This window comes from Budorcas taxicolor, chromosome 2 (assembly GCF_023091745.1).
Source record: "Budorcas taxicolor isolate Tak-1 chromosome 2, Takin1.1, whole genome shotgun sequence".
NCBI lineage: Eukaryota > Metazoa > Chordata > Mammalia > Artiodactyla > Bovidae > Budorcas > Budorcas taxicolor.
The window spans coordinates 6683135-6751369 of record NC_068911.1 but is presented as its reverse complement, the minus strand read 5'-3'; the positions used below and the strand labels follow the sequence as shown (position 1 = coordinate 6751369).

The following is a 68235-nucleotide window of genomic DNA, read 5'->3' as shown; positions in this document are numbered from 1 at the left end:
TGAGTGCTTTTTGTTATAGTCACTGGTCTGTTGCGTTTTTTAAATCCCATTTATAAGCGGTACTGCCCAGTACTTGACTCTCTCTGGCTCATTTCGCTGAGCGTTCGTGCCCTCCAGACCCGTCTGTTGTGATGCTGCCACCTCCCCCCTTATGCCGGTTGCTATTAGTTTATGCGTCTAGGCGCTCCTGTGCCGGGTGCATGTGTATCTTCAGTTATTGCTCTTCGTGTGACCCCTCGATCATGACATAATGCCCTCCTTTGCCTCCTATTCGGTCTTCGTTGTGAAGCTGGCTTTGTCTGCCATTAAGTGTTGGTGCCTCAGCTTTCTTTTGATCCATTTGCATGGATACCTTTTTCCATCCCCTCTCTTGGTCTCTCTCTCCTCAGATTAGAAGTGAGTCTTGCAGGCAGCACGTATACGGGTCTTGTATCCCTTTAGCCACTCTGTCTTTTGATTCAAACATTTCGTCTGTTGACATTAAAGTAATTACTGATAGGTATGCACTTATTGCTGTTTTATTAACACATTACTGACTGGGGGATTTCTGCAGAAACTAACACCTGTGGTGTTAATGTTGACTGGGGGATTTTTGCAGAAACGAACACCTGTGGCATTAATGTGTCTCCAGTCCAAGTGGTGTTTTCTGCTTGTTTTTGTAGTTCTTTTGTTCTTTTTTTGCCTTATTCCCTTGTGAACTGATGACTATCTTTAGTATTTGAATTTCTGTGTGTGTGTGTTATAGATTTTTGGTTTGTTGTTACCATGAGGTTTACGCATAGCAGTCTGTATATATATATATATATGTGATTACGTTGCTGATCTCTTGATTTCAGACACATTTTAATATCTTTTTGTTGTGCATCTCTTAACTACTTATTGTGAGTATAGATGATTTTTACTACTTTTGTCTTTTAATCTTACTAATAGCTTTGTGTGTGGTTAACTTACTACTTTTCCGGTATACTTGCCTTTACTAATGAGGTTTTTCCTTTTGTAATGTTCATGTTTCCAGTAGTTAGCTTTTTCTCGCTTGGGCAAGCCCCTTTCAGGTTTCTCGGTTTGGTAGTGCTGAACTCGTCCAGCTTTTGCTTGTCTATAAAACTTTTGATCTCTCCATCAAATCTGAACAAAAGCCTCGCCGGGTAAAGTATTCTTAGTTGTAGGTTTTTCTCTTTGACCGCCATATCACGCATCTCCCTTCTGGCCTGCAAAATTCCTGAAAACTCAGCTGATAGCCTTACGAGAGTTCCCTTGTATGAATCTGGTTGCTTTCCCTTACTGCTTTTAATGTTCTCGTTCTGCCAGTTTAATTACAGTGTGTCCTGGTGTCGTCCTCTTTGGGTTGATCCTGTTTGGGACTCTGTGTTTCTTGGACCTGAATGTCTGTTGCCGTCCCCAGATTATGGATGTTTTCAGCTCTTATGTCTTCAAATATGTTTCCTGCCCCTTCCCCCCTCTCTCTCTCCGCCTTCTGGGACCTCTGTATGTACATGTTAGTGTGCTCCATGTTGTCCTGGAGGTCTCTTAAAACCGTCCTCATTTTTTATTTTCTTCTGTTCAGCTCTAGCAATTTCCACTGCTGTCTTCCAGCTCTCTGGTCCATTCCTCTGTATCATTTAATCTGTTTTTTTCTAGTGTATTTTTCTCTTTATTTATTACTCAGTTCCTCTTTATATTTTCTAACTCTTCCTTAAAAACTTCTACTCTTCTTACTCTGCTTTTCTGTTTTTCTCTGAAGTTCTTTGATCGTCTTTATGGCCATTACCTTCAACATTTTACGGAGTAGATTGTCTCCACTTCACGTACTTCTGCAACTTTGTCTTTTTCCTTCTTTTGTAACATGTTGCTGTGTCTGTCACCTTCCGCCGCTTAATTTGCTGTTTTTATTTCTATGTAGGGCCAGACTCTTTTTCATCAATGTATTGGAATTCCTGGGCTTCCCTGGTGGCTCAGACAGTAAAGAATATGCCTGCAGTGCAGGAGACCTGGGTTGGATCCCTAAGTTGGGAAGAGCCCCTGGAGAAGGGAATAGCAACCCACTCCAGTATTTTTGCCTGGAGAAGTCCATGGACAGAGGAGCCCGGTGGGCTACAGCCCATGGAGTTGCAGAGTTGGACATGACTTGAGTGACCAACACACTATCTGGTAGATGGCTTACGTTTTCTGGTCTTGGAGAAGTGGCCTTTGGAGGAGACGTCCTATGTATCCCAGCAGCACACTCCCCTCTGGTCACCAGGGATACACGCTCTAGGGGTGGCCATGTGTGGGTTATGGTGGCAGGCTAATTACTGTGGGCAGTTTGGTAGGCATAGCTGGCCCCTAGTTGCGCTGGCTTCTAGGCCCTGTCTTGTGCAGTCTACCAGCTCCTAGTTGGGGCCTGATCACAAGGCAGCTAGCTGACTGCAGAACCCCAGGGGTCCTGGGACCAGTGCTGGTTTACTGGTGGGCAGAGATGGGTCCCAGGGTCTCTGGTTACTGGGCCCTGTGGATCCTGACATTGGTGTCAACCTGCTTGCTGGGTGGTGCTAAATCCCAAGTTCTCTGGCCAAGGGGCCCAAGGTGTCCTAGAATTGGTGAGCAGGGTCCAGGGGGATGCCAGGGCTGGTGCCTACCTGCCTGCTGATGGGTGGGCTGGGTCCCACTATGACAGACTATGGGGCAGCAATGGTCTGGGGCTAATATCTACCTGTTGGCAGGTGGGGCTAGGGCTTGCCAGCTCGCTACTAGCTGGACCCAGGGCCCAGGGGTCTTGGGGCTGGTACTTGCTGACTGATGGGTGGAGTTGCATCCCAGAGGGAGGAGTCCACATGGGACTTGCCAGCGCCAGTGTCCTTGTGGTAGAACAAACTCTTCTGCCAGCACTTATATCCCCAGGGTGGATGCCGGTTGCCACCTGCCTCTCTGGGAGACTCTCCGAGGTGGCCTGCCTCAGACTCTTCTGCCCGGAGTCCCCCACCGTGTGTTTCTATGTGCCCTTTAAGAGTGGAGTCCATTTCCCACAGCCCTCTGGCCCCTACAAGCAAGCCCCACCAGCCTTCAAGGCCATTCTGCAGGCCCATCTTCCCAACGGCTTTGGCACCTGATGTGGGCCGCCAACCCCATGGTCCATGGGAAGAACCTCTGCAACCGTAGTTACTTTTGTATCTGAGGGTTGCTTGCTCTGGGTCGACTCTGTCCTAACTCTGCCTCTTACCCATTTTTTGGTTCCTTCTTTGTATCTTTAGTTGTAGATCTTTTCTGGTCTTTCTCATTAATTCTGTGACTAGTGGTTAATTTTGGTGTGCCCATGAGAAGAGGTAGACTGAGGGTCTTTCTACTCCATCTTGCCAAGTCCCCTCGGTCTCTTGGTGTCCTAATCATTAATCCTCACAAAGGGGCCTACTTCTGGGTTCTTTCCTCATCTACCCATTGATTTGATTATTCCAGTGTCAATATCACATGGTCCTAAGTAGAATGCTTTTCTGTTCTGATGTATGTGAAGGTGCTCATCCTTTCTCAGAACTTCCTTGGCTATTCCTGAACAGTCTCCAGAATTTTGCGCTCTGGAGACACAAAGGTCATTAAAATCTTAAGTACAGTGAGCCCTGTATTCACCACTGTTGGCCTTTGCCCTCTGGCCTGGAGGTACAGGTCAGATAACACGTCTGGTACTGGCCACCTCCTGCTCTGACATCTCTTGGTGAAACCCCTGTGGCCACAGCCCCAGTCCTCCTGCAGAGCAAGCAGTGCCTGTGATCAGTCTCTGGAAACCTCGATGGTTTGAACTGGGGCTAGGATTTCCCAGGTCTTCATGATCAGGCAAAGCAGCGGGAAAGCTGCTTGAGTGTGACTGGAGGACCAGGTGAATGGCACAGGGGCAGCACTCTGCCCACGACAGGCTCCAGCCCTCTCAGTGGATCCTGGTGACCATCCACAATGAGGACCATCCTCATTTTGAGTTTGTAGAGACAGACTCATTTTTACATCTATTTAAAATGTGTATAATAGGCCACTTAAGTTCTTGCATCAAAATAATGTAAAATATTATATCTGAGTGTATCAGTTCAGTTCAGTCACTCAGTCGTGTCCGACCCTTTGCGACCCCATGAATCGCAGCACACCAGGCCTCCCTGTCCATCACCAACTCCTGGAGTTCACTCAGACTCAAGTCCATCGAGTCCGTGATGCCATCCAGCCATCTCATCCTGTCGTCCCCTTCTCCTCCTGCCCCCAATCCCTCCCAGCATCAGTCTTTTCCAATGAGTCAACTCTTCGCATGAGGTGGCCCAAGTACTGGAGTTTCAGCTTTAGCATCAGTCCTTCCAAAGAAATCCCAGGGTTGATCTCCTTCAGAATGGACTGGTTGGATCTCCTTGCAGTCCAAGGGACTCTCAAGAGTCTTCTCCAACACCACAGTTCAAAAGCATCAATTCTTCGGTGCTCAGCCTTCTTCACAGTCCAACTCTCAACATCCATACACGACTACTGGAAAAACCATAGCCTTGACTAGACCTTAGCCAGCAAAGTAATGTCTCTGCTACTATGTGCTAAATTTGTTAACTATGAAACTAACATATGTGAATTGCTCCTAACAACTGCCTTAAGAGCAAATACTTTATCCAGCATCACAAAGCTAGCAGTACACAGTGAACAAAAGTTGTAGTTCCCAAACTCACTCTAACCACTATGCTCAGCAGCTTGTCCCAGTGAAAAATTTAAGTGGAATAATAAGGTTTTTGTCACGAAAGCCACAGCATCTGCCACCTCAGCAGAAAACCTGTGCTGAGTCCCCACCTCAGGTGCCCTTGCCATCCTGATGGGGGAGGCCAAGACACGACCCTGTTTTTCTGCTTCTACCACACCACTCAGCCCATGACTGGTCTAATCTACTGAAGTAAATGGACTGTCCTTTAGGTCTCCCCAGCATTCTGAGCCCCTGCCCTCTAGTTTCCTGAGGTTCCTGGGTTCATCTTTGGTGAGTTTGCTGGCTTTCCATTTCTCCCCTCCTGCCTGAGCGCTCTTCAGGGCCTATTTCTCAGCAATCCCACTCAACACACAGGGTTTTCAGGGAATCTGTGCTAGAGAGTGAATTGCTTTGTGGCTTCTTCTCAGGATCCTGATGTTCCCCCCTTTTCCCTGGGAAGGAACTACAGAGAAGGCCTTAAAATGTATTTATGAAAATACCATCCCATTCTCTCATGTCATCCAAGCACAAATTCTTTCATCTTGTAACCCCCAGGGTCAGTGTTGCCTGGAGTTCAAAGGGCAAAGTGAAAACTTTAAATGTTTCTTAGTGGAAGGCTTTTCTCAACAAACTGGAAAAACCCTCTTCACTTTAGGAGACAACACCAACTCCTCCAGGGCTTCCCTGGCGGCTCAGATAATGAAGAATCTGCCCACAGTGTAGGAGACCTGGGTTCGATCCCTGGGTTGGGAAGATCCCCTGGCGGAGGGCATAGCAACCCACTCCAGTATTCTTGCCTGGAGAATCCCATGGACAGAGGAGCCTGTACAGTCCATGGGGTCACAAAGAGCTAGACGTGACTGACACTTTTTCAACAACTTACCTTCTGGCAGAGTTCATGGTTGCAAAGGAAGAAAAAGTCTTACTGAAAAATATTTAAAATGATTTAAGCAGCAGATGACATGATCCTCTACATAGAAAACCCTAAAGACTCCACAAGAAAATTATTAGAGCTAATCAATGAATATAGTAAAGTTGCAGGATATAAAATCAACACACAGAAATCCCTTGCATTCCTATACACTAATAATGAGAAAATAGAGAAAGAAATTAAGGAAACAATTCCATTCACCATTGCAACGCAAAGAATAAAATACTTAGGAATATATCTACCTAAAGAAACTAAAGACCTATATATAGAAAACTATAAAACACCGATGAAAGAAATCAAAGAGGACACTAATAGATGGAGAAATATACCATGTTCATGGATCGGAAGAATCAATATAGTGAAAATGAGTATACTACCCAAAGCAATTTACAAATTCAATGCAATCCCTATCAAGCTACCAGCCATATTTTTCACAGAACTAGAACAAATAATTTCAAGATTTGTATGGAAATACAAAAAACCTCGAATAGCCAAAGCAATCTTGAGAAAGAAGAATGGAACTGGAGGAATCAACTTGCCTGACTTCAGGCTCTACTACAAAGCCACAGTCATCAAGACAGTATGGTACTGGCACAAAGACAGACATATAGATCAATGGAACAAAATAGAAAGCCCAGAGATAAATCCACACACATACGGACACCTTATCTTTGACAAAGGAGGCAAGAATATACAATGGAGTAAAGACAATCTCTTTAACAAGTGGTGCTGGGAAAACTGGTCAACCACTTGTAAAAGAATGAAACTAGATCACTTTCTAACACTGCACACAAAAATAAACTCAAAATGGATTAAAGATCTAAATGTAAGACCAGAAACTATAAAACTCCTAGAGGAGAACGTAGGCAAAACATTCTCCAACATTAATCACAGCAGGATCCTCTATGATCCACCTCCCAGAATTCTGGAAATAAAAGCAAAAATAAACAAATGGGATCTAATTAAAATTAAAAGCTTCTGCACAACAAAGGAAAATATAAGCAAGGTTAAAAGCCTTCTGAATGGGAGAAAATAATAGCAAATGAAGCAACTGACAAACAACTAATCTCAAAAATATACAAGCAACTTATGCAGCTCAATTCCAGAAAAATAAACGACCCAATCAAAAAATGGGCCAAAGAACTAAATAGACATTTCTCCAAAGAAGACATATGGATGGCTAACAAACACATGAAAAGATGCTCAACATTACTCATTAGAGAAATGCAAATCAAAACCACGATGAGGTACCACTTCACACCAGTCAGAATGGCTGCGATCCAAAAATCTGCAAGCAATAAATGCTGGAGAGGGTGTGGAGAAAAGGGAACCCTCCTACACTGTTGGTGGGAATGCAAACTAGTACAGCCACTATGGAGAACAGTGTGGAGATTCCTTAAAAAATTGCAAATAGAACTACCTTATGACCCAGCAATCCCACTGCTGGGCATACACACCGAGGAAGCCAGAATTGAAAGAGACACATGTACCCCAATGTTCATCGCAGCACTGTTTATAATAGCCAGGACATGGAAACAACCTAGATGTCCATCAGCAGATGAATGGATAAGAAAGCTGTGGTACATATACACAATGGAGTATTACTCAGCTGTTAAAAAGAATTCATTTGAATCATTTCTGATGAGATGGAGCCGATTATACAGAGTGAAGTAAGCCAGAAAGAAAAACACCAATACAGTATACTAACACATATATATGGAATTTAGAAGGATGGCAACGATGACCCTATATGCAAGACAGCAAAAAAGACACAGATGGGTATAACGGACTTTTGGACTCAGAGGGAGAGGGAGAGGGTGGGATGATTTGGTAGAATGGCATTGTAACAGGTATACTATCATGTAAGAATCGAATCGCCAGTCTATGTCCGATGCAGGATACAGCATGCTTGGGGCTGGTGCACGGTGATGACCCAGAGAGATGTTATGGGGAGGGAGGTGGGAGGGGGGTTCATGTTTGGGAACGCATGTACACCCGTGGTGGATTCATGTCAATGTATGGCAAAACCAATACAGTATTGTAAAGTAAAATAAAAATTAAAACTAAAAAAAATAAATAAAATAAATGATTTAAGCAGTGATTCAGCAGACAGGCCAGGGACAGCAACGCCAGTCCCCTGCAAACATTCATGTCACTGTCAACACGGGAAGGTTCAGCCGTGCAGAGGCCTCCACCTCTCCTGCCCGGACTGGCCTCAGCTATGGTTCCATCCTGACCTGGGCCTGACTGACTGGAGCTACTGCTTTAGGAAGCCCCAGCCCTACCTGAGCCAGCACGAGGCTTACTGGCACAGAACCCCCCAGGGCTGCTGCTGTCAAGGTGGGGTGCCTGCAACTCAGGTGGTACAAAATATCCACTGGTGTCACGCAGGAAAAATGAACATTTCTCAAGATAATAAAAAGTTAACTTCATTGTATTTTCAAGTGACACTGGTGCCCTCACTTTGGGTACACATGCCATGGTTCACCACTAACAAGGTCAGTATCGAGGTCAGAGAAGTAAACTCAGCTCGCGTGACCAACTGCAACTAAACGTGCTACAGGATGTAGGGGGTTTTTTGTCCCAAACAATGTGTTTCTCCCTCTAAGAATGCTGTTATTTCAACTTGGAAATCACTTTCTCACCTGTTGACAAGTCTTCCAAATGAAGAATCTCAGTGGGTTTTGATTCATCTGTTTAAAAAGTAACAAATGCAGCCAAAGAAGCACTCGTTCCACTTGGATTTAAATGTTTGAAAGATACTCTTTTCAGTTAAGTTCAGTTTATTTTGATAGTTTTAAACACACTTTTAACTAGAACTTCAGAAAATAAGCCATGATTTAAAAAATGTTTCTCATAACAGGGGCGGAGATAAGATGGTGGAGAAGGACATGAGCTTACCTCCTCTTATAAAAACACCAAAATCGCAGTGAACTGCTAAACAGCCACTGGCAAACGCTGGGACCTACCAAAGATACCCTACATCCAAAGACCAAGTAACCACAAGGAGATGATAGGAGGGGTGCAATCGCAATCAAAATGCTTCCTCGTGTTTCTCACTGTGCTCTCAGTATAATGTTTCTTTTAGAGCAAAAAAGGGGTTTTTGTAGTGTTAACCAATAAAATACTTTAAAACATTCCATAAATTCATCCATTACATGTGAATGCATAATAAAAGAGGTGGTAAATTTTTATTTTATAATTTTTAAATTGATAAATATGCCCAAAGCATCTTGTGACTCTAAGGTTCTGTTTCAGTTACTAATGCTGCATAATGAACCCCCCAAAATGGTGTAAACACCACTGTTTAGTTATGCTCTTGGATTCTGTGGGTCAGGAATCTGGAAAAGGTACTGGGAAGATGGCTTGTCTCTGTTCCCCGATGTCTGGGACCTTAACTAGAAGACTCAAAAGCTGAGCATTAGAATCACCTGATTCACATCTGAACCACATCTGGCAGCTGGTGCTCAGTACAGGCTAGGACCTCAGGGCTGCTGGAGGGACAACTCCATGTGACCTCTCCACGTGGCTGCTGGAGCACCAAGAGTGAGTATCTCAAGAAACAGGATGTGGAAGCTGCCAGTTTATTCAAGGTCTGGGCTTAGAAATTGGCCCAGCATCACTCCACCATATTCTGTTTACCTAGCACTCACAGAGCCCATGTTCAAAGGAAAAGGACTTAGACGCAAACTCTCAATATATGAAGAGTGGCAAAGAATTTGGGGAACATGATGTAAAGCATGCACAGATTCTAAGGTTGGGACTCAGCCTCCTACACTGGTCTGTTGGCTGCATAAAGATCTCCACATTTACAGAGCTTCCAACTTTCTTTTGATCTCATGAAATACCAGCTTGACTGGTATTTAAGTAACTTGGGATTCTTTCTCCTCCTAGACCCCTAGTGACCTCTGTATCTTCACCTTGGTCTTCCCACTCTGCTCCCAGACCCCAGAGAAAAGGCTCCTCTCTGGAACTGCTCCACTGAATACAGGTAAAGGTGCCCGGGGCACTGGCACTCTGCCTTTCTAAAATGGGACTCACAAACCCAACTTCTAGCTTTTATCTGGAGGGACGGAAAAGGAGGAAGAAATTAGTTTGGTTGAGTGACCTCATCACAGGAAACCATGCATCCTTCTGCAGAAACCACTAGACTGGCTGGATGACTGTGTCCACCCTGGGACGCCACACAGCGAGAACTTGAGATTGATTACAGCAGACGGGCAGGACAGGGAAGAACTGAAGTTGTATCTAAAAGGAGAGGCTGAAGAGTTCCTTAAACCACACAAGGAAGCAGTCACAGCAGAAAAGTGACAACAGTTTTCAGGTATTTGATTACTTGTTAGAGGGAACGGAGAACAGTGTTTCAAGAAGCAAAATGAGAACAAGTCAGTTCCTAGAAGTCCAGTAGCCAGAGGCTATTCTGTGGAGTCTGGGTGAGAGATGACGGCAGCACTGACAGGAGAGAGATCAGAGAAATTCTGGAGAATGACTTGCCAGGACTTGGTGAGGAACTAGCTGGGAGATGAAAGGATGAGGAGAGGGTGGTGGTGAGGGTTTGGGGTTGGACATTCAGAATATCTTCTGAGTTTCTTCCCAACTCTCAGATACTGAGGTTCTGTAATAAAGTTCAAGTTACAACAGCTGTCTCTGGGATGAGGGCATGAAATTATCCCTGGAAAGAAGCACATGGGTGAGGGCTACCAAGACATGGAAACTGGCCTGGTCTCAGTGGAGGCACATGGTCCGCCCTTCGGGACGCTTCCCCTACCTTCCCTCTTCGACCTAAACTCGTTCCACCAGGCAAACTGCTCGGAGGCAGCCAGTCTCCCATTGACTAAGCAACACATCCCTGAGAGCCAGTGCACAAAGGACCTGCCGGGGGCAGGGGCAACGCCAGCGCCTGTACATGGGACCACAGGGCTGGGCAGAGCTGCTTAAGGCTCCAGCAAAGAACCTGAGCTCCCATCAGTTTAACAGTCTCAAGCCACATCCTGCAACTGACTCATACATGTTTATTGAGCTAAATCAATAGGGCACAAAAGCAGCTCAGAAACTTTCCCACAATACAGAAAAATATATGGGCTCCTTATTTTCAACACAGGTGTGCGGTGCCCCTCTCCACGACTGAGGTGATGTCCCCCGCCAATTCCAAACAGCAGAAAATAGGCACTCTGCTCAAAGAAAGGGACGGAGCCCCAGGAAGGACAGGAGCTTGTGACTGCTCCAGTCTAGCATCACCAGAGAAGGCCAGGGTAGCAAGGCACAGCCCACCTCTTTCTCCTCAGAGACCAGGGGTGGGGAAGCAACGATTCCTTTCATTCCATCTTTTCTGCTGGCCTTTTCTAAGTGGTCATGTCCTAGGGTTACATCAGAAATCCTGTAATGAGAAAAAGGAAAGTAATTTACAGAGACCTAATAATGGACCAGAGGTCAAAGAGATGATTCCAACGTCCTCCAGGTGACAAACTCTCCTCTTCCGGTACTGCCCCTCCTCCAGGACACGCTAAAGCCCCAGGCAACAGAGACTGCAGCCCAAGGCTGCGGCCTCTTAACTTGCCTTCTGCAGTCTCTTCTGGGGACACTCACCTCAATGTTGAGCTCTGTAGAATCTAAAAGGTCCAGCCTGTGCTCACTGGAGGAAGAGGACTAGAGAGAACGGGGTCAAATGTCAGAACAGTCCCTCCCCACTCCCATCACCTGCAGACAACAGAGGGTCCTTTCCCTCTCATGTGGCAAATTTCAGGCCGAGTGGGTCCCTGAAGCCAGGGAGGGCAGAGGAGCAAAGTGAGAGTCATCAGGGCAGTGCCCCCTCTCCTGGCCTGCCGGAGACCTTACATTTGCTCAGCTCTGGAACCAGAGATCGGGTTTTCCTGGGGGAACTTTAGCACTAAACACCTAACAGAGGTCCTGCTGTCTAGGCTCTGGGTGGAGCATTTTGTCTGGTTTTGCCTTCAAGCACAAGACCCCCCCAACCTCCACCCCGCTCCGCTATGCCCGTTCCTCCTCAAAGAGCAGAGAAGGGAGCGAACAGCAGCAGAAACACAATCCTCTTCTGTTTATAAGGTGCCTTTTCTCTGTATCTTACGTAAAGGTCCATTTTAAAGATGAGGGGTTATGGAGTTAACCTGATAAAGCAGGGAAACCTAGGACTCCTACGAGACATCTCATTTGAATTCCATGTGTTTCCTACTGAACTGGCAGCATTTCCTCCTGCGGGAACAGGCAGGCAAGAGCAGTGGAGTGAGTGGGGGAGGGGCTTGGGCAGCCCTCTCAGGAGCAGAGGTCTGTTGAGCCTGTGCTGGGACACAAGAGACTTGCTGCCAGGCTCCAAGCACTGGGTAACCTCCCATTTCTCTCTAGCTTGAGGGCTTCCTTTAATTCTGGGGCAATTAAGAAACAAAATACTTACATGGGGACTGAGAATGGGAGTGTGGTTCCAGTCCTTTTTGGTACTTAAAGTCCAAGCAAAGTGAACAGAAACTTACAAACCCTTACTCTTTTATGACTCTTTCAAAGCGTCTGGGGCAGCTTCCAGGGACAAGGCATCACAGGACAAAGGAGAATCACTCTAGGTTCTGTCCCTCGCATCTGCTTCCAGTTCTAAAGGGAGAAGGGACTACCGGGTCCACTCACCTTGCCTGAACCTTGCCAATCTTCACTCGAGTCGTTCTGAACTTCTAATTCTTCCTCATCCTCTTCCATCAAGCTGAGCCTGGAGGCAGTGGCCAAGAGTAGAGGTTTTCAAGGACCCAAGAGGAATGGGGCACCCCAGGGGGATGGGGAAGCGGGGGCAGGGCAGTAAGCAGACCAGGGCTCCAGATCTGCACCCCTGCTCCCATCAGAGCAGCTCTACATCTGTCCGTTTTATACACTAGGGCTCCACATTACGCTGGAAGGAAGTGCTGTGTGGTTAGAGCCAGTCCAGAAAGCACCAGCACAGCAGCACTGATGAGGGAGAATCCCCTCGTGACGGGGGACAGACTTGAAGTGAAGACAGAAGATGACGAGAAAAGCTCACCGGGTCAGCTGCTTGCCCAGACCAGGACCTGAACGGTTGAGCGGAGTCTGGAAATGCTGTGGACTCAAGGACCTTGACCTTGGGTTGCCTAAAATGTACAGGCTGTTGGGAATGAAGTTGGATCAGTGACAAGGGATAAAAATATAGGGTAAAAAGAGGAGGTAAGTGGCCAGCATTAAAGCCAGCAGAAAGTTCAGAGTGGAGGGAAAAAGAGAAAGTGAAAAGCTGAAAAATGGGGAAAGGACCTGAGAAGAACCAAGAATGAGGGGGTCCTGTGGCAGGCAACAACACAACACAGACAGGGAGACACCAGACTGGGGAATCAGAGCCAGGTTTCCCCGGGGGACACACCCTTGGGGAAATGCCAGTTCTGAGCTGCCGCCTTCTTCCATCTCCTCCGACGCCCCAAGGGGCTGCACACTCTTCACAGCTGTGGAGGTGAGGGCAGGTGTGGCCGGGATGCTGTTCGGCTGTAGGCTTTCCTCCTGGGATGCAGAGACGTCTTCTCTGTGCTGCCTGGAGGGCCCTGAAAAGCAGCAGAGGCACATGCTTACTGGAGACCAGGTACCACTAGACACTTCAGATTTTTCAAGATCTGCTCAGGATTTGATAAGAAAAAGTTAAATAAGAAGGCAACGGAAAATCTAGACGGTCTCATTACGACATGACTAAAACTGAGCACAGCCCTACGTATTAAAAAGTAGGGGTTATAGAATTGTATCAAGGGCTTGTCCAGGAGAAATTCATACACACCTTAGAAAACAAGATGGAAAGAGACATACATTCCACAGATAAACAGTAATGTACAAACACAAATGTGACAGAAGGCTGGAGTCGCTGAGACTGAGAGGTCTCAGTTAATCAATGAAGAAATCTGAGATTCCATTCATTCAAGGTTTCTGTAGTGAGAAAAAGTTTAGAATGGCCTGAAACTAGGCAGGAAGCATGAGAGTTAAGGAGAAACAGAAAAATGAAAGACTGGATTTTCTAAAAGCCAGAAAAAAAATGAAATGACCGTAATGTCAGCATAGTTCTAATACGAAGGATAAAAGGAAAACCTGGGGCTCAAAATATTAAGGAGTGTCTCTTATAGAGACTGAGGAAGGCAAAGGAGAAAGAAGCCAAAACGGTTAGAAAACCCAGGTAATGCTATTTTAAAACATAAGTCAAATTGATATTAGTATTTATCAACTGGAAATACTCATACACCTATTGTCTCCCTCCCCACAGCCTTGTTTGCACTCTGAAACCAATAACCAGAGAGTGAGCTGCTTCTGGTGTAAAGCAGAACATTCCCTAAACAGGGAAGAGCCACACCTGTGAGCTTGTCTTCCGAGAATAAACCTGAGCCGCCGTATGACTCCTAATCTCCCAGCCTATTTAACTGGTGTAATGTCCAAGGATTCAGCCCTAGGACCTCTCCCCATCTCCATCCTCAGTGACTTTCTTCGCCCTTCAGGTTCATGACTTTAAGCACCAACTCCTGCATCTATCTCAAGCTTCTGCCCCCACCCCACCCCTGCACTCCAGACTCCTGTCTCCAGCATCTCCACCTGTAACATACCAAACTCCTGGTCTCACTTCTTACAGACTTCCCCATCTCAGCTGCTATCAACTCCAGTCTTCCAATTGTTAGGCCAAAACCCTTGGAGTCATCCGCAACTCCTTTCTCACAACTCCTTTCTCTCATATTTTACATTCTCTTATTACGAGGCCCTGTTAGTGATAGCTTGGAAATATGTCCAGAGTCTAGTCACTTCTCACATCTGTCTCTCCCCAGTTCACCCGCTCCCTCCTGTCTGGGCCCCTACAGCAGGCCTCCTCAGCAGTTCTTTGCCTTCAAGCCCGGCCTCTCCTTCAGTCAGTTCTCCACACAGCACCCAGGAACCCCTTAAAATATAAGGCGGATCCTGTCACTCCTCTGCTCAAATCCCTCAATGTTTACCCACTTCACTCTGAGTAAAAGCCAGAGTTTTTATTCTGACTTACGCTTGGGACCCTGACAACCTCTTTGGTCCTGTATCCTACACAATCTCCACTCAGCAATACTGGCCTTCTTAGCTATTCCTTGAACAAGCCAGAGACAGCCCACCATGGTCTCCAGACCACCTGCACCCGCCTGTATGCTATCCCTTTAGCTGCCCCTTTTTTTTAACTTTTTGGCTGTGTTGTATGTGGGATCTTAGTTCTTTGACCAGGGATTGAACCCACAGCCCCTGCACTGAAAGCACAGAGTCTTAACCACTGGACCACCAGGTTAAGTCCTCATCTGCTATTCTGATAGACACCAGGCACCCCCTCTCACTTTGTCCAGTTTTTGCCCTGCATTCATACTCTCTGTGGCTTTCCCCGATCACTTTTTGTAAGACTCTCCCCACCCTCTTCCACAGCACATCGCTATCTGACACTATTCCAAAGAAAGCTAACTCCTGGATTCCAAGCACGACTGAATGCAAGGCGTGCAGTAAGTATGATGAATGAGCAATGGAACCAATTTTTTCAGTTTTATCCTAACTTTACAAACCCTCTGTTTTAGGCAAACCAATCTATCTGTTCACGTGCTTTGGCAAACACTGACCTGTTTTGCTTGTGCTGTTCTGCTAATCCATGGTACTTATTCTTCCTCTGTTCAGCTTATATAAATCTTACCCATTTTTCAAGATCTAGCTTAAATACCATCTTCTTGATAAAGCCTTCATAGATCAACTGAACATAAAATGATACCTTTCTTCTCTGAATTCTATAGCAGTCATCTGTCCAACCCCAGGAAAGTTATCACTTACTGGTGACTTCACAGCTCAGATTTTCTATAAATGTATTTTCTTTCTTTTCTATTAGATGGTAAGCTGCTTGAGAATCTGTCATGGCCTCTAAAACACCTAATACAGTATCTTGCGTATGGTAGGTCCTTAACAAGTATTACTTTACTGATTAAAAGCAGAGTATCCTAGTGGTATGAAAGATAACTTTAGGTGGTATACAGAAGACCTTAAAAAGAATTCACACCATATTTCACACCACACACAAAAATTAACTCAAAATGGATCATAGACCTAAATGTATTAGCTAAAATTAGAAAACCCTCAGAAGAAAACACAGGAATATATTTTCGTGACTTTAGATGAGGAAGGTTTAAGATATGACATCAAAAGCACAAACAACAAAAAAACAGCTAAGTTGAATTTCATCAAAATTAAGAACTTTTGTATTTCAAGGACACCATCAAGAAAATGAAAAGACAAAAAATGGGAGAAATTTTTTCTGTTTATCTGGTAAGAGACAACTCAACAATTAAAAGACAACCCTATTTTTAAATGAGCAAAGAATTTGAATAGGTATTTCTCTAAAGAAGATATACAAATAGCAAATAAGCATGTGAAAAGATGCTCAACAGTATTAGTACTTAAGGAAATACAAATTTAAGCTAAAATGGATGAGATACCAATTCAGTCACTAAGAGATGGATAAAATAAAAGACAGACAATAACAAGTTTGGCATGTAGAGAAACTGGGGCCCTTGTCAACTGCTGTAGGAATTGCAAAACAATGTAGGCACTTTGGAAAACAGTTTGGTAATTCCTCATAAAGTTACACATAGAGTTACCATATAATCCAGCAATTTCATTCCTACATATATCTAAAGAGAAGTGAAATCCTACATCCATGAGAAAACTTACACATGAATGTTCACAGTAGCATCATGTGTTAACAGTCAGAAAGTTGAAACAATCTAAATGTCAATTAACTGATGAATGGATAAAAGGACATTTCCATACAAATGGGATATTATTCAGCCATGAAAAGTTATGAGGTACTGACAAATGCTAAGAATGGATGAACCCTAAAAACATGCTCATTAAAAGAAGACACAGGCCACAGACTATGATTCCAGTTACATAAAATGTCAAAGTAAGCAAACCCAGAGACAAGAAATAGGTAAGTATACTACCTAGACCTGGGGGAATGGGGTATGACTACTAGTATTTTAAAATGTACACTAGAAAACTAACTTACATCTCAAATTTGTGATTTCTAGGGTATTATCACAAGATGAAACTATTTGAAAAAAATCACTTTAAAGAAAAAACTTATGTAAATATGACAGGTAATGATCTGAAGACTATAAAAATCATGAAGACTGTATAAAATTTTTAAAAATTGCAAAATAACAATATGTCAACAAGAGGCATCATAAATGTACAGATTTTTTAGTTCAATCTTTGGTTTTATCATTAGTTTCTATTTAATTTTTCATAGAAGTTGGCTATTTTTACTTGGCTAGATAAACCCTGAAGAATATGAGTAGTCTTAATGATAGTAGGGGCTCCATGAATATTTGACCAAACGCAAGACTGTGAAAGGCACAGGACTGCGTGCTCCTTCGCTCAGCAGCGGCAATCAAGGCAGTAGCTGAGCACCCTGACACCCACGCTCACAGCACTTCACCTTCAACTCGCCTCTTCTTGGAGCGGGGGTAGCGCTGAGGGCTGACCTCTGCCGTGTTCTCTCCGGGGCTGAGGGAGTGGCAGTAAGTGGTGACTGGACCCCAGGGACGACCAGGTGCCTGGGAAGCACGCTGCAGACACTTTTCCAGGTAGGACAGTCTAAGAGAGAGGCGGGATGGAGCCTGGCTGAAGTGGTCACAGCCCTCACCACACCCTTCCTCTCTCATCCACATCTTTATCCACCCACCCCTAACTTACAGCAGCTGCTTGTCCTGATGGAAGAGTCGGGGGGAGAACTCTGAAAGGAGCTCCAGGAATGCCAGATTTGGGGGCTGACTGGAGGAGCCAGCTGGGGGAAGCTCAGACAAGGAGAACTTGATGCCTTCCCTTGGTTGAGAAGAATCATTTTAGGAAGACAGGCCCCTCCCAACTCTCTCCCAGGGCTGAGGCATCCTGTCCAAGTGCTTCTTCCTCCCCCTGGACCCAGCCTGTCCCCCAGGGATACCCGCTCACCCGTGTGACTGCTACTCCTGGGACCCGATGACCCTCCCTCTGAGACCTCACTCCCAGCCGGTCCTGTACACAGACTCCGGAAGATTCAAGTACCTTGCCTTCTACCAATACTTCCTTACTTGTGTAGCATGATCACAAGGTCACGGTTCTGTAACTGCTGGGGTCCAAAGCTCAAGGCAAATCTCCTGGCCAGGTCCCTCATCTCGATGAAAGCTGGAAGCTCATTCAGGCCCTGGGGCCCTTGTTCCTGCAGCAGTTCTGTGTATAACTGAGACATGGCACACGGGAAAGGGAGGAACAAGATAGAACAAGCAAGTACAGCATTCCTTTCTCTGTCCAGAAATTCTAAAGGGCTTGGGACGCCATCTGCTGTTTTTACTTTCTTTCCTCCGAGGACACTGACCCTATTCCTGACTGCCTTGCACCAGAGAAGGCTTCACTATGCTCTGTAACAATACATTAAAATGTCTGTAGTAACTGAAGGAGCTGAGAGACAACAGACTAGAAGAAAATCAGGAACTGGCTATCTATCACTTTATTGCTGGTGCTCCCAGGTACACTAACTCACATAGGAGTTCTATGGGAGTGGGGTAGAAACTGCCCCGACAGTTAAAATAAATTACTTTTTATGGATCTACTAGTTATGAAGGAGACTGTCATGTGAAATAAAAGTCAAAATAAGTTAGAAACGTCCTGCTCTGAAAGAGCTCACGTTCTGAACAGCTAGGGGTGGGCCACAGAGGGACAGAAGGTCTGAGGTCCCCCAGGCAGAAGGGATACCTGCTTGAGGCTGAGCAGCAGGATTCGGGAACAGTGGCTTCGGTCAATCTGCCTTGCTCTAGTTAATGTTTCCTTGATAATATCACCATAGTCATTGTAGAACTGATGGGAAAGAAGTAGAGAAAATGATGTTGACCACAGGAAAGGACTGTTTGTGTTTTGATTTTTTCTTCACAGCCCTATTACCTCCTTCCAAAAGGACCTGAGGTAGGGAATATGAATCTAAGCATGAAACAACTCATACTAGACCACATCTCCCGCCAGTAGGGACAAAGCCCCAGAGAAATCACGGTTTAGGCAAATAATGAAGGGAAGAAACCCTGCCTGGAGTCCATTTCTCAGAGAAGAGTAGGAACCTGCCAGAACACACTGCTACTGCACTGAAACCTTCGCTGTTTGTCTCCCCTGGAACAGAGGCTCCAGGGGGCAGGAACAGTTGACTTTTGTTCACTGAGGAGCCCTTAGTGCCTGGGATACTAGGTACTCAATAAATAGAAATCAGCACGATGCTGGGTTGAGGAGACCAAGGTAGGTATCTAGGTACCTTGGAAGGACTGAACCCTCTTCTGTTCTTTTTATTCCCCTTCTTACATTACCCCATTCCACAGACTAGGTTCACAGAAAGAAAAATTTCTGGACAGGAAGATTAAGGTATTTTCCTTCCAATGAATTTCTTCCTAACAGCTTTTTCTCCACAGTTATTTACTACTAAGTCTCTTTTCTTTGTCCCTTTATTCTAAACTACGGGCCTTCCCCAGACTTTTCCTTTAAGCTTGGTACTATCATCTCCCCCACCCTTTCTGTAGCGCTACAGTGTCTGAGGTCATGGGTCAGAGCCATTCTCAGCCTGGCGCCCTGCTGTACCTTGTTGTAGTGTTTGAAAACATCCGAGGCTGCGTCCATCTCCAGCACCCCATAAAGCAACAGCTTGCAGAACCCAGCCAGGAGGCGGCGCCGCTGGTGCAGCTGCTCAATCTGTAAGCGATCCTCCTGGGAATGACCTGGCTCCCCCCAAGTGCAGAGTGGGAGCGTCAGAATCACAATTCAGGCCTCTTGCCCTCCAAGGCCGCAGGCCTGAGCCCCAAACCCTTCCCAAGCCCCGGTACCACTGCTCAGCTCCCCAGGCTGGATGAAGACGTGGTCCATGAGGAAGCTGGCCAGCTCAGACTGCAGAGTGGCTTCAGGAATAAAGACAAGAGGCCTAAGGAACTCTCGTCCCCCTACAGTCATCTGAGGACTGAAGATGAGAAGCAGATCACTTAACAAGACAAAAGCCTGTCGGGGGAAAAAAAGAATGCTTCAAAAAGACAGAAAATTGACCACAACAGAAATTATATTGCTAATTTCCCCTCAGAATGGGTTTCCTCAGACCATGCGAGTGGGGCTACAGACGACATGCATCCTTGACAAATGCTCACCTGCTCCTGGATCTCAGAATCCACGTCTGAGAGGCAGCTCTGGCAGAGTTCACAGAAGGCCACCATCCTGCCCTTCAAATCCAATAGCTGCTTCTGTGGAGACAATGACTTCAGGGGAAGGAATGAAGGAAGACACTGGTACTCCATTCCTGTTCCCCCTTCTCAGACCCATATTCACCTGGGAAACATCTGATCCAGAAATGTGGGTTAGTGTCCAAAGAATGGAAAAATAGACAAGAGTCAAGGCTGGCAGGGTCACCTGTAAGAACCACATGTTAAAGAGCAAAGATCAGTAGAGTAACGGGCAGGCGGGGAGAGACACAGATAGGCAGATACACATGAAGGAAACAAGGAAGAAAAAAGCAGACCAGGAGAGAGAGAATGAGATGAGGAGAGACCTACTTCCTTTTCTGGTGAGGAAAAAAGTGATTCTGGACAGTCTTCAGAGGATTCTATCCTGAGCAGGAATGCCATCTCTTCCTGATTTAAAGTCTCCTATAATCCCTCAATATTATCCTTGACTCCCCAGAAGCCAAAGAGAATGACTGTTTTCAGGTGCTGGAAAAGTACATTCACGTTCCAAGAGTGGGACAGAAGCAACAACATGCACGACGGAGCTCTCTTGTCCACTCCACGTCCCTGGGGCTGGAACCACCTGCAAGGTGGCCACCTAGGACACGGGGCCCTTAAAACTCCACTTGCTTCCACATTTCCAACTTGTCTACTTGCCTGGTGAGGAACCTCTCCTGTGTCCACAGCCTTTCGGAGGAGTTGGTAGCAGGGCTCATAAAGCTCCCAGCGGGTTAGGTCGTGGGCACTTTGTGGGGGGTGGAGGCAGGAAGAGGGAAATGTTACACTCCAACAGACACCGGCCGCAATAGAAGAGGGAGCAGGAGGGGAGCTGCTCACTTGTAGAAGGCAGAGAGGCGCTTCAGAGTGGCTGCCAGACTGTATACCTCATCTTCATCTAGGAAGGACGACTGAGGAAGAAAGGAGGTCCATGTAGCATTTCCCCGAGAACTCGTGGATCCACACCCCCATATCTCGTGGCCTCTCCCACACAGGTCTGGGGAGTCCTGTCACGTAGCCCTACTTCCAACCTGAAGCAGTTCTTCAAGCTCCTGCTGGAAGCGGTCGGTCAGGAGATCCACCAGCTGGCTGCGGGCAAAGTCCACCCGGGTGAAGAACGTGAACTCAGGATTACACAGCAGATAGAGGGCGTGAGCGCCAGCCTCAAGCACCGCAGGCTCCGCGTGCTTCACCACCACCTCCTGGAGCTGCTGCAGGAGCAGCTCCAGGTGCTGAGAGAGAAAAGGTGGGAGAACAGTGTCGTGGGGTAGCTGGGGAAGAGAACTCCTCCTGAGGGGACTAGAGACAGGAGAAAGGAAACAGCATTGACAACATTAAACTTCAAGGAAAAGATGCCTAAGAGAAGGAAGGCCTATTGGTTTTTCTAGAATCCATGTCCTTAAGAAAAACCAGGTACTGGCAGTGGAATCTCTGGCTCTGGGACAAAAGCAGCAAGCCAGAGGGAATGTATCGTCCTCTCCCCTCACTTTCTCCAAACGCCTGGTACAGTAGATGTTGAGGTCGAAGTAGTTGAGAAGCTGCAGCAGGGGAGCCACCTTCTCTGCGTCAGCTGAGAACTGCGGTGATTCAGAGGGAAGCCTGCTTACAACCTGCCACACTAATTTGGAGGCCACTTCCTTCCACCCGCTCTTTCCCAGTGGCTGAGCGATGAGGCACCTCTACCTTGGCCAGGAGCTGGGGGAGCAGGGGGATGAGATGCTCAGTCAGCTTCACCTTGTCGTCGGCTTGGATCTTACGTTCTTTTGGGGTTAAGCCCTGAAATTAATCATTTGGGGATGGGGGAAAGGTGTATGTATGTGTATTCCTCTGCCTGATAATCTTATCTTCCTAGGAAGATAAGCAGCTCCCTTCAGATTTCTTTTGCTAGAAATGGAAATCTTTTGAGAGGCAGAGGAAGGAGCACCCTAAGGATGCTCCTTCCTCTGCCTCTCATAAGATGAGGACAGACAGTACCTGCCTGGATTTAACACTGCCAACACCCCTCACCCCCGCACCCCTCACGCTGTACCTTCCTCCCTGTGACCCGTCCCACAGGTGGGTGGCCCTCTGAAGCTTGCCGGACACTGGACACAAGGATTTCTATCAGCGTGCTCTCCTGTACATCGCCCAGGTCTGGGTTGGCAGGCGGATGGAAAACACAGATTCATAGATTAGCCACACCCGATCCCTAAGAACCCCCTCAAGCACCCCCATCACCCATGACCTGTGCCTTTTACAAGTCAAGAGAGAAATCTCTCCTGGTTTCCTGTAAGGAGGGGAGAGGGCCCCTTCCCTGGCTACCAGCTGGCACGCACTCTGGTCCTTCTCCAGCAGCAGGCTTGTTAGACTCTCCCAGTCCTTCAGCAGAGGCCCTGCACAGTCCCACAGGCTGTCAACTAAGTATGCGGCGTGGTCATGGAGCTGTGGGAGAAGGTAGATGTTGAGTCATATGTTAACACGCCAAAAGTGGCTCCTGATGAATCATTTCTCCCCTTTGTGTAGAGCCAGCTCCCATCCTTCTCTACCTGTACATCTTAGCACAACAGTTCCTTTCCATACGTCACCTCACTCTCCACAAAAAAGGACAGCAGAAGGTAGAAGAAAGTCCTCCGGGGGCGTGGACTTCGGCGTCGCTCCCTCCCGCCCAGCGCTCTTGTCTCACACTCAGGGTAGAAGAGCCTGGTAGAAGGGACACAGGGAAAAGGCACAGCAAAGGAGAAAGGAAGAGTCCAAGTTACCACGGAGGGAGGGGCTTAACGGAGAAAGCGACACAGAGCTAAGGGAAATCTCCAGGGATTGAGGAGGGAAGGAGGCACCAAGGGAGACTAAGGGGTTGGGGAGGGGAGCTTAGAGCAGCAGCAGATGATAGAGAGAAACCAAGATGGTGTTAAAGAAACAAAGAAAAGGAGCCCCACTCACTTCCAGTACAGAAACTCCCCTGCAGCAGAGGCCAGGGCTCTGTTAGAGGCGTACACGACAGGGTAGATGCTCTCACAGTCTGTATCTGTCAGCACCCCGTCCATGCTCCTGCCGGGAAAAAAGCAGAACGAGCAGGTGGATATCGATGTTGTCCTCTGGCACAACTGAGGTTAGAAACGAGGCAAAGCCAACAAGGATTAACTCACAAAGAACTTTCAAATAGAAGAATGGGAGACAGAGGGATATGGAGTTAGAGAAGATAGGAAGTTTCCCCCTGAGCTCTTGCAACTTGGGGATCTTGGTCTTTCAACCTGTACACAGACAGGAGTCAACTTACAACGGGTGAAGGGAAAGAGACTCCGGAAGGGCCTGTCTAATGCTGAAAAAACCCTGAGATGCCTGTCTCTCCACTTCCCAGGACTCACTTGAGGATCAGTATCAGCAACCTAACGGCCTCCACTGCCACGTCATACTCCCGGTCCATGACCATGGAAACCATCCGGTCCTGTAAGGAGAACATCACTTAGTCCCTCCTTGTATCCATCCCCCAACACCATTCTCTTAGAATCTGAGAGATTCCTAAAGAGAGGGTGTAGAAGCAGACAGTGGGACAGCCACAGATCCGTAGAAGCAATAGAGGTGGGAAAATGAGGTGAGGAAATGGGAACCACAGACAGAGCCAAGCACAGGAGCACAGTCCTGATTTTACCTTAAAGCGGCTGGTAAAGAGCTCCAGGCGCGCAGTCAAGTCTTGGTTGCCATACAGCCCCTTGAGAGCCTTCAAGCACTTCAGACGCACATCTCGATGCTACCGAGGAGAATGGAAACATGAATGACTCCTCCTCTCCTTACCCCTGCTGGATCTCCATCGTTCCCCCTCAGCTTGCTCATCCTGGGCCTGGGGTCCTCGATATTGAAGACTCTGAGATGTCTCAAAGAGAATGAACAACTGTCTTCTCACTTAAAACCCAAAACTCTCCTTTTCAGCAGAATTAAGCAATCCTGATTAAGAGGATCTTTTGGCTACCACCCCAGCACTTGTATTACCACCCTATCAACAACTTTCTTGCCCTTTCATAGGGAAAGTCTTTCTCCCCTCAACTCTGTTTTAAGGCATTTACTCCCCTAAATATACCCTTCCTTCCCCTAACTTCTCTTACCCTCCCCAGTACTAGGGGAGTTTTGAGGTTCAGTGTCTTGATGAGTTCATCACTGATCACTAGTGAAACACCCAAGTGGCAAGATCAGGAAAAGCTGAAGCATCCTGGGGCAGGGAAGAGGACTGACTCAACTCTCACCTTATCATGCAGCGTCCAGCCAATATATTTTAAGTAGCTGTCAGTGAGGAAAGAGGTGCTGTAGCTCTGCATCCAAGATCCAATCTCCTCGATGCAGATAGCACGGATCTCAGGAAGGACATCCCTAGGCACAGAGAGAAAACTGACCCTTTTCACCTTCTCTCCAAACTGACTTTCTATCCTAGCAGATATCTCTTTGTCACAGAAGAGTCTATTTTCTTGATTAAACATCAATTACTAGCTCTTTCACTTCCTCCTCCCAATGTAAATAAAACACATTAAAAAGTGAACAGTTCCCTTCTATAACCAATCATTAAAACTTATCCTCCATGCCCCTTTTAAACTGATTTTGGAATCTTAACTATCGGCCAAACTGCGTGTGTGGTGAACTGAGATACAGCTGATGTACAACATAATCTTCAGGTGTACAACAGTGATTCATAATTCTTACAGATTATGTTTCATTTATCCTAAGACGATGAGTTATATTCTCTGTGTTGTACAACATATCCACGTGTGTGTGTGGATTCCCCTTCATGGACACTCCTTAATTCTACCAGCTGTTTACCCAGTATAAAACTCCCCTGCCTTTAGCACAGTGAAAGGCAGGGTGAAGTGGGCTGGGAAAAGGCCTGTAGAGCTGTAAACCCTCAGAAAGGCCCTGCTTTTGGCTCTCTCCTCTTGTCCTCTCAAGGCTCAAGCCCCAGGAAGATGGGGGAGGGGAGGTCTTAGGCAAAGTTTGAGTTGAATAATACTCATCAATGCCTGATGCTTTTATCTTCCTTCCCAGAAGAGTTTACACAATCCTTTGTAGGCAGGAATAAATTAAACCTAATTTGGAACATTTGTTATAGAGTTTTTTCTGAGCTGTGGGACTAACCAGGTAACAGGGTTAGGAGGGGACCTTGTTATTTCTACAGACTCCGTAACTGAGGACCCAGCTGCTTCAATGAGGAGTGCAGTAACTCACCTGTACCGATGTACAAACACACCCCTGAAAAGGGCATTCATCATCCCCTCAATCTCCTCTTGATGCTCTTGAAGCTGGAGGATGGGGAGGAACAGGTCAATCTCTCATGTCCCCCAGCAGTATAAGGCCACAAAAATATTAGAAAAATATGACATTCACCTGTTTCCTATTAATTTCAGGGCACAGTCTGAACCTCTTGTATCCTATGTTCCCTTTTAAAGCTTTTTTTAAAAATTTTCAGGTCATGTGGCTTTATTTCCCACATGTTCACAATACTTCTATCTCCCCAAATCATTTTTTTCTCCACATGAAAAATACACATCTATAAATAAGGTATGAAAGTTACAAGCTACTCTCTCTCTTTCCTTCGAGGGTATGGATTAGATACCTTGGAAAAGAATATCACCCACTCATCCACATGTGATAGTGGATACCCCAGTGAAGTTAGGCAGTCAGTAAGATACCTCTAAAGTACAAAGCTGACGAGAAAGCTGGCAAATGAAAGTAATTAAGCTAATCAGTCTAAAGCAGAGAAAAAGAAAATGTAGCCAATAAGTTATCAGAATAGAAAAAGGTTAAACCTAATTCTGGAAGAAGCTGTATAGTCAACTAATGCCTGAGAGATTTGTGTTTTGAAAAAATAATATCCCTTCTGTGTCTTGTTATTTTACCATCTTTGGCTATTTAGAGGTCCTAGCTGGTAGTTATACAAGTTTTTTACAAACATCAATTGGGGAAATTTTTTTTAATAAATGCAATTTGTTTGATAAAAGAAATGGAACCAAAAAAAGAGAAGGACGCAATTAGATTCAGTTCAGTTCAGCTGCTCAGTTGTGTCTGACTCTTTACAACCCCATGAATTGCAGCACGCCAGGCCTCCCTGTCCATCACCAACTCTCGGAGTTCACTCAAACTCACGTCCATCGAGTCAGTGATGCCATCCAGCCATCTCATCCTCTGACAGAATGTGGTCCACTGGAGAAGGGAATGGCAAACCACTTCAGTATTCTTGCCTTGAGAACCCCATGAACAGTATGAAAAGGCAAAATGATAGGATACTGAAAGAGGAACTCCCCAGGTTGGTAGGTGCCCAATATGCTACTGGAGATCAGTGGAGAAATAACTCCGGAAAGAATAAGGGATACAGCCAAAGCAAAAACAATACCCAGCTGTGGATGTGACTGGTGATAGAAGCAAGGTCTGATGCTATACAGAGCAATATTGCATAGGAACCTGGAATGTCAGGTCCATGAATCCAGGCAAATTGGAAGTGGTCAAACAGGAGATGGGAAGAGTGAATGTCAACATTCTAGGAATCAGCGAACTAAAATGGACTGGAATGGGTGAATTTAACTCAGATGACCATTATATCTACTACTCTGGGCAGGAATCCCTTAAAAATGGAGTAGCCATCATGGTCAACAAGAGAGTCCGAAATGCAGTACTTGGATGCAATCTCAAAAACGACAGAATGATCTCTGTTCGTTTCCAAGCCAAACCATTCAATATCACAGTAATGCAAGTCTACGCCCCAACCAGTAATGCTGAAGAAGCTGAAGTTGAACATTTCTATGAAGACCTACAAGACCTTTTAGCACTAACATCCAAAAAAGATGTCCTTTACATTATAGGGGATGGAATGCAAAAGTAGCAAGTCAAGAAACACCTGGAGTAACAGGCAAATTTGGCCTTGAAATACGGAATGAAGCAGGGCAAAGGCTAATAGAGTTTTGCCAAAAGAATGCACTGGTCATAGCAAACACCCTCTTCCAACAACACAAGAGAAGACTCTACACATGGACATCACCAGATGGTCAACACTGAAATCAAATTGATTATATTCTTTGCAGCCAAAGATGGAGAAGCTCTATACAGTCAGCAGAAACAAGACCGGGAGCTGACTGTGGCTCGGATCATGAACTCCTTATTGACAAATTCAGACTTAAATTGAAGAAAGTAGGGAAAACCACTAGACCATTCAGGTAGGACCTAAATCAAATCCCTTATGATTATACAGTGGAAGTGAGAAATAGATTTAAGGGACTAGATCTGATAGATAGAGTGCCTGATGAACTATGGACGGAGGTTCGTGATATTGTACAGGAGACAGGGATCAAGACCCTCTCCATGGAAAAGAAATGCAAAAAAGCAAAATGGCTGTCTGGGGAGGCCTTACAAATAGCTCTGAAAAGAAGAGAAGCAAAAAGCAAAGGAGAAAAGGAAAGATATAAGCATCTGAATGCAGAGTTCCAAAGAATAGCAAGAAGAGATAAGAAAGCTTTCCTCAGCGATCAATGCAAAGAAACAGAGGAAACCAACAGAATGGGAAGGACTAGAGCTCTCTTCAAGAAAATCAGAGATACCAAGGGAACATTTCACGCAAAGATGGCACTCGATAAAGGACAGAAATGGTATGGACCTAACAGAAGCAGAAGATATTAAGAGGTGGCAAGAATACACAGAAGAACTGTACAGAAAAGATCTTCATGACCAAGATAATCATGATGGTGTGATCACTCACCTAGAGCCAGACTTCCTGGAATGTGAAGTCAAGTGGACCTTAGAAAGCATCACTACGAACAAAGCTAGTGCAGGTAATGGAATTCCAGTTGAGCTATTTCAAATCCTGAAAGATGATGCTGTGAAAGTGCTGCACTTAATATGCCAGCAAATTTGGAAAACTCAGCAGTGGCCACAGGACTGGAAAAGGTCAGTTTTCATTCCAATCCCAAAGGCAATGCCAAAGAATGCTCAAACTACTGCACGATTGCACTCATCTCACACACTAGTAAAGTAGTGCTCAAAATTCTCCAAGCCAGGCTTCAGCAGTATGTGAACCGTGAACTTCCTGATGTTCAAGCTGGTTTTAGAAAAGGCAGAGGAACCAGAGATCAAATTGCCAACATCCGCTGGATCATGGAAAAAGCAAGAGAGTTCCAGAAAAACATCTATTTCTGCTTTATTGACTAGGCCAAAGCAATTAGATTAGTGATTCTCAATTTGGGGTTCCCACAGGACTTTAGCAGTCTGAAGACAGTTTTGTTTATTACGACCTGGGTACTACCGCCACCTAGTGGATACAGGCCAGGGATGCTGTGGGTTTGATCCCTGGGATGGGAAGATCCCCTGGGAGAGGAAATCGCAACCCACTCCAGTATTCTTGCCTGAAAAATCCCATGGACAGAGGAGTCTGGCAGGCTACAATCCATGGTATGGCAAGGATTTGGACACAACTGAGCCCATATGCTGAAACAATGCCAGGACAGCCTCCTAAATGGCACTGTTGAGATTAGATGTTATCTGTTACGCTAACAGGTAACAGGGAAGCAGAATTGCAAGGCGACATTCTTGAAGACAATCGACCCAACTGAATAAATCAATATCCTGAGGGGGAAGTGGAGGCTGGGGCAGAGGTTCTGTACAAGATTAAAGGAGACTTAAGAAACACAAAAGACCAAGTGAAATGCACAGTCCTTAACAAAGCCACAGTCTGGCTGGAACTAACCAGATATAAAAGGCATGGAAACAGTGAGAAATTTTATTTTCTTGGGCTCCAAAATCACTGCAGATGGTGACTGCAGCCATGAAATTAAAAGATGCTTCCTCCTTGGAAGACTAGCTATGACCAACCTAGACAGCATATTAAAAAGCAGAGACATTACTTTCCCAACAAAGGTCCATCTAGTCAAAGCCATGGTTTTTCCAGTGGTCATGTATGGATGTGAGAGTTGGATTATAAAGAAAGCTGAGCGCCAAAGAATTGATGCTTTTTAACTGTGGTGTTGGAGAAGACTATTCAGAGTACCTTGAACTGCAAGATCCAACCAGTCCATCCTAAAGGAGATCAGTCCTGAGTGTTCATTGGAAGGACTGATGGTGAAGCTGAAACTCCAATACTTTGGCCACCTGATGCAAAGAACTGACTCACTGGAAAAGACCCTGACACTGGGAAAGATTGAAGAAAGGAGGAGAAGGGGACGACAGAGGATGAGATGGTTAGATGGCATCACTGACTCGACGGTCATGAGTTTGAGCAAACTCTGAGAGTTGGTGATGGACAGAGAAGTCTGGAGTGCTGCAGTCCATAGCGTTGCAAAGAGTTGGACGCGACTGAACTGAAAAGGCATTTTGGGGACAAATGGAAATTTTTAAATATGAGTTGGGATTAGAAAATATTAGGGAATCACTGTTAATGTTTTTGGATAGGAAAATAGTACTGGGATAATACAGGAACATGTTTTTTTAGAGGATATATTCAAATCTTTAGGTTAAAATATCTCCAGGTGGCGCTAGTGGTAAAGAATCTGCCTGCCAATTCAGGAAGTGCAAGAGATGCGGTTCGATCTCTGGGTTGGGAAGATGCCCTGATGTAAGAAATGGAAACTGGCTCCAGTATTCTTGCCTGGAAAATCCCATGGACAGAGGAGCCTAAAGGGCTACAGTCCATGGGTCACAGAGAATCGGACATGACTGAGAACACACATACACATCCACAATTTAGTAAAAAAAAATATCAAGGGAAAAAAAAATAGATGAAGTATAGTGAAATATATGACTGAGTGATTGAATGAAATAATAGTTGTTAAATCTAGATAGTTCATATGTTGTGTTCATTCTACCAATATATCTTTTTGAACATTTGCATATTTTCATAATTAAAGGAAAAGGAAAGAGAGGGAAGGAAGAAAGGTGGTCTATCAATACCAAATTATACGTAAGTCAAAAAGGGAGACTGAAAAAAGGCCATTGGCTATAGGGATTAAGAAGTTACTGGTTTGGAGAGAACAACTGGAAAGAAAAAAATGGGGATGGAAGCTAGGTGGCAAAAAGGATTCAGGTGGATATTAAGGAGAGAAGGAAATACTAAAAGGATAGAAATGGAGTAACTTATAGAGAAGGATTAAGGATAGATTCAAACGCTTATATACATTTATAACTGGAGAGAGGAAACCAGTGGGGAGGGAGAAATTAAAGACAGAAAGTAAAACTACAACTGATGAAGCAAGAGCCAGAGAAGTCCAAATAAAATAATCACACACGTGTATATAAGATTTGAGACAGACTTAATACATATACTGTTTAAGATCACACTGACAGTGAAAACAGCAAAAGAGAATCCGGGAAGTAGAACGTTCCCTCCTCTAATGATTTAGCATGGAAGAGTTCTTTGATGAGAGCTGGAAAACAGTCAGTTGGCAAAGTTAGACATGGTGAGTCCTGCCAACCTCATGGATGGGGAGGTCTCAGATACTCTGGAGAAGTAAGGGGAAAATCAGTGTTAAGTTTCATGACATACACAGCTGTTTGAAGGTTTGCACAGTGTAAGAGATTTTGGGGGGGGTTATGTCCTCTGGTGGTCTTCTTCAGGTTTAAAAGGAATCAAGGCAAGTACCTACTATGTGCTTAGGTAGGCAATTTACTTGTCTCATTTAGTCGTCACAAAAACAACTGCCTCCTTTTAAAAGGAAAGGACACTGAAGCTTAGAGGTTACATAAGGCCATGGAGCTAGTAGCTAACTGGAACAGAATTTAAATCCAGGAGTGAACGACAGGCCTGTGTCCTTTCCATTCCTTGAAAACTTGGCTTCCTCCACCAGCAGTTGGCCTCCCAGCACTCCTGCACACCATACACTTGAGATAAAAGTCAATGCTCAATTCCTTGCACAAGATGCAGGCACAACACTTAAACACTTGTGATAATGAATGCAGACAATAGAAACTGAGCAAAAGTGGAATTACAGAGAACTTTTAAAATTTACTCTAAACTAGAGATGCTCTCTCGAACCCACATCCCAGAAACAAGCTGAACATACAATGACCTCTAACAGGATGGGTCTATTAAACTACTGCCAGACTCCATCATTCACAGTCTGAAAGCTTGCCTGGGCACTGTGCCGGGGAGAGAGAAGCTTGGGGGCTGATAAGGCGGTGTGATAAGCAGCTGTGATGGAAGCGAGAGCGGAGCGGGAGGCAGGGAAACATCTCACCTCCCTGCGTTTCTCCAGCAGGCTCTCGAGCCGCTCAGGCGCTCTCTGTCCCGGACCCTTATTCCGTTCAGCCTCGTACTGACGCTGATTGTTGTCCTTGTGCAGACTCAGCTGGAGGGCAACTCTTACCAGGGAGGTCATCAGCTTCATGGCTTTGAGTCGGTAAAAACAAGATAAGAAAATCATTAAGTGAGAGGAGGGATGGTATGTTCAGAAAAGAAGGAAAAAGGGGCAGTGAAAAAGAAAAGCTAGAGCAGGGTGACCCTAAAATCCTAAGACTCACTGTTCTGGAGTGGGCTTTTTCTCTCCCTCTTTTGGGCTTCTTTTAATCCTTAGCCTGTTCTCAGTGAGCTCTGAGAAACATGTTAAAGCTGGAAACTGTCACTATGATCTACCCCTTTTAACAATCCCACTAGTGAGAAACTGGATGAAGGTTCAGGACAAAATAAGCATGACCTTGAAATAAACAGCTAGAATGCAGGCAGGAAAGACGATCCAGGACTAGAGAACAGAAGGACGTTCTACCAACCCCCATGAGAACATTTACAGAGTTAACAGTGACCGCTTACCAGCCAGGGTGCTAGTGTGACGGAAGGCACGGACCTGGGAGTCTGAGAGGCCAGTGAGCAGGGAGATGAGGTTGTCCATGGGGAAGCCATCGTACAGGAGGCTGTACTGGCACTGGTAGACCAATGTTCTCACAAATTCACAGAAGCTGCCCTGGAACTTCTTCCAGGATGGGCCTGAAGCTGTCAGAGGATAGTCTCCTGAATCCTAAAGAAGAGTTCATGAAGAAGATGGGAGAGTTACTACCAGATCCATGGAGTCATAGGGACTGGATGTCAAAACCCAACCATACAGTAAAATGTACATCTTATTCTCAACTCTGTAGGCATATTTAGATAATGTATATAGGTCCCTTTTGCTCCCAAGAGATTAAACCCCTCCTTCCAAAAGCTATCCTATTTCCCAGAATCGAAAAGAAGAGGGTAATGGGCCTTGTATTTTGCAATAACAGTGGCTAGAGAATCCTGGACAGTCTTCCTCCACCTCATAAAACTGTTCGGTTAGGTGCCGGATGATCTCTGAGTTAGACATCGTCTTGAACATCTCAGGGGTCACAGTGCCTGAGGAATGGAGGAGATGAGATACTTAGAAGGAAAATAACAGATACCATGACCATTTACATAAACATTTGAAGATGATCTTAAAAATATATTGAAAAGAGCTCAGGTGGGGAATCAGAAGACCTGAATCCTAGTCATAAATGTGCTACCATGTAACTGCAATATCTGATATAAGGCAACCTGTCTAAAAAACCCCAGGGAATCAAACAGCAGAAAACTACAGTTAAAAAAAAATATTCCAAAGAAAAAGAAAGCAAGAAAACGATACCAGGTTCTTATAATACAACCTGCAGTCTTATAAGACTATCTGCCCCAGTAAATTAGGTCATGGCCTTTGGGGACCTGGGGCCACAGTTTAAGCAGAGAAATATGAGATGAAATGGCTGAGAAATAAGGGATAAGAAAATAAAAGATTATTTAGAGAAAAGAAAAGTCTGATGGTCCAAATCTGTAAACATCATCACATTAGTATGTCTATTTTTCTCCAAAGGATTCTGTCTCCAAACCAATACATTTCATTACTGGATCACTTCCCTATTTACCAATCAACAGTGTAGTTGATACTAGTTAAATAAGGGAAACTTTTCTTACACTTTACCCTCTCTCTATAGGAATGCCTAATTCTACTCATATTCACAAAGAAAAAGTTTTATAAAAGAAAAAGGCTGGGGGTTAGAAAAGGGTAAAGTTTCCTCACCTTTACATCCACAAGACCGGATGAAAAAGTTAACGAGCTCCAGGAATGCGGCATTCTGGTCTTGCTTGTAGCTATCCAGCCACTCATCTACCAAAGACTGGGAAAACAGTGTGGATGATTTCTATTTCTGGCAATATGATAGACTAGAAATTCTGTATAAGCTTCCTAACTGACGCATCTAAACTTGTGATTAAATTAAAAACATCTTTTAAAATGATGTACTACTAAACAAGAATGAAAGGTAGAAATTCCATAAAACCAAAAATGGAAGTGAAGGTAGCAATTCTGGGAGACAAGCAAGCTGACTTTTGCTGAGGGTCTACTAAACCCCGGGAGCCCTAACTTTCTGTCCAGATGGATGCACAGAATGTAGAGCACAGGAGACAAAGGCTAAAGGGCTTCCAAAGAGAGTAGTCCAAAAGGAGGCTCCTGCAAAGAGGCATACCTTCATGAAAGCAAGAATGAGAAATAGATTTACAGGTCAGAAGGGAAGCAAGACAACTAGCTTGTTATGACCTTAGTGTGGGGTAGAAGAAAAAAAGAATTGTTCCTTCAGGATTCATAACCATAAGCCAGTTCCCGTATCTGGATTTGCAGTCCAGATCCACCTTTCCAATAAAATAAAAATAATTTCAATCAGAATTTAATTAAAAGTGATTCTTCAGACTTCCCTGGTGGTCCAGTGGTTAAGAATCCACCTGGCAATGCAGGGGACGTGGGTTCAATCCCTAGTCTGGGAATATTCCACATGCCATGGGGCAAATAACCCTATGCATGCCACAACCACAGAAACCTGCACTCTACAGCCCGTGCTCTGCAACAAGAGAAGGCACCACAATGAAGAGCCTGCGCACCACAACTAGAGACCCGCCCCTGCTTGCCACCTCTAGAGAAAGCCTGCACACAGCAACAAAGACCCAGAACTGAAGACCCCGACAAAGACCCCAACAAAGAAACAAGGTACTAAAACTAACCACTAGCCGAAAAACAGACAGAATTACATTCACAGGCTTCGAACACTGGAGTTATCACAGATTATAAAATTATTATTTCCATGATTAAATAAAAGAGAAGCTTGAAAATACAAGCAAAGAACAACTAACTTTGGAAAGGGGTCAAACAAAATGTGTAGAGGTGCAAAATATAATAAATAAAATTTGAAACTTCAATGAATGGATTAAAAACAGATTAGATACAGCACAACATGAGTGAAGTAGAAGATTAAGTCAAAGAAAGTATCTGAAATGTAGCCCAGAGAGACAAATAAAAGTAAGGAAAAAAGTTATTAAGACATGGAGAAGAGAGAGAATTTCTAATGATGTCTAATTGAATTCCAGAAGGGGATTAACAGAATGAGAAAGAGGCAACATTGAAAAAGAATTCCGCATAGTTGTCAAAAGACACCAGTCCTCAGAGCCTGGAACCTAACTGATCTCAAGCATGAAAAGAAAAGTTTATACCTCTGAACATCTGATAATACATAAGAACACAAAAGCAAAGCAGTCTTGAAAACTGTTAAACTAAATAAATTACTTACAAAGGACATGCATTTAACATTTACAAACAAAAGCATTTACAAGTTAGACATGCACAAAAACAGTCCCAGCCGTATATGGTTATTAAATTAAATCAAACATTAAAAATGTAGTTCCTCAGTCACACCAGCCACACATCAAAAATCCATGTGTGGCTGGTGGAATACTGTACCAGACAACAGTGATACAGACATCTCCATCATTAGAGATTGCTGTATTAGACAGCGCTTAGACTGATTGCTGACGTTCAATAGCAATACAGGAAGTTAGAAGGCAGTGGAATAATCTTTTTAATGTGCCGAGAGAAAAAAAAAACTCATCTTAGAATTTGATACCCAGCAACCTTTTGAGAACAAGGGTAAAAGATATTTTATACAAGCAAACAATGAGTTTGTTAATAAACTCTATCTAAAAGAGATTTTAAAACATAAACTTTGGACAGCAAGAGAATGATTCTGTGTGGAAGATTTCAGATTTGAAAGGAAATGATGCAACTAAGAGTTTGCATACTGCAACGAAGACTGAAGATCCTGAGAGCCGCAACTAAGACCCAGCACAGTCAAATAAGTTATTTTTTAAAAGAAGAAATGATGAACAAAAAGTGATTAAAATGTAGATAAGTATAAACAAACATTATTTAAAACAATGATGTCTACTTGGAAGAGAAGGAAAGGACAGAACTAAAACCCTGCACAACAAACAGCATGTACGGGGGCTTCCCTGGCAGTCCAGTCATTAGGATTCTGCATTTCCACTGTATGCAGCCTGGGTTCAGTCCCTGGTCAGGGAACTAAGATCCCGAAAGTCATTTGGCACTGCCAAAAAAAAAAAAAAAAAACCCAAACAGTATGTAAACTGTAAGGTCTAACTGGAATTAAAATGTGCTTAGGTTCTTGTATGAGATGAAACATTCAAAAGGAAAAAAAGAGAAGAGGAAAGAGAAACAAAAAAGGCAAGATAAAGCAAAACCACATAAGATGGTAGAAATAAATGGAAATATCTCAGTACTGACAATAAATATAAATCAATCTCTCTTGTTCAAGGAGACACAGGCAGAATGGATAGGTATAATTGTCAAAGTGGAGCTACAGGTGACAGGGGTGAACACATTGCCACCCGAATCCAAGATGCTTCTCTAAATTATCCAATGCCTTACCATGTCCCTTCCATCAATCAATAAAGGCAAGACCTACCCTCATCTGTGATACTATTAGGAAAGGAACATTGCCCCTCATGCAAGATCTCCCTTACATCACTCTACGGAATCACCCTGTGGCCTAATCTGCCTTTCTTGATACCAGTTATGTTCACTAAATCAAGTTTGTAAACATTTGTTCCTATCATCCCACCCAGCAAGGAATGTGATGGTATCAAGAAACGGAGGTGAGATAACTGTTTTACCTGCATGTCACCTTTGGCACCTTTCACAGCATCAAAGAGATCACTGGCTGGCGGCTCCGACTCTTTCTGACCATGAGCACGTACTGTTCGGGACCTCCTCTTTGGAAGTTTTGCCTAGTTAGTATAAAGAAATCATGAATGTTTTTAAAAAGTAAAAGTGACATTAACACTTACTCTCATCAAAATCAGTTAGGCTTAAGCTGCCAATTCCACAGCAGAGTTTGAGTTACTGACTCAGCTTAGAAATCAAGGATTTTTATATTGTCAACTTTATTATTTCTAGCCTTATCTCCTTTTAAAAGTTCTGTAACCCAATTCCTGTTCCTCTATACCCTAATACTGTATTCTCCGCTCTTCAAAATCTGCCTGCTTTCTACTTCTGTCCCTTAATACTCTTTAAGCCCTGTCCTTTCATCAGGCATAACACCTGAGCCTCTTCTAGGTTTTCTTTCGCTGCTTCCCAGACCAGGTTCAAAAACAAAACTGACTCACTGGGGTTGGTTTGAGTGGACGTTTTGCTGCTCTCTTCTTCCCATTTCGTCTCAAGCTGTCTTCGAAATCACTGCCTTCACCAGCTGACAAAGATTCACTATCCCTATGAAGGAGTGTGGTTCTGCTTAGATACAACACCCTAGTCCCTATATATAAAAGGGTAAATGAATTATAATTTCTCTAATTGTACACTCCTCTCCATGAGAAAAATATATTCAGATTTTAAGGAGAGATGAGCTGACTGTTGCCAGGAAGTAGAGACAATGTCTTAAAAGAAAACTTTCACTTAAAGAAAGCATTGGAAATGAAGAATGAGGCAGAGGCAGATGAAGCAAAACTCTTTCCTGCTGCTGCTGCGTAGTCGCTTCAGTCATGTCCGACTCTGCGTGACCCTATGGACAGCAGCCCACCAGGCTCCTCTGTCCACAGGATTCTCTAGGCAAGACACTGGAGTGGGTTGCCATTTCCTTCTCCAAACTCCTTCCTAATGTCCACATTAAAAAGAAAAGATAAAGATATTCACATAGGCAGTAAGGGAGATCACTGCTGTGTAGAGAAAAATTAGCATGGGTCAGGAAGTCATGTTTGATTAATACTAATACACAAACAGGAGATTAATATGTGTCTGGTGTTAAATTTCAGCCCTTAAAACAAATTCACCTCTTACTGATTAAAATGTACAGAATATATATAACCTGGTCTTAAACAGCACAATGATTTCACAAGAAACTAAAATTACCAGGGGATATTTTTATAACTATAACTGAAATATAAACTTAAAAAATGATGAATCATTATGTTGTATATCTGAAACTTATATAATATCATGCATCAACTATACCTCAATAAAAAAAAAATTACCAGGGGATAAATTAGACCTTGTATGAGACTTTTTTTTCCTGCAAAGATTAAAAAAAATTTTTTTTTAAACCCAGGATGTACTCTTATAACTGTCACAGAATAAGCTCATAAATGCTAACAGGTGATGACTTGTTTCTATAACCCTAAATGAAGGAATTACAGGACACCAACTAAAAAGGATATATTAGTTTTCCGGCACCAAATAAAGAACTCTTTTCCCTTTTCCCCATGTCTGGGCCCTTACCAGAGGCTGTCCCTGCTGAACATACACAGACGTGTTCAAGAAAAGTTTAGACATGATGGATGATGGATTTGTAACAGGATGGATTATTCTTGACGCTTCCAACACCTAGGGCAGCTGAAAGGCACCCAGCAGAGCTGGGGGCAGGCGTGGGTCACTGTTCTGAACCAGCACAGCATCTCCTACCTTTTCACAGTCACACATGTGTTGCCAGTTTGCTCGTTTGGAAAATGAAAATGCGAAAAACCCAAGGACGACGCAACCGTTTCTCACCAACTCCACTCACCCCTCTGAAGTCCGCTTCGAGTCCCTGTCATCGCAGGGCATAGGGACAGACACAGAAGAACTAGAAGCAGCAGACACGCTCCTCCGTCCAGCTGCTACCGCTCTGCGCAGCGGCGAGGACGCGCTGCTCGGGGAGGAGGAGCTCTGGTACCGGGAGGACGACGACCGAAGGGTGGGCATGGTGGTCCAGCTTCGGGGAAGAGGGAAGAGGGAGGAAGGCGTCCTGACCCATCACGTTTCCATTCCCAGCTCCAATGGTCCCCCTTCTTTACAGGGGAATGGCTCTGGAACTCAGGGAGTGGGGGTGGGGGTGCAAAATAAGAGGGATAATACACTGTAGATCAACTATACGTCAATTAAAAAAAAAAACAAACAGAAAAGCACAGCTTTATGGATAAACCATAAAGGAAAAGACTAAAGTTTTTTTAATGTGTATGTTTTGGACTTTCCCGTCGGGTCCAGTGCTTAAAACTTCACCTGCCAATGAGGGTCGGGGTGGGGGCGCGGGCAGCGGTTCTATCCCTGGTCAGGGACCTAAGATACCACATGTCTCCCAGCCAAAAAAACCAAAACATAAAACAGAAGCAATACTGTTACCAAAAAACACTTTAAAAATGGGGCTTCCCTGGTGGCTCCGTGATAAAGAATCCGCCAGCCAGTGCAGGTGGCATGGGTTCCATCCCTGGTCCAGGAAGACCCCACATGCTGTCGGGCAGCGAAGCCCATGCGCCACAACTACGGAACCTGTGCTCTAGATCCCAGGAGCCGCAACTACTAAAGCCCACTTGGCCTAGGGCCTGTGCTCCCCAACAAAAGCCACCGCAATGAGAAGCCCTGGTACGGCAACTAAAAAGTAGCGCCTGCTCGCGACAACTAGAGAAAAGCCTTGGCAGAAACAAAGGCCCAGCCAAAAATAAATAACGAATTATTTTTTAAAGACTTCAAAAATAATCCACGGCAAAAATAAAATGCATGTCTGTGTATAACTGAGTCACTTTGCTGTACAGCAGAGATTGGCACAACACGTTTAAAAAAAAAAAAAAAAGCCTAAAAAACGACCGAGAGCTTCCTGACCCAAGGCATCAGGGAGTTCAAGACGCCACCGCCATCCTTGGGTTTGAAGATGCTCCCCAAGCCTCGAGCAAGGCACACACCAGGGTAGTTTAAAACACACCCTTCTCTCCCCACGATTCAGAGGAGCCTGTAAAACGGAACCAGCTCCCATGGGGCAAACAAAAGACAAGAAAAATAAGAAAATAACCCCCCATCCCCCTACAAAGGCACATAAACTTCCATTTCTGCAAGGTAAGAACCTCCCCCCGACAAGGACCAGACTGGGACGCCCTTAACGATTTGGGGCTGGAGGCGCCATCAAAACCTGGCCGGAAATGCTGAAGGAGTCACGAAAAGCTCGCGTTCTTCACGTCTCCAGAAGAGGCTCTGTACCCCACCCTGGTTTAGTTTATTTGGGTTACAGAGCCGTCTAACCGCTCAAAAGAGTGATTATCTGTCTTCCGGGGCTGGGATTCCTGGCCTCTGTGGAAGAAGCCATGGGGGAGGGAGGGTCTTTCAGGGCTTCAGTGCGGGGGACGGAGAACGCCTGGGTGAAAGGGGAGCCTCACTGTGACAGCCCGGGACAGCGACTTCTGGCCGAGCAGCTTTGAGGAAAAGTCACCGTCTCCGGTCCCTCAGGTCTCTGTGGTCACGCCCCCGTCCCTCTTGGTGGCAGACGAATCCAGAAAAACGCGGGAAGGCGCGAGGCGTGTCGTGCGCAGGCGCTAGCCCAACGGCTCGTCCTAGGGTTGCAAGTTGTCGCGAGACTTGAGAGTGTGCTAGCTCGTGCTCACCACGTTCTAGCCACGCCACTCCAGCAGCCTCGTGCAGCCACGAGCTCTCAAGCTTGCAGCCGTATCACGTGGGCTCCCGCGCGCTGGCCACCTGCTTTAACTCGGCTCCTCCTGGCTCCACCCCAGCCCAGCCCCCAAATTCCCCCTCCATTGGCTGGGCTTCACACTGCCCTAGTAGTAACCCTTTTAGTCTGGCTTCTCAACTACCATAGGCTGGGTTCCACCCAGGCCCCGCCTTTCGATGTAGATAGCCACGCCTCAGAGGAAGACCACACCCCTCCCCTAACCTCCTAGTCCTGCCGAGTCCCGCCCCGCGGCCGAGCTTCCCCAGTACATTGGCTTAATTTCTCCTTGACCCCGCCCCTAAACTCGGCTCCTTACCATTATTGGCGGGGCCCCGCCCCGGGCCCCGCCTCCTGTCCGGCTCCCGGCTCCCATTGTCTCGGCAGATGCCGCCTTGGTCCAGCGATCGCGCTCCCGGTCCACTTTTCCGAGGTCGCGCTCTTTCTCTGGCCGGCAGGACGGTCCTGTGGCAGAGAACCGGCTTTCTGAATTCGGACGGCTCTTCTTTCCTCCTTACGACCCGCTTTGCGGTCCCAAGGTGGCAGCAGCAGCTATGTACGCGCTGCGCTCTCTTCTGCTTCTGCTGTTGCCCCTCTGTCCCGGTCCTGGTCCTGGACCCGGTATCGAGGCAAAGGTCACCCGGAGTTGCACTGAGACCCGGCAGATTCTGGGGGCCCGGGGATATAGCTTAAGCGTACTCCCTCCCGCCCTGATCTCAGGTGAGGAGAAAGAGGGAGACTAGAGAATTGGGGGCGAGGGAGGGGGCGGGGGCCGGTTCTCCCCATCTCACAATAACTCTCTTCCCTTTCAGAGTGGCCGTTATAGTAATCCTTTCCTCTCACGGTAATAATGTCTCTTCTCCTCCGGAACTTACCAGGATCACAATAACACTCCCCTTCACATAACAGCTCTCTTACTCCACCCTCACCCCAGGAATCCCTTTCTAATAATTAGCAACCCCTCTGTGTTTTTTTCTTCACCGCCTAATTTGTTTCCCTCGCTGTTTCCATGAGTCCCTTGTATGATAATGCTTGCTTTCTTACCAGGTAACCCCACCCCTCCAAACCCCATTCTTCCCATTGAAACCATCTGTATGTCCTTTGAGGCCTGGGGTGTGTGATGTTAGGCAGGCTACCTGAGGACCCTCTGATCACTAAATTGGCCCACTCCTATTTGATCCCATGCCTAAAGGCAGTGAACTTGGGATGGGTGAGGGGACAATAAGGAGGGGGTAGGACCAGGTAGGAATGAGGTGGCAGACAATAGAAAAGAAACCAGACAGCTGGAAGAGAAAGGATGGCCCCCGGAGATGGGCAGGAGAAGGAAGGAATTTCACATCACTTCCCACCATTCCTTCATGTCTTGTGTCCAGGTGAACACCTCCGGATTTGTCCCCAGGAGTACACTTGCTGTTCCAGTGAGATAGAGCAGAGGCTGACCTGGGAAACTGAGGCCACCTTCCGAGGCCTGGTGGAGGAGAATGGTTCCTTCTTGGTTCACACACTGGCTGCCCGACACAGAAAATTTGATGGTGAGGAACTGGCGCCCCCAAACCTGGCTTCATACCTTCTCTCTGAGCTCATGACCCCCACAAGCTTCCTGTACCTACTCCTGACTCAACCCAAAGGCACTCCAGCCCCGGTTTAGCCCCCACATCCCCACCCTACGCTCTCACAGGGTACTGTCCCACCCCCCGTCTGCCCAGACCTCTAAGGGTTGTTTAATTTCTAACTCGTTTTTCCTTTTTCTCCCCATGCCCATTTCTTCTTGCCTCTGCCTTTTCACTTTTCTGTCCTACCCTGGCTTCACCCCACCTCGCATCTCTTTCTCTGCACTTGCCACAGAGGTTTTCCGGGAGATGCTCTCCTCAGCCGAGCACTCCCTGTCCACGCTCTCCCACCGCTCCTTCGGCCGCCTGTATGCCCAGCACACCCCCTTGTTCAGTGGTCTGTTCTCTCGGCTACGGGACTACTATGAGAGGTCCGGTGAGGGGTTAGATGATGCGTTGGTGGATTTCTGGGCTCAGCTCCTGGAGAAAATGTTCCCCCTGCTGCACCCACAGTACATCTTCTCCCCCGACTACCTGTTCTGCCTCACACGCCTGGCCTCTTCTGCTGATGACTCTCTGAAGCCTTTTGGGGACTCACCCCGCCGCCTCCGCCTGCAGGTGAGGGGCCCCAAGGCCTGAGCTTCAGCCACCTTTGACCTAGTGACCTCTGAACTGTGTACCACTCACCTCCAACTCAGTGACCCCCTTTTTATGCCCCAGTCACCCCTGACCTGATGATCCCTATCTTGAGCCCCAGTCACCTCTGCCTGACCCAGTTCTCCTTGGTTTCCTTTGACTGGAGCCCCGCCCCCCAATTCTGTGTCTTAGTTTCATACTAGTGGTTCACCCACTCATCTGCTTTTGCTCCCTGCCCCACCCCTTTCTGATAACTCATCCGTATTCCCAATATCTTGACTTCCTCTGGTTCAGCTGTGTAGTGTGAGTGTGAGTTGTGAGTGTATTGAACGCTGGTTCAACACTATTTAAGGATTTTCATTTATAGTGTCTCATTTAATTGTCATAACTCTATGAAGTAGATGTTCACATTCCTATTTTACCGATGAGAAAACTGAACCTTGAAGAGGTTAAGGTCTCACAGCCAGTAAGGGGTGGAGCTAGGTTTCACACCCAGGTCTCCTGGCTTCAGATTCAGCATTGTTCCAATATAAGTCCCTCTATCTCCAAGTCCTGTAAAATGTAATCCCTTCCACCTCTTCCCAAGCCCAGTTCCCCTTGGTCCTGCCAGACTCTGAATTCTTTGATATTCTTGAACATGCCTCCTGGAACCACCTGACATTCCTAATCACCCAAAGATAACCTACAAACCTTGGTCCCACTGCTCATCCCTTTGGTGCAGTCTCTTGGCCCCAGTGTTGACTGACCCTCAACAGTCCGGTGGTTTTTCTCACCTTTCCCTTCCTCCAGATAACCCGGGCCCTGGTGGCGGCCCGGGCCTTTGTCCAAGGCCTGGAGATTGGAAGAAATGTGGTCAGCGAAACACTTAAGGTTAGAAGGGCCTTGAGTATGGGTGGGGCCCAGGGAGGGAGAGAAGTGGGAGAGGCCCCATGAAGAAGAGTCAGGTGCCAGCTGACAGGAGAGGCCTGGCCTTCCCTTATCAGCCATGAAGCCCTGGCATCCTGGGTAAATCAGGAAGACTGGAGTCTTTCTTGCATCATGACCCATGACTCTTCCCACCTCTGACCCTCTTCTGCCCTCTGATGACTCTTACCCTCTGCTAGCCTCTTGGGACCTGCTCGTCTCCATAGCCTCTCTGAGATTGGCCCACTGGCCCCCCTGGTTTTCTCCAGGGCCCCTCAGTTGCTCCTTCCTAGAGGCCAGATTCCTGGCTTGGCCTTCAAGGCCCTCTCTCGACTGCCCATTCTCTCCTTGGCCTCCCAGCCTTACTTCCTGCATCCTCATTCTCCTCTCAACCATGATGGGCTCACTCTTGTCCTTGAACCTTTTCTCAGGCCCCTCACTGCCCCTCTGGTCCATCTCTCCCAAGAAGCAGGATGTGCAGCCCGGCCCCTAGGAGCCTCCCTCCTCAGGTCTGGCTCAGTCCTGGGGTCACTCCTGCTGCTGCGTGGGGTCATCAACCCTAGAGATTCACACCCAGCTCCACACTTAGAGCCTGGGAAAGGCGGGACGGGGTATTTGATTTCTCTCTGTGCCCAGCACCAGGCTTGGCTGAGGGCAGCCAAGTGTTTGTGGATGACACAGCCCTGCTCTCTGCTCCCAGATGCCGCTGTCCGAAGGCTGCAAGCGGGCTGTGATGCGTCTGACAGGCTGCCCCCTTTGCCGGGGGGTCCCCTCGCTGCCACCCTGCCGGGGCTTCTGCCTCAACGTGGCCTATGGCTGTATCGGCAGCCAAGGACTGGATCCTGACTGGGGGCCCTATCTGGGTGAGGGGATTCAGGAAAGCCTGAGATGGCTGTCTGTGTGGGGTGGGCAGGGTGGACTGGGGAGGGAGTGTTCGGCAGTGTTGAGTGGAGAGGATGAGGGGGGCTCTTCTCATGTCAGTCCTCCCCCCAATCTAAGATCCGCTGCTCCCCTCCAAGGCCTGGGTCAGGATTTGTGGCAACATCCCACTTCAGTGAGTATCTCCCTGGATAGCCCGTCATTTAACCCTTTCTCTGTCTTACCCTCTTTCAAGATGGTCTCCTGTTCCTAGCCGACAAGATCCAAGGCCCCTTTTCTTTTGAGCTGGCAGCCCAGTCCATCGGGGTGAAGATCTCAGAAGGCTTGATGCATTTGCAGGAGAACAGTGTAGGGGTGTCAGCCCAGGTACAGGGGCCACAGGAAGAGTGGGAGTGTCAGACTGGGAGCTGGTGGGAGGACAGGAGGGAGAAGCATGGCGGGGAGGCCCTGGGGTGGGAGGACATGTGGGGTGTTAGGGAGACACTGTAGGGTCTCTGGATAAACTGGGGTGTCAAGGACGCTTGGCGTGTTGGGGTGTGGGTTTTACCGCGGGATAACTGTGTGGGGTCTCTTCCGGGTGCCAAAGGTATTCCAGGAATGCGGGAGCCCCCAGCCAGCGCGGGCTCGCGCCCGCCGTGCCCCAGCCCCAAGGGAGGAGGTGGGTCGCTTCTGGTCCGCGGCGGCGGCGGAGGAGGAGCGGCCGACGACGGCTGCAGGCGCCAGCCTACCCCGGCTGGTGAGTGGCGTGCGGCCGCGGCAGGGGAGCAAGCGCGGGGGACAGGGGCGCAAGCGCGGGGGACAGGGGCGCGCCCTCCATCTCCGCCTGGCCGGCTCTCTTTACGTCCAGGTGTGGGAGCTCCGCGAGCGTCTGGGCCGGGTGAGGGGCATCTGGGCCGGGCTGCCCCAGACTGTGTGCGGGGACCCCCGCGTGGCGGCGGACCTCTCGCAGGAGGCGGCGCCTTGCTGGACCGGAGCTGGACCAGGCCGGTGAGAGCCGGGCGGTGGGCTGCGGGCGCGCGGGCGGGCGAGGCTGACTCCGGGCCCGGGGTGGAGCGGGAACCTCCGGGGCTGCTCTGTTCGCAGGTACTTGTCGCCCGTGGTCGGCTTCCAGGCCGGGAAGCTCGACAACCCAGAGCTGGATGCAGAAGCCTCAAGCCCCGACCTCCAGACGCGGAGGCGGCGGCTGCAGCTCCGAGCCACCACGACCAGGATGAAAGCGGCCGCCCTGGGACGCGACCTGGAGCTGGAAGACTGGGGTGAGACCCGCGGACGCCCCGAGGACCTCGCTCCGCCGCGCTTTCATTGGACGCAGGCCAACCCGCAGCCCCGCCCCCTGCGTCTGTAGTCCCTCCCCTCGCGTCTCAGTTACCATTCATTCATTCACTCAGGCAGTTCACACGCCGGTATTGAGCGCTTACCTCAAAGGTAGGGAGTGGAAGGCCAAGGAGAAGATGTCTACGCTTGAGTTCACGGTCCCTTGGGGGAGACACCAAAGCATTCTTACAGAGGGAGGGGTGGGAAGCTCCCGAGGGTGGGCTGTGGGAAGAGACGGCAATCCAGGGAGGCGGGGAAGTGGGATGCGGGTGCCACAGGGCTGGCTCCCCAAAGTAGAATTTGCCAGAGATGCAAGGCACTGACATACATTTTTTTCCCTTCACTCCCACCGTCTCTCTTTGTCTCTCCTCCCCCACTCCTCTTCCCGTCTGCTCGCTGCTTCTGTGTCTGTTTTCTCTGTCTTTTCCTGTTTATCCTCTCTCCCCATCTGTCGCTCTTGTTTGTCTCTGTCTCGTCTCTTCCTGTGTCTCGTTGCCTTATTTCCATGTCTGTCTGATCTCTTTCTTCGCCTTCCTGTCACTCACTTTCTCCCTCCTCTCACCCTGCCTGCCCCTGCCCCAACCTTTCACTGTTTTTGTCTTTTCCGCCTTGCCTGTCGCTGTTTCTTGCACCTTCTCACGCTACTTCTCTTCACCATCCCTGTCTGTTTCCGATCCTCGCTCTCCCTCCAGAGGACGCTAGCGGCTCTGGAGAGGGACAACACTATGCAGATGACTGGATGGCTGGCGCAGCAGCTGTGGCCCCCCCAGCGAGAGCTCCGCGCCCTCCTCGAAGGGAAGGTGCCGGGGGCAAAGGAGGAGGTGTCATTATCCGCCACAGCCAGGACCGAACCAGGACTGGAGGGACGTCTGTTGGTTTTCACACACAACCCCTCCTCATTCTCTTCCTCTTAGCCCTAGCCCTGCTTGGACCTCGATAACAGGGGAGGGGTGCCCTGGCATCGGGAGGGTTCATGGCCCTTCCCCTCTCCCCCATCGTCTGGGTTGGGAGAGGAGTCGAAGGGGGCTGCAGAGAGGATAGAGAGGGACGTTTTGGGTGAATGGCTGGGGCCCCAAATCCAGATTTCCATTGGTGGGTTGGGGGTGGGTGTTCACAATATTTATTTTTTCATTTGCTATCTGGGGAGGAAGGACTGGGGGTATTTATTTAGGAAGGAGGTATGGTCTCTCCAACCCAGCCTCCGTGGTTAGGTTGGTGGTGAGCCCCAACAGGGAAAAAGGGAGGAGTTTTCGAGTTGCAGTTGGGAGGGGTGGGGTTTGAAAGAAGTTGAAAGTGGAACGGGTGGGGCACCCGGTCTCAGAAACTCAGAAATAGACAATGCTGGGCGCTTATGAGGTGCAGGGCAGGGGAATAGGATGTCAGGATCTATGGGCCTGGATTCTTTTGAGTTTTTCAGTATCACTTTCTTAAACTAAAATATCAAAAAACAAAGACCCACATCTCATGGTCTCTGCCACCCACATCCTTCACAAGCATCCCCATTTCATGTGTCAGTGTCCAACTCAGTGTTTATTCTGTCAATAAATGGCTAGTTTGTTGGACCTGGTGTGTGACTTTCTGTACCTTAAGCCCCAGAGTCTCTGTGACCAGCAGTTCATTTTCTGCCTCCTTATCTTGGAACCTGTCCCTTGGGATTGAATTTGGGCAAGCTGTCCACTCTCTGGGTCTGAATACTCATCTGCAAAATGGGGAGAATTCTGGAGACTAGCAAAACTCTTTTGGACCCAAGGCATCATTAATATCACCATACTACCGCTCTCTGCCTTCAGGGTGGGTGGGCCCCCTCGGCTCCCACCTCGTCCTTCTCTGTGAAGTTTTCTCTGGCTACCTTGTCATATCTTTGATAAAGTCTGCTTTCAACTCTGTTACCGTCTTTTCTTTTTTTCTTTCAGTCGCCTGAATGAGTCTTCTGTTCTGCAGAAAGCTGAAAGAAAAAGTACAATTGCAAAAGGAGGGTAGAAGTGTCTGCTAAGGGCAGGCTGGGTGCCCTGAAAAAGAAGGAAAGACTTGGGGAAGTAGAGACCCAGAGACGCCGAATTCGGTCAAAACCGAATCAGCTGCACGGACTGGCGGGACAAAGGGAGGGAGGGGGAGGAGCCTGGGCGCCGAGAAAGTTTATGGAGAAAGTAAAGCTGAGCGAGGAACCGGGCGTTGGCTGGGGCGGGCGGGAGGGCCAGACCCGGATTTCCCAGCTGCTTCTCAGGTGGTCTGGTGAGTCGGCAAGCGAAGCTGAGGCCTAGATCAGTGGAAGACTCTAGAATTGATGGGAGGGGTCGTGAGGGGCTTCACAGAGAACCCCAGAGGGAGCCAACCCAGGGTTGGCAACAGACTGAGCAAATCCCCAAAGCTGGAGGGGTCCGAGGGCTGGAATTGGAGGCAGTGGGAGGAGACAGAGATGGATGGAAGGAAGACAAGAAATCTAAACTTGGGAGGGGGTGCGGTACGGGGCTGGACCCTGGGGCTGGGCTGGGGGAGGAAGCCGGGGTGGAGGGTGATGCCAGAGGGGGCGGGTCTCTAGGTAGCAAGTGTGGGTTCTCTGCCTGGGGTCGCTTTGGGCTCATCCTGGAATGGGGGCTGTCAGGGCTTGTTGGAAAGCGGGCTGTGGCCCGTGGCTGTGGATTGGAATGACGGGGCAGGTCCGGACTCCCAAGTGACTGGGAAGCTGGGGCCTGAGAAGGAATTCAAAGCTCAGCGTCCACTTTTTTTGTCTTGTTATCTTTGTGTCAAAGTTTCTCTCCTCAGCCCCACCCTCTCAATCCCCTCTGGGTGCCCTGCTGGGATTGGAAAGTGGGAACGGGGGTGTGTTTTGGGGGGGTGGTTATGGCTGGGATCTGGGCTTCCTAAGCAACCCTACACCCCCCAGGTCGCTCTCACACACTGGGGTCTGCCCGCGGCGCTGCCGAGGGAGGGAAAGGATGCCTGAGCTTAAATGAGCCGGTCGACTCTTAACTCCTTACAAAGTCCTTCCTGCGGTCTCACTTCCCCGGGTTTCTAAGCCGTGTGCCCTGTCAGGCCCTCCTTAAGGCTTCCCCTCTCAGCCTCAGAGGGGGCCGCCACGTCCAGACCTGTCACAGTCGGAGGGGCAGAGGAGGTGGCCCGGGGCCTGGAGATGTCCATCTCCCTGGTACGAGTGGACTGGTCTGATCTGCCTCCCTTTCACTTCCAAATCCCTGGGGCTTGGGGCGAAACTGTCCTTGGAGGTTGGAGGGAGCTGCAGCTGACAGCAGAGCTGCAGTCATGGGGCACCTGGAAGCTCTGGGTGTAGAGACGGCTCCCCTCCTGCCCCCCTGCCTGCAATGAGGTCGCGGCTGCCCAGCAGCATGAGCGAAGGCTCTTACCCGCTCCTTAGATTCCCCTCCTTCCCCCTCATTTCCCTTCTAGACGCTGACGGAGGCAAAAATCTGCTAACTCAGGGGGCAGACTCAACCGGGGCTGCGAGTAGGCCTGGGGAATGAACCCCCGAACTCGAACGAGCGCCTTCCGCGGCTCCACGGCGGTCTCCAGCTGTCTCTGCCTCTGTGCCTGGCCCTTGCCCTGTCCCTCTCTAGTGTCACCCTTCCCTGTGCCACATGGGCGTTCTGTCTCCCACCAGGACCATGCGCCTCTGGGGGCCCCGGAGCCTAGGGGTGGCTCTGGGAGTCTTCATGACCATCGGATTTGCCCTCCAGCTCTGGGGGGGTCCCTTCCAGAGAAGGTGAGTTCCCATCTTGTCCCAACGGCCCCCAGATGCCCCACGTGCTCTTGTCTGTCCCACCTGGGGCTGTGACTCTTGGGGACTCAGAGAACACGCCATGCCTTCCTGGCTCCACGAGACACCCATCCACCTGCTGGTGAGGGACAGGACGCTTCCCCTCCCATCTCTCCCCAGGCTACCCGGGCTGCAGCTCCGACATTTCTGGGCCTCATCCCCGGGACCGGCTGTTCCGTCCTGCCCACCGCGGCAGCGCCTTGTGTTCCTGAAGACACATAAATCCGGGAGCAGCTCTGTGCTGAGTCTGCTTCACCGCTATGGGGACCGACACGGGCTGCGCTTCGCCCTCCCTGCCCGCTACCAGTTCGGCTACCCAAGACTTTTCCAGGCCTCTCGGGTCAAAGGCTACCGGCCTCAGAGCGGAGGCACCCAGCCCCCTTTCCACATCCTCTGTCATCACATGAGGTTCAACCTGAAAGAGGTGAGGAGTGTTGAGGAGGTGGGAGGGACTGGGGAGAAATGGGCTCGGCCCTGTAGCCAAGACCACCAGGGGAGGAGACCCCAGGCCTGGGGGCTCCCCAGGCATCTCCGTACCCAAAAGTTGGGCTGGGGGGCCACAAAGGTGGCAGTCCTGTTCTCTTCAGCTGTCCCTTCCTCAGAATTTTCTGGCATCTGAAGTTCTGCCTTCTCCCATCTAGAATTTACTAGAGTCCCTTTCCTTGATCCATTTAGCCTGCTGGCATCAGTGCCCTGCCAACTCTCACCCCTCTCCAACCCTCCCTCCAGGTGCCCCTGGCCCTTCCTGGCCTCTCCCACTGACCCCACCAGGGTCCCTGCACAGTCACTGCCTTGGGAGCCATCTTCCTCTCACTCCCTTCACCATGTCTGCCAGATTCTGAGGATCAGCTATATGCCAAACTCTAGCCCAGTCCCGGTCTCCCTTCCCTGCCCCCAGCCTCAGCTCTAAACGGGGAGATGAGTGCACACACACGGGAGAGCTCTCGGAGGAGGAAAATCAGTGGGCAAATGAAAACACACAGGGAAAGAGCGAACTTTCACTGAACACGTCTTGAGTGCTGGGTAGTCATCTTACCGTCACACTGCCAGGAAGGCATAAGCGTCCCCACTACACAGATGAGGAGATTCACTCTCAGAAAGGCTAAGGGACTGGCCTCTGTTAACAGAAAGCTGCAGACTAGCATTTGAACCCAGGTCCAGCTGCTCCAAAGTGCCTTCTGTTGTATGTGTGTGCGCGAACGTGTATTTGTTTTTTGGAACTGTGGCGAGAATATTCATCAAAAGAGGTGGGGTTTTCTCAAGAGGTGGGTTTTATAGGGAAGGATGGACGTGACTTTGTAGTAAGGGAACTATCGGGTGTTCTCAGAGCAAAACATCTCAAAGACACAGTAGCAGTGGGGTGTGTGTGTATGTGTGTGATAGTACTTCAGCGGTGGCTGCAAAGACAGTCCTGTTGGAGCTGGAGCTGAAGAAAGCAGCAGCAGCGTGAACTGATCTAACGGGCAGCGAGGGGCACTGCTGAGGGTAAACCGAGGACAGCAATCACGGAGGCAGGCGTCTCTGGAGTTTAGGATGACTGTCACCACCATTTACTGCCTGCCTCCCATGTTCCCTGCACTTCCACATTCTTCAGAGTGAGTATTAACCCAGATTTATTGATGGAGGAATAAAGGCTCTGAGAAGTACAATAACCTGCCCAAAGTTACACCAGTTGGTAAATGGCTGAATTGGAATTTTATTCCAGGTCCCTCTGATGCCACAGACTGTTCTCTGCACTCTTCCCCTACGCCTTCAAAGACATACAGTTCACAGGCTTGTCCTTCAGGCATGCCCACATTCATAGAACAGACTGGAGGACTTGTCAGGGAGTCACGATCAATGACCACAGTCACATTCAGAGGCGGAAATCCTTCAGGGAGTCCCAGACCTGGATTCTGGTGTGGATCTGCCTGCTGGACCACACTAGGGTGTGGCTCAGCCCAATGCCCACCTTCCTTCTTGCCAAGAAGTGGGATCTTACGTCCCAAGACTCAGAACAGCTCCTTATTGATTGGCCATGGCTCCCCAGTGCCCATTTCAGGGGTGTCTCTTGCTTTCCAAGATGCCAAGGAGCCTCACAAGTGCCCTGACCTTCAGCCACTCTGGGCTGGGCCTGCCCACCTGATGCTTGTACCTGAGATAGAATTATGGTTGCTATCTACTTGCTGCCAGTGAGCCTCCTGAGGAGGCCTGAAGCCAGTTCCTTTCTTGGAGGTGTGACCAAGAATCCGAGGGTGGACATGTTATAGGTTTTTGTTGGAGAAGTGAACACAAGGCGTGATTCCTACAAGTGTTACCAACCAAAGCAAACAGAAAGGCCTGAGGAAATTAATGTTCTCCAGGAGCTCCCCATATTCTGGGTTCCTTCCTATCCTTATCTCATGTAACCTCCATAATCACCTGGGAAGGAAGGTATGATGGTCCCCATTTTGCAGATACGTAAATGGAGTCTCGGAGATGTCAAGTACCTTACCAAGATCTGTGCAGCTAATGAAGGAAGCTGGGGGTTCCCAGCAGAGCTGTCAGGAGGAGGCTGGAAGAGGCCGGGGGGTCAGTGGACACTGGGTTTGCTCTTAGTTTCCTCCTCCCTAGTTCACTCTCTCTATGCCCATTTCCTCTCCTCCCCAGGTACTTCAGGTCATGCCTTCTGACAGCTTCTTCTTTTCCATTGTCCGAGACCCAGCGGCTCTGGCCCGTTCTGCCTTCTCCTACTATAAATCCACATCATCAGCCTTCCGCAAAGCACCATCCTTGGCTGCCTTCTTGGCCAATCCTCGAGCCTTCTACAGACCCGGGGCCCGGGGGGACCACTATGCACGCAACTTGCTATGGTTTGACTTTGGCCTCCCCTTCCCCCCAGAGATGAGGACCAAGAGAGGGAATCCGCGTGTCTCCAGAGACCCCAACCCTCCCCAGTTGCCTTCTGGCGCTGGCCCTCCAGCCCACACCCTGGATCCCAATGCTGTCTTCCATCCTGTTCCCACTGTTGCTGATGGTCACAGCCAGATGTCCAGCCCTGCCTCTTTAGATTTGGGGTCTTCATCCTTCATCCAGTGGAATCTGGCCTGGCTGGACTCTGTCTTTGACCTGGTCTTGGTGGCCGAGTACTTTGATGAGTCACTGGTCCTGCTGGCAGATGCGCTGTGCTGGGGTCTAGATGATGTGGTGGGCTTTATGCACAACGCCCAGGCTGGAAGTGGGCAGGGCAGAAGCACCACTGACGATGGTGGACTGACCACTGAGGACAGGCAGCTGACTGCCCGGGCACGAGCCTGGAACAACCTGGACTGGGCTCTCTATGTTCACTTCAACCGAAGCCTGTGGGCCCGGATAAAGCAGTATGGCCAGAGCCGGCTGGACAGTGCTGTGGCGGAGCTCCGGGCTCGCCGAGAGGCCCTGGCTAAACACTGTCTGGTGGGGGGTGAGGCTTTAGACCCCAAGTACATCACTGACCGGCGATTCCGCCCTTTCCAGTTTGGGTCGGGTAAGGTTTTGGGTTATGTGCTCCGAAGTGGGCTGGGCCTCCAAGACCAGGAGGAGTGTGAGCGCCTGGCTACCCCCGAGCTGCAGTACAAGGATAAGCTAGATGCCAAGCAGTTCCCCCCAACAGTCTCTCTGCCCCTCAAGACTTCAAGGCGACCCTCCCCCTAGGCATCAAACCACTGTCTTAGGCTGAAGAGCAGCTAAGCCATAGGGCGCCAGTGATGAGTGTGAGGAACCCAGATGCCCTTTCGGCTTCCCTCAGAAAGCATGTCTGCTCCCCAGAGGACCAGTGGAACTTCGCAAGAATATGGGTCCTACATCCTCCAGCCCGTGCCAAGGAATCCCAGACCGAGAAGCAGGCTCCCTCCCATTTTTGCCCCTTCCCCTTTCCCACCCCGATCCCTGAAGGTCCAAGTCGCACTTGGAGCCACACTCCAAGGCCTTCTGGAGGAGCTAACCATGGAGTACGACAGAGAAAGCCTGGGACACAAGGGATGGGAATAATACGTCCACCTCTCTATGAAACACTTGTTACTGGGCTATGCTCATTTCACTATGAATGAAATGTTCAATGAATAAATAATTTGAAACTTCGACCTGCTCTAGAGCGGCAAGGTAAGGGGATGGAGCATCTTCCTGGGAGAAACGGGGTTGTCGGGGGTTCTTTCCGTAGTCCAAGAACTCTAGCCTTCTGCAGCAGCCTAACCCCGGCCGCACCCTCCTCTCTCCTCCAAAGTCCAGTCACCTACAAATTCCGGCGCCTCCGAAGCCACGCCCCTTCCCTTCCGCTTCCGGTTTCTCACCAGTCATTCGGTCCCGCACCCCGGTTCCGGCCCCGTGGGGTCTCGGTTCCGGGTTCGTTGCCCCGGTTCCTGGCCCCAGCTGGTCTGTCGGGCCGGGCCGGCCGCGCGCAGCACCAGTCGGGACTTGGGGCTCCCGGAACCACCCTAGCGGCCCCTCCGCCCTGCGCCGTCCCCGGCCCACCTCGCCCCCCGGCCCGCGCCGCCCATGGAGTCCCAGTGCGACTACTCGATGTACTTCCCGGCCGTGCCGCTGCCGCCGCGCGCGGAGCTGGCGGGGGACCCGGGCCGGTACCGGGCGCTGCCCCGGCGCAACCACCTCTACCTAGGGGAGACGGTTCGCTTCCTGCTGGTGCTGCGCTGCCGGGGCGGTGCGGGGTCCGGCGTCGGGGGCGGCCCAGGCTTGGGCTCCCGAGGGGCCTGGGCGGAACTGGCGACCGCCCTGGCCGCCCTGGCCTCGGTCAGCGCCGGAGGCGGGGCGCCCGGGGGCGGTGGCTCGGGCGACCAGGATCCCGAACCCCCGGGGGGCGGGGACCCTGGCGGTGGGGGGTTGTTTCGAGGCTGCAGCCCCCTCCTCACCCACGGCTCAGGCCCTGCTACCTCAGGGGGAGCGACCACGGTGAGGAGCCCAGAGCGCCACGACACAGGGCGGAGGGGCGGTTTGCTGGGCTCCCAAGACCGGAGGGGAGAGGGACGCTAGCGGGAAGCTGGAGGCCTATGACGGATGAGCAGAGGGGAGGGCGAGAACCACGTACCGTAGATCTTAAAGGGGACGCGGGCGCGGCGGGCGGCCTTGACTCTCCTGACCTCTTCAACCCCTCTGGCAACCCAGCTGCCTGTGGAGGAACCAATTGTGTCCACAGATGAGGTCATCTTCCCACTCACCGTTTCACTGGATAGACTGCCCCCAGGGACACCTAAAGCCAAGGTAAGGCTGGCACGGGGTGGAGCTCTGTCTTAATTGAGACGCCCTTTCTGAGGCTGTTTCTCTTGACTGTGGTCCCGTGTCCCCTGTGCTTAGATTGTAGTGACCGTGTGGAAGCGGGAGGTTGAGGCACCAGAGGTCAGAGATCAAGGCTACCTGCGCTTGCTGCAGACCCGATCTCCTGGGGAGACCTTCAGGGGCGAGCAGAGCGCTTTCAAGGCCCAAGGTGGGGAGGAGAATGCAGACAGGACCTGCTAGCGTCTGGATTTTGTGGGGACGGTGGAGGGGGTGACACCAGCAAGTGCCCAATCCAAGGAGAGGAAGACTGGACCCATGGGTTGGAGGTGAGGTGTGCCCAGTCCATCATCTGGAGCCTCCGCTCTCTCCTGCAGTGAGCACCCTGCTGACTCTGCTGCCCCCTCCGGTTCTGAAGTGCCGCCAGTTCACTGTGGCTGGAAAACACTTGACGGTGCTCAAGGGTGAGCAGACTAGAGGCTCCTGTCTTGGGTGGCAGCAAGGGCACCGGCTGGGTGGCCCTGGACAATACGGTGGGGATAGATCCATTTTAGGGGGGGAATTGGTGTGGTCTGAGGAGTTCAGATTCTCTTAGCTGAGCTGGTTACCTCCCACAGTGCTGAACAGCTCCTCCCAGGAGGAAATTTCTGTCTGGGATATCCGCATTCTCCCAAACTTCAATGCCAGTTATCTACCTGTCATGCCCGACGGCTCTGTGCTGCTGGTGGACAATGTCTGGTGAGGTCCTGGGAGGGGCGGGGCCGCAGAGTGCTGGGCATGGCCGCAGGGCCCAGAGCTCTGGCAGGGAAAGTTCCAGCTCTGGTCCCTTTCTTCTCAACTAGTCACCAATCTGGGGAAGTCTCCATGGGCTCCTTCTGCCGGCTCCCTGGTACCTCTGGCTGCTTCCCCTGCCCACTTAGTGCCCTGGAGGAACATAACTTCCTGTTTCAGCTCAGAGCGGGTGAGCAGCCCCCTCCAGGGGCCAAGGAGGTGAGTACAAGGGACTGGTGTGTTTAAGGAGAAAGGCTGAGAAAATGCAATGGGAAGAGGCAGGCCAGGGAGTTAACTAACGGGAGAGGGAACCTCTCCTTCAGGTCATCACATACAGGTGATGTTTCTGCTTGTCCCTCCGACAGGGCCTAGAGGTTCCCCTGATTGCTGTGGTTCAGTGGTCCACGCCGAAGTTGCCCTTCACCCAGAGCATCTATACCCACTACCGGTGAGTTTGTGGGACACCCCCCCCAATCCCCCTGCTGGACACCATCCTGTTCATCTGTTTCGAAACACACACATCCTGCTTCCCTCTCTCTCACGGCTTCTAGCCTGCCCAGCATCCGCCTGGACCGCCCGTGCTTTGTGATGACTGCTTCTTGTGAGTCCCCTGTTCGGACCTATGAGCGTTTCACTGTTACCTATACGCTGCTCAACAATCTCCAAGACTTCCTTGCTGTAAGGCTCGTGTGGACCCCGGAGCACGCCCAGGCTGGTAGGTAGCTGCCAGGCTTGCCCAAGGAGGGGAGGGGAAAGGAAGATGTCATGGAGGCAGGTGACTTGTGCCAGGCTGCTTCAGCTGTGTACCTGGATGGTCTCCATGGTGTCATAATGGAGAGTTTAGAGAGGCCATGGGCAGAGTGATTTTAAGGGCACTGACACTGATGCTGGGTTCCCTGTTTGACTTGAATATCTCCCGTTTCTTAGCTGTGTGACCTTTAGTAGGTTACTTAACCTCTCTGACCTCAGATTTCGCATTTCTAAAATGGAGGAACCACTACTTCATGGGGCTGTTACAGCAAGTTAGTAAGTTAATATGTGTGGAGTGGTTAGAACAGATCTCAGTACACAGTAACTATTACTGCTGTTCATAGAGTTCAGCGAACAATAGCATATACTCAGTTTACTCCACAGAGTGGCTCTGAGCATCAAGCAAGACTGTGCTCATGAAAGCCCCCTGCAGACTGAGAAAGGCCGCACAGAGCTGTTTCCCGGCCCTGTTTCTGCCCCTCAGGAAAGCAGCTGTGTGAGGAGGAGCGCCGGGCCATGCAGGCAGCCCTGGACTCCATCGTCTGCCACACACCCCTCAACAACCTCGGCTTCTCCCGGAAGGGCAGCGCGCTTACCTTCAGTGTGGCCTTCCAGGCTCTGCGGACTGGGCTCTTCGAGGTGGGCTGGGTGAGGCCTAGCGTCGGGGTGGGAGGGGTCAGGGCCGCTGGCTCCTATGCTGAAGCATAAATGGGTGGGTGCTACAAAGCCGGGTGGAGGGAAGGTGGGCTTTAGATCCGACTTAGGCCTGTCAAGTGGGGAAGATGACCTGAAAGGGGGTCGGGGACCTGGCAGCCGAGCTGGCCGGCTGATCTATGTCTCCCCACCCCAGCTGAGCCAGCACATGAAACTGAAGCTGCAGTTCACTGCCAGCGTGTCCCACCCGCCACCCGAGGCCCGACCCCTCTCTCGCAAGAGCAGCCCCAGCAGCCCTGCCGTCCGGGACTTGGTGGAGAGGCACCAGGCCAGCCTGGGCCGCTCTCAGTCCTTCTCCCACCAACAGCCCTCCCGCAGCCACCTCATGAGGTATGGAACTGCATGGGGAGGACCCCGCGGGCTTGGTAGAGGCCAGGATCGGGAAGGGAGAGGACAGGACCCTGGGGTCCGGCCAGAGCCCACAGCCTCCACTTTCCTCCAGGTCGGGCAGTGTGATGGAGCGCCGGGCCATCACTCCCCCTGTGGCCTCCCCTGTTGGCCGCCCCCTCTACCTGCCCCCGGACAAGGCTGTGCTCTCTCTGGACAAGATCGCCAAACGCGAGTGCAAGGTCCTGGTGGTGGAGCCGGTCAAGTAAACCATCCGGCCGCCTCCCTCTCACACCCGGAAATGGACAGCCCCCAGCGCGGGTGCTCCCTACAGGCTGTGCCTCCCCGGGGAGCCTCCCACCAAGGGTGAGGGGGCCCCCCACAGGGCCGCCTGTCTGTGTCTACTGATGAGGGACGAGGGAAGAAGCTGTGAAATGGCCGGGGATGGCTGCAGCGTGAAGCCGACAGTATTTCCCGGACTTCCTGGGGGGGCTGGCCCCACCCCTTGGCCAGGGCAGGGGCTCCAGGAGCTCCCCTGCCCCCCGCCTTGCACCCTGGTTCTAAGTTTACAAGGTGTTTTCCTTGTTCCTCTTACGTTGTCTTCCCCGCCTCTGACATTCCCTCCCTCCCTCCCACCCGCAGGGCTGAGATCAGAGGGTGGTGATGGTAAAGGGACCCAACAATGACACGACCCTCCTGTCTCAGGTCAGGGGAGAGAGCTAGGTGGCCTCCCCTCGTCCTCATGTTTACGTCTGCAGCCTGAAGCACTTTAAGTTGTGTGGGATTTTTGATTTGGGTTTTGTTTTTTTTTTGGTCTGTCTGTCCCTGTAACTTATTCTCCAACTACTGCTTCCAACTGAAATAAGACTATTAAATGCCTGTTCAGGAGGGAGAAAAAGACTGTTACTTGTGTGTTGGTGGCAGCGGCAGAGACCTAAGGGCTCAGAAAGATTCCCTCCAGCCTGTATACCAAATAGCTCCCTTCCCACCTGTTTTTTTTCTTCTGATTTCCAGTTTTATCTGTCCACCCCACGCCTCTGGGCTGAGGGCCCGGAAGCTGAAAGACACATGGGGTATGACTCTCCTCCCCCAATACACACAACACATCCCCAGGTCCAGGAACATCACACTTATGTTTATTAGGCAGGGTGAGAAGAAGGGAGGTCCCCTCACCTTCACTGTCCTTAACAGAGTACAAAGTCCCTGAGCCTCTGCCCTTCCAGGTCAGGGTGGGGAAGCAGGTGAGCAGACAGCTTTAGTTCTAGTGGCACCAAGAGAGAGGCCGTGGAGGTTCCCATCTTTCTCAGCACAGAGGTTCCTCCTCTGCCCCTCGCCCTCAGGCAGGCTCACACGTCAATGGGCTCCCGGCCTCGGTTCTGCCTCTTCACCACAAACACCCTCTGTCCCGACACGGTCACAAGCAGCGTGTGTTCTCCAAAGACCACTGGAGGGGAGACGCACCTTCCCCCGGCCCGGGAGAGGGAAGGGAGCAAGAGAGTTAGTGGGCTGTGGGGGCCTCAGTGGGGGTCGCACACAAACCGGCTAGGATCCAAAGCCAAAGGAATTCAACAGTTCAAAGCTCAGAGATTAGAAGATGGGAGGTCTCCATTAAATCCCCTCCCTTCTCTTGCTTTTCTCATAGTTCTGATACAGGGGTAAATACCACGGGGAAGACAGGGATTCCAGAGGAGATGGTGGGCAGTTGGTAGGGGACAGGTGTCTCTCCCTGAGAAGAGTGGCCTTGGGGAGCAGCACCCCACCCCCCTTCCCCACTACCAGAGGCCCGGGCTCACCCGACAGACGCTTGAAGGGTACGCTCATGCCTTGGTGCAGCCGGAAACCGCAGGCCGTGCTGACGAGCTCAGATATGGCGCTGGCAGCCTGCTCGTCATTCTCCAGATCCCCGGATGACTGCACACAGAGGGAGGGGGGCAGGAATCAGGGACAGACTGGGAGACAATTCCAAGAACACTTCTGTGTAACCTGTCTCCACTTTCCAATACTGCAACATCACCCCTAGTTTTGGAAAAACTTAAAACTTCCCTATGACATTTTGCCCCTCTTGATGCCATCTTGTTCCAAAATACTGGGCTTCCCTGAGGAAGTAGGAACTCTCATCCATTTCTGTCCATTACTGACCCTGTTTCCCCAATCCCTGAATCTTCATTTCTCTCCCTGTCTCCACTTATTTGAAAAAAATCACATTCTCACAGATCAGTGCCCACCCACCACAGCTAGAGTCCCAGGCTCCATCTTTTCCCATTTCTCATTTGTCACCCTGTCTGCAGAACCTGAAACATAAACATCCCTTTTCTCTCTGAACCCCTTCGGACTACCTGGCCCTTGAATAATGACGTCACAGTGGCCTGGGCTTCCTCTTTTCTGGTAATGATCTCAACTTCTTACCTCCTCAAGGTGGCCCTCCTGCTGGATTCTATACCTGTTTCCTCATCTGTAAACTGGGGACATCAGTACCTATCTTACGTGCTTGTGAGTGTCACAAGAGTACTGGGGCAAGATGCTCAGACTAGCTCCTGGCATTATCTATTTAACGGCTATTCAGTTCAGTTCAGTCGCTCAGTTGTGTCTGACTCTTTGCAACCCCATGGACCACAGCATGCCAGGCCTCCCTGTCCATCACTAACTCCTGGAGTTTACCCTATTATTCTATATCAAACTTAGTGTTTAAGCTGCACTATCAAAATCCCCCCTATCTCTCCCCCTCTCCAGTCAACTTCCTTTCTTAAGTCCCTGCTGGTTAAGGCACCATCATTCTAGGCTTGAGGTCAAAGTCTTACAGGATAGAAAAGTATCCCCCTTATTACTGAACTCTAGTCATTACAAAGACAAACCAATTCTTCCTTTAAAAACCCCTTCTCTCCTTGCTTCTCCTCACTGCAACCAGAGGTTTCATACCTACATTTTGGCAACAGCATCCCCGCTTTTGAATCCCGCCCCTTCTGGCTTACCTTTACGCCTAACAGAACAGTGCTACTCAATCACTTCATCAGCTTGTTTCTGTTCAAAAACCCTTCAAGATTAATCCAAATGTGTTAACCTAGCCTTGAAAGTCCTTCACAATCGGACCTTTCCTTACCATATCCTCTTGTTCCCCCAAATGTTTCCAAATCTTTTCAACATAACCCCATCACCAATTCAGATAGGCTGGTGTTACACTCCTGCAAAATGTCCACCTCCCAACCCTGAATATTCTTTCTTTCCTGTCATCTATCCATCTTTTAAGCCCAGATGAATTCTTACCTCGTCCAAGGAAGGTTCCTTGCCAAAACACAAGTTATAATATGAAGGGCTGAATCCTTCACTTTCTGGACTCCTTCAGCTGGGTTAACCACATGCACTACTTTGAACTTTTAGCCTTAAGCCTTGTCCCTCTAGCTAGATTGAAAACTTCTAGAGCTGACACTGTATTGTACTACAGAACAAAATACCAAGCCTCTTCAATAAATACCAAATAAAGACATACTCAACAGTAACTTGCGGATTGTCAGTTATCAACAAACCTGTAACTTGCTTGATTTTGGTAAAGTCAGTAAACCTCTTTTACCTCAGCATAGTTACAAGACTGAGAGTCCAGAGATTGACTAATTGATTTAATTCCTACATGCCAGGCGTGATACCAGGGAAAGACCAAGAACAGAGCCCAATCGGGCCAAACAGGGCAACATTAGAAGGCATCCTAGAGTCAAGTGTACTTGGAGCACGCCCCTCCCATTTCCAGAACGCACCGCCAGCACCGCGCCTTCACTCAGCACCAGGTAGCCAAGCTGGTCGGGGATTCGCTCCAGCCCCTGAGTCAGTGCCGAAGTCTGGTGGGTAAAGATGCAATTAGTGAGCAGCAGGCCGAAAGGATGGCCCTTGGACAACCAGAGTGCCTCTCTTGACAGTGCCCCCTGCCCCCGCTCCAGGCCTCTTTACCCAGCCAGGGCCCTTCCAGACCCTCTTCCCTCTACACGGCCTTCAACACTGATGCTCCTGAGCCTCCGTCAGTCCTCTCCTCCGCCCGGGCTCCACCAGCTTTCCACACGTCACCTTTGCTACCCCAAGGGCCCCCTCCCCAAACCCACCTGTGGCCTGCGCCTCCCCCTCAGACTAGTCCCCAGCTTCTACACACCCTCCCAGCGACTTCTCCTTGGCCTTCTACGTCACCACCCCTCCCTTCTCCATTTCCTTCCAGTCCCGGGGAGAACAGGAGGTGAGGCCGGAGGGCACGCTCAAGACCCCGCAACCAAAGAGATTGGGGGGCAGGGGTAAGGAACCCCCGGCGCGGCGCATAACTCCGCGCATGCGTCCTCACTTACCATCGCAGCTCTAGGTGCTGGGGGAGCTTGCAGCCAGACCTAGCTTCCGGCTCCAGACCGCGGTCACGTGCTTCCACCCAGCGGTCTCCTCCTCCGGCCCTGCCCTGCCCGGCTTTAGTCCCGCCCCCAGGGTGCCGATTGGAGAGTGGCTACGTCATCAGACTTACTCTGCCAGTGCGGAGCGCCGCTTCCGAGACGCTCGCGCATTGGCTGCACATCCTCTTGAACATTGATCTCCCTTCCCCAGAGCGCGAAGGAGGGGGGGCGTGTCGGCGGAGGGCGGGTCTGGAGGCGGGGCCGGAGGGAGGCCGGGCTGAGAGTTTGCGCCTGCGCACACGGAGGCGGCGGGGGGCAGACTCCAACAAGGCTAGGCGGCTCGCAAGTGGAATCCTGACAGAGCCAAAAGACGTAGATAAAGAGCTATTCAGATGCTACTCTTGTGCTTACTTCAGGCAGCTCTCTGACAGGAATTTGTTCCAAAGCGGTTTTTCGTCCCGGGATTCTGTAAGAAACTGTGATAGAGCATTATACCTCCCTAGTCCATGGGGCGCTAAGGGTCGGACACGACTGAGCGACTTCACTCTTACTTTTCACTTTCATGCATTGGAGAAGGAAATGGCAACCTACGCCAGTCTTCTTGCCTGGAGAATCCCAGGGACGGGGAAGCCTGGTGGGCTGCCGTCTATGGGTCGCAGAGTCGGACAGGACTGAAGCGACTTGGCGGCAGCAGCCGCCGCCAAGGCAGCTGCAATGCTGAATATTCTCTGCCAGGAATAATTAGAAAATGACCTTGGGGTAATTTTTTAAATATATGAGTGTCATTTAGAAATTTTTTGTTTTAATTTAAGTAGTTTTTAGACCTGCTGCAATATTAATGTGAGGCAAAATGATGATAAACTAATAAAAAAGCTTGATAAGGATTTGGAGACATTGGGGCTCTCATACATTGCTGGTAAGGATGTAAAATAGTGCAGTTGCAGTGGGAAACAGATTGGTGGTTCCTCTGCAAGTTAAATAGAGTTACTATATTTATAAATGAAAGTTAAATAGGACCTAAAAATTCCACTCCTACATACATACCTAAGAGAACTGAAAACTGTATGTTTACACAAAAACTTGTACACAGATGTTATGGCAGCATCACTCATAATCGCCCCCAAATGGAAAGCAACCCAAATATTCATAAACTGAAGACCAGATAAAGCAATGTGGCATATCCATACAATGGAATATTGTCCAGTTGTAAAAAGGAGTGAAGTACTGATCTATGCTATCACACGGATAAACCTTGAAAACATCATGCTAAGTGAACCAGAGATCAAATTACCAACATCCCCTGGATCATCGAAAAAGCAAGAGAGTTCCAGAAAAACATCTATTTCTGCTTTATTGACTATGCCAAAGCCTTCGACTGTGTGGATCACAATAAACTGTGGAAAATTCTGAAAGAGATAGGAATACCAGACCACCTGACCTGCCTCTTAAGAAACCTATATGCAGGTCAGGAAGCAACAGTTAGAACTGGACATGGAACAACAGACTGGTTCCAAATAGGAAATGGAGTACGTCAAGGCTGTATATTGTCACCCTGCTTATTTAACTTATATGCAGAGTACATCACAGAAACGCTGGGCTGAAGAAGCACAAGCTGGAATCAAGATTGCCGGGAGAAATATCAATAACCTCAGATATGCAGATGACACCACCCTTATGGCAGAAAGTGAAGAGGAACTAAAAAGCTTCTTGATGAAAGTGAAAGTGGAGAGTGAAAAAGTTGGCTTAAAGCTCAACATTCAGAAAACAAAGATCATGGCATCTGGTCCCATCACTTCATGGGAAATAGATGGGGAAACAGTGGAAACAGTGTCAGACTTTATTTTTTGGGCTCCAAAATCACTGCAGATGGTGATTGCAGCCATGAAATTAAAAGATGCTTACTCCTTGGAAGAAAAGCTATGACCAACCTAGATAGCATATTCAAAAGCAGAGACATTACTTTGCCAACAAAGGTCTGTCTAGTCGAGGCTATGGTTTTCCCAGTGGTCATGTATGGGTGTGAGAGTTGGACTGTGAAGAAGGCTGTGAAGTTGGACTGTGAAGAATAGCACCGAAGAATTGATGCTTTTGAACTGTGTTGTTGGAGAAGACTCTTGAGAGTCCCTTGGACTGCAAGGAGATCCAACCAGTCCATTCTGAAGGAGATCAGCCTTGGGATTTCTTTGGAAGGAATGATGCTAAAGCTGAAACTCCAGTACTTTGGCCACCTCATGCGAAGAGTTGACTCATTGGAAAAGACTCTGATGCTTGGAGGGATTGGGGGCAGGAGGAGAAGGGGATGACAGAGGATGAGATGGCTGGATGGCATCACTGACTCGATAGACTTGAGTCTGAGTGAACTCCAGGAGTTGGTGATAGACAGGGAGGCCTGGCGTGGTGCGATTCATGGGGTCGCAAAGAGTCGGACACAACTGAGCGACTGAACTGAACTGACCTGAAGTGAAGGAACTCAGACAATCCAGGCCACATATCATCTGGGTGTATCTGTGAGATGTCTACACTGGGCAAATTCATAGAGACAGAAAGCAAATTAGTGGTTGCCGGGGGCTGAGCAGAGGGGGAAATGGGGAGTGACTGCCAATAGGTGTGTTGGATGATGAAAATGTCTTGGAATTACAGAGTTATGATGGTTTCACAACCTTGTGGATGTAATGAAAACCACTGAATTGTACAGTTTAAAAGGGTGAATTTTACAGTATGTGAATCATATCAATAAAATTAAGTGCTGTTGCTTGAGGAGAAAACCAGTTAAAGAAGATGGATGCCTTTTTACAAATCAGGTATGATTATAATATAAAATTTAAATTGGAGGGGGATTTAGAGAGAGAAAGTTCTGTGGAGATGCTTGGTCTGCAAAACCTTCCATGGCCTTGTGGAATCTTTTTTTTTTTTTCTCAGCACACACTGGTTCCAAGCATTTTCATCTATACACTGGCCAAACCCTCATTAACCATCTTTGTAATAATATCCCAAGATACTATATAGATGAGGAAGTGGAAACTCGAGAGAAATTGAGCCTTGCTCACAGCACACAGCTGGCAAATGACAGAGCCAGATTCCAGTCTAAGTCTGCTGTTGCTGAGGCTGATGCTTTTTCCATTGCTCCCCTGGCCAACTTTTTTTTTTTTTTTGAAGTTACACTTGATTTTACCTCAGAAATTGCCGGTTCTCATTGTTCTTGACACAGAGGAACCTTTCACAGGACAATGCTCAGCAGCCATCACTAGAATTGTTTCATTTTCACAAACAGCTTGAAACATGCTACTTATGAAGGGAGCAAAGTCTTTCATTCAACCAGTGTTTATCGAGTGCCTTCTATGTACCACACACTGTTCTTGAAACTAGAGATAATAGCAGTGAATACAAATAAGACATTTTTTTTTATTGTTTTCAAGGAGTCGTGGGGCAGAGGGTGAGCCCAGATAATAAATTAATAAATAAGAAAATAAGTATATTGAGCAGTGAGAAACACTATGCAGAGCAGAGTTCCATTTACAGGACTTAGAGCTAGAGAATTCTCTAAAACAGACCTTATTGAAATAATTTCTATCTTTCCTTAGGCTCCCCACAGCTTAGTCACTTTTCCTCAGTTGCCTCTTTTTCTTCTACCTGCTATAAAAAGCACGTAAGATTCGTCCATTTCATTGGGTCTTCATTTCCTTGTGAGGGCTCCCATGTCATGTAAAACTTGTATTAAGTAAATTTGTATGCTTTTCTCCTGCTAATCTGTCTTCTGTCAAGTTAATTCTTAGGCCCAGCTGAAAACCCTAAGAGGGTAGAGGTTAAAAAAAAAAATGCCTCCCCTACACTGTGAAGGTGCTTTTAAGGTAGGAAAAATATTCAATTTTGAATAAAGCACATTAGCTTCCATGATGTGGATGGCCTTCATCCAATCCACGGAAGGTCTTAAGAGAAAAGACTGAGGTTTCTGGAGAAGAAGAAATTCTCATCAAGAATTTAATTACATAGAAATGTTAGGGGAAGCACACTGATTGAAACTGCCCACCCTGCCCAGGCACCATAGTAACTATTTGCATGAGTACAGAAACACTGCTGAGTTCCAGCCTGTAGCCCAGCAGATTTCAGACTCAAAACTGCAACATCAGCCCTTCCCTGAATTTCCAGTCTGCTGGCCTAGCCTACAGATTCAAGACTTACCAGTCCCCACATATTGTGAGCTAATTCCTCAAATTAAATATGCTCTCTCCCACCAAACCCATCCCCTTATTCTCTTGAGAACGCTGACTAACACAGTGGTTAACTTATGGCTGGTTCCTGTGGGTTTGGCATCTTTGCTGCCTCCCTCTGCATTCTTTTTCTTTTTGAGTCTGATTTTTGGGAGTCGTCGTTTGCTTTGAAACTAGACCTCCTTGCCTGTCACACACAACCTCCTTTTCTCTTATTTTCCTAGAACCAATTATTACCCTATCAAACAGCCATCAACTCTGCCTTTCTCGGTTCTCTTCACCCTGATGACACCAGTTCAACCAGCACTTTTCAAGGACTACAGGGTAAGCATCATGTGCTTTGGGAATAAAATGGTGAAAACACACAGCCCTGAGCCGTGAGTGCTCAGCTTGTAAGTGAACAAGGCATGCGCGGAGTCACGTCAAGTGTAGTAAGAGTAACACTTGAGAGATGAGCCCCTTCAGTCCCCTGGGACAAGCCGTGTGCACTGGGAGGGGTTGAGTTAAGGGTGAATAAAAGAATGCATGGTTTCCAGTCAGGAGGCTCTGCTAGGCTGAGGGGTGGGGGGGTATTGTGATCTTTTGGCAACGGACTCAGACAGGAAGGAGCAGGCCAGCTCTGCCTCTGGGATGGATGAAAATAAGTTATTTTACACGTCAGGATTTGTTCCCTCCTTTTCAAAAGAAGGGCGAGAGCAGAGTTAGAGATCCAGAGGCCAAAATAAAAACTAAAAACTAGAAGGAAGTCCTGGGAGAAAAGCTGGGACAATGTAGGAAAAAAATCATTTAATTTGCAACTTAGCATAGATTCTGGGGATCTAGAGGTGAATGCTTAAATGGAAACTGTTCAATTCTCCAAGCCCTAACTAAAGGAATGGCCTTATTTAAAATCAAGAAAATGGTGCCCCAAATTATATACACCTTTGTAAGTCTTGGAAACATATTTATCCTTGGCAATTAATAAATTACAATTTGGCATATAGGAAAACAGTTTTGGAGGTAGCAATGTGCTAGGTATTGAGGTAGACCCCGGAATTTCAAAGGTGGACTAGGTCCTCGTCTTCAAGGAACTCACTGTCAAGAAGCTCAGTGAGCACTCACAGGATATTCTTTTTTTATATGTATTTACATTTTTGAAAAATTAAACTGCGGATATTACAAATGCTATGTGTCATCCCTTTGGGCTCTGCCAGTGCCACCCTGGTGTAAGTGGAGCACCAGTTCTCATGGCCTTGTTGCCTTCAGATGAAGGTGCAAGTTCCGGTCCACACTTTGCCCTACTGATGTCAGGTGGGGGAGTGCAGTGCCAACCAGTGTTTCTTCACTCCATTTTTTCCTGCTGTTTTGTTGCCATGTGGGAACAGACACTTAGATCCCTCCTGGAGTCAATTTTATTTTGATTAACATGTATGTTACTTTGCATTCTTTACACCCTACAGAGAACCCATTCGCTAGCTTGCAAACGCAAATATTCTTTAAGAATACTCAGTGGATGGAATACATAGCAGAAGGGATATCACTTTAGAGTGAATTAGTAAGGTTAAGAATTACTCCAGAACTCACTAGTGTTCTTTAGAACTCTGTTACAGTTAATAATTCTTTACATTAACTTTCCCTGTTCAGATTAACATGTGATTTCTTCTTCTCCTGATTGAACATAAATGAAAACACTAGTAATTCCTAGTAAATCACCTTTTGACAGTTCTATTTTTCTCAGTAATAAAAATAGCCCTGGAATTTCAGTGGCTGTTTGACACAAGTAAAGTTTATTTCCAACTCACCTGAAGTCTCGCTAGTGTCTGGGAACAGGCTTTTACACTGCTGTCTTGCAAGCTGCCACATGGGAACCCAGGTCCCTTTCATCCTGCAACTCCATTGTCCCCTTGGGCCTTCCCAGAGGTCACTACTGGGTCCTCCGCACTCAGCACACTGGTGAGGGGAGAGAGACAGAGACAGAGAACAAAAGGTTGCATGAGATGTTTTGATGCCAGGCATGAAAATGGTGTGCATCTTCACTGCCCAAGTTCCAATGACCACAGCCGACTCGTGGTCCAAACAGGGAATTTGGGAAGCAGTGTCTTCAGGAAAAGAAGATGCAACTAGCTAGCTCCTCCTTCCCATCTTTCTAATGTATTTACATTAATTTTGTGTTGTTATTGTTCAGTTGCTAAGTTGTATCTGACTCTTTGCAACCTGCATGGACTGCAGCATGCCAGGCTCCTCTGACCTCTATTATCTCCCAGAGGTTGCAAATTCAAATTCATGTCCATTGAGTCAGTGATGCTATCTAACCATCCCAGCCTCTTAGACATAGTAATCTGTGTTTATATTTTATAATTATATAAGTATTTTCCTCTTCGTAGTCAAAACAAATACTATCATTTAGTTTCTTGTGTTTCCTTGGCTCGCTCTCTTTTTTCCTCTCTCCCTTCCTTCCTTTCTACTTTTCTTGAGTAAATAGCACCTGTGGTGTCCAGGCATTCTTCTAGGTTCTAGGAACATAGCAGTGACCAACAACAACAACAAAAGATTCCTGTGTTATGGTGCACACACTCCAGTGAAAAGACTCAGAAACAGGTAACAAAATAAATATACATAAGATTCTGAAGAATGAAAATTTTTCTGCAAGAAAAAAAATAATGTGAAAGTGCAAGATGGTGAGGAGGAGGAAGATAGTCAGATTAGATGGTCAGGAAAGATGCTTCTGAAGCAGTTTCATCTGGGCTGGGCCCAGAGATAAGAGGGCTTTCCTGGTGGCTCAGACGGTAAAGAAGCCATCTGCAGTGCAGGAGACCTGGGTTCGATCCCTGGGTTGAGAAGATCCCCTGGAGAAGGGCATGGCAACCCACTCCAGTGTTCTCGCCTGGAGAATCCCCATGGACAGAGGAGCCTGGCGAGCTACAGTCCGTGGGGGTCACAAAGAGTCAGACTCGACTGAGTGACCAAGCACACACGTGCGTTCAGATAAGAAGCAGCCAGCTCTGTGATGATCTTGGTGATCATCTCTGGTTCATTCAGCCCTCTGCCTCTTTTGCAACTGCACCTGTGCATCGGAACACGCTTGGAGAAAAAGTTGTCTGAACTTTCTCACTGACTGTTCTCACTTTAGAGTCTGACCACAAACCTCAAGGGGGCGCTACTGCTGCACAGTAATCACAGTGGTTCTCAGAATGTGATCCCCAGGCCGGCAGCATCAGCATCACCTGCGGCTTGCTAGATACACAGCTTCTCAGGCCCCACCCCAAACCTACAGAACCAGGAATCCTGGAATCGG

The 68235-nt window shown here is 48.5% G+C and overlaps 5 protein-coding genes across 5 annotated transcripts; 3 read left to right on the top strand and 2 right to left on the bottom strand.

Annotated features, from left to right (window-relative positions):
* Positions 1 to 10850: 10850 nt before the first annotated feature.
* STAG3 (stromal antigen 3) lies at positions 10851 to 37833 on the bottom strand. The gene is made up of 33 exons (XM_052664325.1): positions 37655 to 37833; positions 36267 to 36369; positions 35775 to 35888; positions 32839 to 32935; positions 32065 to 32141; positions 31584 to 31788; positions 31015 to 31166; positions 25028 to 25101; positions 24058 to 24181; positions 23469 to 23567; positions 23185 to 23264; positions 22760 to 22867; positions 22405 to 22519; positions 22156 to 22261; positions 21870 to 21973; positions 21524 to 21616; positions 21328 to 21417; positions 20872 to 21072; positions 20681 to 20751; positions 20501 to 20588; positions 19950 to 20030; positions 19772 to 19864; positions 19460 to 19628; positions 19218 to 19354; positions 18354 to 18455; positions 17693 to 17841; positions 17319 to 17447; positions 17062 to 17219; positions 12967 to 13141; positions 12616 to 12717; positions 12231 to 12309; positions 11184 to 11243; positions 10851 to 10974 (listed from the first exon to the last, which is right to left on the bottom strand). The coding sequence occupies exons 1-33, from the start codon at positions 37831 to 37833 to the stop codon at positions 10966 to 10968; spliced, it is 3723 nt and encodes a 1240-aa protein (XP_052520285.1). The 3' UTR covers positions 10851 to 10965.
* Positions 37834 to 40116: 2283 nt separating this feature from the next.
* On the top strand, positions 40117 to 45784 carry GPC2 (glypican 2). Its single transcript, XM_052636235.1, has 10 exons — positions 40117 to 40282; positions 40936 to 41094; positions 41408 to 41730; positions 42538 to 42618; positions 43352 to 43514; positions 43766 to 43896; positions 44117 to 44266; positions 44378 to 44517; positions 44614 to 44786; positions 45537 to 45784. Exons 1-10 carry the CDS (start codon positions 40117 to 40119, stop codon positions 45782 to 45784), a joined length of 1734 nt encoding a protein of 577 aa, XP_052492195.1.
* Positions 45785 to 46993: 1209 nt separating this feature from the next.
* Positions 46994 to 52264, top strand: GAL3ST4 (galactose-3-O-sulfotransferase 4). Its single transcript, XM_052661920.1, has 4 exons — positions 46994 to 47076; positions 48247 to 48559; positions 48734 to 49037; positions 51242 to 52264. The coding sequence occupies exons 2-4, from the start codon at positions 48435 to 48437 to the stop codon at positions 52262 to 52264; spliced, it is 1452 nt and encodes a 483-aa protein (XP_052517880.1). The 5' UTR covers positions 46994 to 47076; positions 48247 to 48434.
* A 660-nt stretch (positions 52265 to 52924) lies between these two features.
* Positions 52925 to 57277, top strand: TRAPPC14 (trafficking protein particle complex subunit 14). The gene is made up of 11 exons (XM_052661906.1): positions 52925 to 53515; positions 53729 to 53824; positions 53918 to 54047; positions 54214 to 54300; positions 54454 to 54574; positions 54679 to 54826; positions 54973 to 55055; positions 55159 to 55322; positions 55842 to 55996; positions 56208 to 56401; positions 56514 to 57277. The coding sequence occupies exons 1-11, from the start codon at positions 53105 to 53107 to the stop codon at positions 56665 to 56667; spliced, it is 1743 nt and encodes a 580-aa protein (XP_052517866.1). The 5' UTR covers positions 52925 to 53104; the 3' UTR covers positions 56668 to 57277.
* Positions 57278 to 57512: 235 nt separating this feature from the next.
* On the bottom strand, positions 57513 to 60821 carry LAMTOR4 (late endosomal/lysosomal adaptor, MAPK and MTOR activator 4). Its single transcript, XM_052635456.1, has 4 exons — positions 60718 to 60821; positions 60145 to 60225; positions 58192 to 58309; positions 57513 to 57842 (listed from the first exon to the last, which is right to left on the bottom strand). The coding sequence occupies exons 1-4, from the start codon at positions 60718 to 60720 to the stop codon at positions 57745 to 57747; spliced, it is 300 nt and encodes a 99-aa protein (XP_052491416.1). The 5' UTR covers positions 60721 to 60821; the 3' UTR covers positions 57513 to 57744.
* Positions 60822 to 68235: the final 7414 nt, after the last annotated feature.

Coding starts and splice junctions, on each gene's coding strand:
- STAG3 (XM_052664325.1), bottom strand. CDS start 37,833: ATGCCCACCCTTCGGTCGTCGTCCTCCCGGTACCAGAGCTCCTCCTCC. Junction 36,370..37,654: donor TCGAAGCGGACTTCAGAGGG/GTGAGTGGAGTT, acceptor ACTCCTTCATAG/GGATAGTGAATCTTTGTCAG. Junction 31,789..32,064: donor TAACCGAACAGTTTTATGAG/GTGGAGGAAGAC, acceptor ACTCTTCTTTAG/GATTCAGGAGACTATCCTCT.
- GPC2 (XM_052636235.1), top strand. CDS start 40,117: ATGTACGCGCTGCGCTCTCTTCTGCTTCTGCTGTTGCCCCTCTGTCCC. Junction 43,515..43,765: donor TGACTGGGGGCCCTATCTGG/GTGAGGGGATTC, acceptor CCCTCTTTCAAG/ATGGTCTCCTGTTCCTAGCC. Junction 44,518..44,613: donor ACCGGAGCTGGACCAGGCCG/GTGAGAGCCGGG, acceptor CTCTGTTCGCAG/GTACTTGTCGCCCGTGGTCG.
- GAL3ST4 (XM_052661920.1), top strand. CDS start 48,435: ATGGGCGTTCTGTCTCCCACCAGGACCATGCGCCTCTGGGGGCCCCGG. Junction 48,560..48,733: donor GGGGGTCCCTTCCAGAGAAG/GTGAGTTCCCAT, acceptor ATCTCTCCCCAG/GCTACCCGGGCTGCAGCTCC. Junction 49,038..51,241: donor TGAGGTTCAACCTGAAAGAG/GTGAGGAGTGTT, acceptor TCTCCTCCCCAG/GTACTTCAGGTCATGCCTTC.
- TRAPPC14 (XM_052661906.1), top strand. CDS start 53,105: ATGGAGTCCCAGTGCGACTACTCGATGTACTTCCCGGCCGTGCCGCTG. Junction 55,323..55,841: donor CCCGGAGCACGCCCAGGCTG/GTAGGTAGCTGC, acceptor TCTGCCCCTCAG/GAAAGCAGCTGTGTGAGGAG. Junction 56,402..56,513: donor TCCCGCAGCCACCTCATGAG/GTATGGAACTGC, acceptor ACTTTCCTCCAG/GTCGGGCAGTGTGATGGAGC.
- LAMTOR4 (XM_052635456.1), bottom strand. Junction 58,310..60,144: donor GTGAAGGCGCGGTGCTGGCG/GTGCGTTCTGGA, acceptor CTCTGTGTGCAG/TCATCCGGGGATCTGGAGAA. Junction 57,843..58,191: donor ACCCTTCAAGCGTCTGTCGG/GTGAGCCCGGGC, acceptor TCTCCCCTCCAG/TGGTCTTTGGAGAACACACG.